General features: G+C 29.7%; 1 protein-coding gene across 1 annotated transcript; it reads left to right on the plus strand.

Moving 5' to 3' along the window:
- Positions 1 to 4,905: 4,905 nt before the first annotated feature.
- On the plus strand, positions 4,906 to 45,078 carry LOC129964184 (nose resistant to fluoxetine protein 6-like). Its single transcript, XM_056078904.1, has 15 exons — positions 4,906 to 5,520; positions 9,532 to 9,749; positions 17,628 to 17,742; positions 18,589 to 18,679; positions 20,240 to 20,343; positions 26,807 to 26,977; positions 28,652 to 28,745; positions 30,367 to 30,459; positions 34,353 to 34,521; positions 35,564 to 35,643; positions 37,164 to 37,286; positions 39,482 to 39,605; positions 41,524 to 41,713; positions 42,768 to 42,910; positions 44,392 to 45,078. The coding sequence occupies exons 1-15, from the start codon at positions 5,217 to 5,219 to the stop codon at positions 44,734 to 44,736; spliced, it is 2,364 nt and encodes a 787-aa protein (XP_055934879.1). The 5' UTR covers positions 4,906 to 5,216; the 3' UTR covers positions 44,737 to 45,078.
- The last annotated feature ends 27,011 nt before the right edge of the window (positions 45,079 to 72,089 follow it).

The raw sequence follows: 72,089 nt of genomic DNA on the forward strand, positions 1-72,089 counted from the left end.
TATATATATATATATATATATATATATATATATATATATATATATATATATATATATATTATTTTTGAAAAAAATTTAAGCGAAAAGTTTGAAATTCCACCCATATCGAAAAAAATATTATATCAGATCCATCTATTCGATGTAATATGGATATACCACATATATTTATATTATGTCGAAGGAAATGACTGGTAAAACTTTCAGATGAATATATAGATTTTAATGAAAAAATGGTGGTCGAAAATTGCCTCTTAGCACTTTTTTATTAGAGTTCGATGAACGAAAAAAAGCCCCATTATAAAACTGTTATTTCTTTATATAATTTTAAATAGTATAATGTCGATTTTCCAAAAAAAGTGATGAAATTAAATGTGAAAAAGAAGAAAAAGTATTATTCTATCACAATTCATTCATGAAAAGCCTTAAATATTCACAAACCTTGCTTCACATTTGAAATTAGCATTTTGTCCTAATTATTAAACGTAAATTTTCCATTCACCGTTTCGCTCGCGAATATTTATTACTATTTAATTCTTTTCATCAATCTAATATTTATAACTCTTTTTATGTTAAACTTTTCATTTTGCGGCTAATAACTTTTTTCTATAGCTTTCTATTTAAACACGAAAAACCGGTGTTAGAATTTCTATTCTTCCTTCAAAACTTATCCGGTAGCCTTTCTGGGTACAAGCCTAGAGGCTAGTCAACTTAACAACATAGGCCGAAAAAATGTTATGTATTTTTTTCTAGGAAAAAGGGTAATTCGATCGGACTAGAAATCAAAACTATGATTAGGACGGATTTCTCTACAAATTCCAAGAATCAAATTAGGTATCATTTCTCTGTGAGCCATTTATATTTATAATATTTATGATTAATAAAAATGGCGAAAGAGTTTTTTTAATGCCCATCGCTAATTGTTTTTATAGCTTTGGGCTTCTGCCTTCGAATTGGAATAATGAGCCTTTGAAGGAGTGGCTTGGAAGCAGGTTATAGTTGCCTCTAATGATATGAAAAGCGGAAATACCTTTGAAGATTTTCTGAAGACCTTGAATAAATGACAACTCAAGCCATTGCCTTACCAATTATCGACTTTTTAACAGTTTTCTTAATGTTATTTAATGATTTCCTGATAACTCCAAATTTAAAATCTTATTAAAAATCATATAAGAATCTTTAAAATCCCGAGTTCTTATTTTTTGACGATTACAATACAGTACACTCTCGAGTATCAGATTCGTGATCCGACTTCCGTACTATCCGGTCTGGCATTCTTTTATCATGATTAAATGAGGAAGGCAAGGTGTTGAATAGGCAACATTGACAAGGCATTGGAAACGTCAGTTTGCTACGATCCTCCTACATGTCGTGTGCTGTGGCATGAAAAGAGCAGCCTTCTGTTCGTTGCTCATTATTTCGTTAGTCTGTAACAGACTTCAATTGTTGCCATTGTTCTTAATTATAACTGCACAGTACTTACAGTATTTATAAATTGTTCTTTGGGTATGATTAATGTTTTTTAAGTGTACCACAGTGAAGATTTCAAAATGGATGATAACCGAATGAAGTTGTAGTGACTATGAAAGCGAAATTACTCGCTATACAGTTTCTAGAGCCTGGAGTAACTGTAAAAACCGGCAACTGCCTCTAAGATTCCCCGGGCCGCATTCATATTCTACTTGGAGTGAGAAAAATGGAGAGTACTCAAGTTTAGTTTAGTTATAGTAACGTCTCGTTGTAAAGCAACACCAGGGCTATTTTGGGACGGACCTCGTAAGTTTGAACCACGGTCAGATGACGAGGACGACACCTGAGCTGGTCCCTCCCCTTTCCACACCACACCACACCAGTGGGAGGACGTTTGGCATGACGGATTTAACGAGCAACAGACCTCCTTACATGACGGTTATTCGGGGGAATCGGGTCTCGAACCTGAAACCCTACGGCTCACAAGCCGAGACCTTACCACCAGGCCACCGCGGCCCGGCTTAGTATTCAATAATAAGTGAGAAAATACGTGTTATAACAGTGAGTATTGGTATAAAAACATTGGCTTCTGGTGTTGGTGGGTAAAGAAATGTGCTCATAAAATCCGGCCTATCGGCTTTTTTGTTATCCGGCCTACGCTTCCGCCACTTTAGGCCGGATACTCGGGAGTGTACTGCACTTTCTCTTAGTATACTTCGTATATCAGAAAGAAAAAAGCTAGCATAGAGAAGTCTTAGCGTTAAAGCGTTTTTTAGACTTTTCTGAAATCCTCTTTAAACAAAGAAAAGAAAAAAAAAAAAAAAAAAAAAAAAAAGCAGTAATGTAAAAAAAATAACAAATAAATGTAAGAAATTGATTTTTTTTAAAATTAGCATTAAATTTGCTGCATTTTACGCCTCTATGCCTCTGCATACACATTTAGTCAACAAGAAAAATTTCTGAAATGAAAATGAGATCGTAGTTTTTTTCCTCTCTAAAATAGTCTGGAGGGAATAAAAATTTAAGCAAATTTTATCCGCAGTCGCTCAAAATAGATGAAATGAAATCAAAATGTTTTCAAACTATGTTTGCATTAATTTATCTGTAATATTCCGTCATATCTGAATTACATAATTCTACATAAATTAAAATCATTAATTCATTCCGACCTTTTATTGCTGATAATGTAAAATCAACACGTACGGAATTTTGAAGTTCAAAATTAAAAACTAATAAGCTGTACTTGACAAAGAATAAAAGTCAAGAACGATTGAAAGATACCAAGAGCAAAACTAGTTTTCGGAAAGATAAATTTATTGATGAATTAGGTTTTTTTCTGCACGAACGCAAGCATCAATTTTATGAAGTAATTTTCATGACTATACAGATAATTCAAACAGATAATTTAAAATAAGATGAATAGGTGCTCATTTATCTGAAAATGCGCTTTTGAAAAATCTTGTATAGTAAACGCAAGTATCTCTATTGTTATCGACAACAGATGATTTTGCCCTTCTATAATTTTCAATGAAAATGAGGGATCACATAAGAATTATAAAAAAATTCAAGCAATGAAGTTTAAATGTCATAAATGTTTTAAATTTTGATGGATTGGCACGCCGTAAGGATGTTCACATTAATGATCTCTTTATACTCTGTTTTGGTCTACGTAGACGACTGTCAAGCCCTTTTCAGGTTCAATATATTATAAAGCATTCATGTTAAGAACCTTTAGCTGGGGGAATGTTGTATAACTTATTGTTTTTTATCTTCAGTTCTGTTAAAACAAGAACACTTATCTGGGGGGGGGCAATCGAATGTTCTTTCATAAAATATCCCCATGAAATATCTAGAGAATAAAGAAAATAGATAATATTATGTCACAAGTTCGAAAAAATAATATTTATACTAAATATGATTAACAGAAGAAATTTAGCAAATATTTGCAAGTAAGTATTTATATTTGCAAAATCTCAATGCTTCAAGAATGTTCAGAGATGAGAAATAGCAAGGACGAGCAGAGCATCATTCTTAGCACAACACAAAATCTCTGCTACTTTTTATTGGGACAGCTGAGTCAGTATAGCAATGGAGAACTAATAGACATAAGGAAAGTATGACACATTTATAAATATTTTTCAGATATTTTCTTAAAGTAAGTTGTGGCAGTGCTTATTGTCTTTAAAATCGACATGAAAAGCGAATTATATTAACACTGGCATTTATTAAAACGTAAATATAAACTGAAATAAACGCGTTTTAATGAACTGTATCCTCAGAAGGAACCTGAGTACAAACGTGTGCTCCATTTTGTAAAATTTGTAGACTTTAAAATATCTATTTAATGTTAATAATTATATCACCACTCGAGTAGTGTTATCTTTGATGTGGTAAAAGAAAAAGCAATCAAGCCATCGTGCTTGAAATTTGCGTATGGTGTACTGGTATGGAAAGTTGCATTGGTATGACGAAGCTATGTTCGCAATCTTAAAAAATACTTGTCTCTTTGTTAAAAGAATTTCGGGTAACATTTCCCTGTTCCACTTTTTTTTCTTCTGAGAAGCTGTTCTAAGTTTCTAATACTCTATTTTACCATAAATAATTAAGTATTTTTTAATGTTATCGGAAAAATCTATACCCCCCCCATAGACTTTACTTACAAATTTGAATACTCCCCCCCCCCATCACCACCGTCACCAGGAGATATAAACGGTCTGCACGAATGAAACTGAGAGGAATAAATCCTTCGGTAAAATAAAATTTTATCTCAAATGAGAGCATGAATTATAACAGCTATTTCAAAGTGATCCCGCGTTTTTCTTTACATTAGCAAACATGATTCTGTTCATATTTGCTGAAACCTGATTCACAGTCACTTGCCAAACCCCAATCTCGGAGAGAAAGAGATACTAATGTATGAGATCAATCTTTAAAAAAATACATGGATTAGTAACATCATCAAATAGAAATCATAGATGCCAAACCATTGATGCACCCGTACGTCAATAAGTGTTTTTTTTTTCAGCGTTTCTACTGAGACGAACAAATGTGGCTTCAGCCTTGAGCAAAAATCCAATGCAAACTCACATATGCGCCGTTCGTCCTAAAGAGGTTAATGATATAAACATGATTTATTTATCTTTTTGAGTAAAGTATAGCACATATTAAATAAGTACATACAATTAATGCAAAACATTTTGATTTTATTATTTAAACTTTTAAAACTACGCATTTTATTTTCTTATCACATGTCACATATGTATATTTAATCTTTTATTCCAATCTTATTATTCAATATACTTTAATGGATATATCCTTTAAATAAACTTTTTATCTACTTTTTAGTTTTATAAAAAGTTCTTTTATTATCTGTCCTTTAAACATTTTTTGATATGTTGTTTGTAAACAAAAACGGATTTGAATATGTGAAATCTCAGAAGAAACTGAACGAATTTCAATCGGAATCACGTTTCTTTTCAGTACTTTATGATGCCCGTCATTCCCAAACAGCTCGGCAACCTTGTTAATTTTCAGTTTTATTGGCTGCATTAAGGTCAAATGCTTGCACCGAGTTACTTTCCTCTATCAGACGGCATCCATCCAGCCAGGTAAGCAAGAAAAGAAAACGAAAGCAGGAACCTTTTCGAGCACCGCCGGGCAAACTAGCCCAATTGACCTTGGGAGTCAGAAACGAGGTGGATCCCAGTGTCTTGGATTCGGACTTCACTTTCGGAGAGTCCGGCACGACAATGAACTTCCCTCTGATCGGAGTTCTGCTGCTCATCACTCTTTGTTCGTGTTTAGTGCCATTTTCCCGCGCTTCTTCAGAATCGAACAGTACGGATTACGATGAGCAGGTGGAGGCGGTCATAGAGAAATGGCGGGGAAATTTTCGAAGATTCAGGAAGATGACGGGCACCGCCATCAAGATCGCGATGCCCTATTTTATGGATTCGGTGACAGCGGAAGAGTTTGTGATCTCACCGGCGTGCAAACATTCTTTGTTCAAATGGATAGCGGATTTGAGGGCCATGAAACCTCATGCTTTGAGAAGTAAGTATTGTTGTTTAGTGCATTCGTTCTGAAATTTCATTTGGAAAATTCTAATTAAAAAAAAAATACTTCCGGTTAGGGCATAAAAGTGTTTATTCTTAGAACTGCTAATAATAATTTTTATATTCATTTTGGATTTCTTCCATAATATTTAAAATGGTGATTCACAACAAATCACAAGCTGAAATTCACCCAAGCTACAATAAAAAGAGAAATTATTGGATACATTTCAACACTGAAAATGAGTTGCAGTTTATAAACGATCAGCAACAAAGATATTTGATGATTATGCAAAATAAAAAAGATAAGCAGAAATAAACTGAACTAAGACATAATGCATGAAATATAACTGAAGATAGGTAAAATAGTGATTATATCTTGTAATGATTATTTTTATGGAAACCTAAAACTTAACAATATATTAATAAAAAAAAATGTATCATGTTTGATTTTTTTTCATTTACAGCAGATGAAATGCTATAATATTCTTTAAACATCTTTCAAACTAATAAAAGTTAAAGAACATTAAATGCATACAATCACAACTTCGAAATTGAAGCTTTCATTAACCATTCAAAATTTCACTTACTATCAGGCCATCTTTGGAAAATAATATTGCCACAATTTTGAGTGTTACTCTATGAATTGAATTCATGAATGAATTCTAGTAAACAACCGTTTAAAAAATATATTATTGGAGAAAAAAGCAACTTTTATAAAATATAAAAAGGTTGATAAAAATATTTGAAGTCATTTGATGATTTAGATATTCAAATGACTTCGCAAAGTAAATTAGTAATTGGCAAGTAATAAGGAAAGTTGGAGATTTTAGCTGATCTAATCTGCTGCAATAAGCAAAAAAATCAGAAATAAAAATTTTACTCTTTCAAAAGACATAGGAAATAACAAAATTTTAAAAAATAAGTAACAGCAGAATACACCTTAAAAAAGTAAACAGAAATTAGACAGGAAATTGAAATTATCACATACAAGATTTTCTAGATAAATCGAAATTAAGTTGCAAAATAGCTATATATATATATTTACAAAACGTCTTTGTAGTGGGAAAAAAAAGCTTTAGTTCACCGATGGAATAATTTCAACATTTAGAAGTTTCATTCTACGACAGGAAATGGCAATTCAGCTCTAAATTTCAATTATATATTAAGCCTAATTAATATTGATCTAAATATATATGTATTTATTTACCGTCTTTAAAATTAAAACCTTTTTTAATTTTATTAGGGAAATTTTCAAAATTTAGATTAAATTAATAAATAAATAACAAGCAAAAAATATTACAAATCATTGAAAGAGTATTTTATCATCCAATGCGGATACGAAAGTATGTAAATTTTATATTTCAATGATGCAATAGTAGATATCAAAGACGATAGCTTTTCGAGTTTTTATCAAAAAAAAAAAAAAAAAAAAGAAGAAGAAGAAGACTGATATGCAGGTATTTTAGAGCTTGTGCACCAAAAATTGCCTGAAAAATTTTATATAATCTTATTTCTCTATATTGGTATATGGTTTCATGAAATATTTATCCCAACAGAAGAATTTTGAGGATAAGATTTACAGCAGTTTTTTTCTGTCAAATTCTATACTATTTGCATGCAGAGCATAGTAAAAATTTAAGGGAAGTGTTCGCCTTTCAACTTCATAATATGTTTACACAATATGACGACTTTTTGTGACAAATTTTATAGCATATTGAAAAAAATATTATTATGAAATACAGGCCTCTTCTCATAGACAAATTCAGTTCATAATATGATACAAATCTATAATTTTGGCATCAAGAATTTCGTTCATACAACTTGTTGCCTTTTTGTGTTACTGCCTTTACATATACATATATAAATAGACAGACTTACGTGCAATCATGTCAGAGGGATTTAACTAAAATTTGAAGTGCATTTATAAGTTTGTTGATAAAACTTTATGCTCTTTTTCATATGTAAAGTTCGTTACAGATTTGAATAAATGCTATTATACGCACACAAATGAGCTGACAGAGGATTTTTCTGTACTCCATTTCGTAAAAAAATATGATATAAATCTACAATTATGGCCACATTGCAAAATTCTTTGCATTTTTTTGAATTATTGTTCGCAAATTTAGAGACAAAATTCTTAAAATGACTGTTCTACACATAGGCAATTTAAAAAACAAAATAAAATGCTTTTTTTTGCCAATTTTTTTTAACAATTAATTTTTTTTGACGATTGTAGCACTTTTTCTTTATACATTTAAATACGAGAAAGTAAAAATCGTTTTAATTTAATATATTTCATTTTAATGAATAATGATTTTAAACTGAATATATTTTTATTTGTTATTATGCAATCCTTTAATTTTTATTCATTTAAAAAAGTTAAGTAAAATTTTTCCATCTAGCAATATAAGAAATCCGTTATCGAAGGTAACTTTCTGGGCCTAGAACATTTGATAACGAATTTATTACAGATTTTAGCCATAAGAATGTTTAATCCATCACATGGCATTTTAAACCTTCAGCACACGCACACATTTTTTGAATATTACACGTGCAGGGTCATTTTGACCCCAAATTGTCAGGCACTTACTCCTTATTTTATTGCTTATTTGTGCAAAAAAATTTGATCAAAGTATATGATTATCCGTTTACGTAAATATATTCTATTTAAAATACAAATACGATTTTTAATGAATAAAACAAAATTGGACTATTTCCCATCCCTTTTCTGTATTCATTTCTTTTTTTCGTATTCCATTCATATAAAGCTTGTTATTTTTAATGTAAGTAGTTTTTCTTGTATAAAAATATTAAAAGAATAAGAAAATACGTATTTTACATACAGTTTACATTCTTTCGAAAAAGAGGCTTGAAAACACAATTTTGAAAATTCATAACTTTTTTCTTTCATATTTATATTTATACTCAAAAAAACACTTTTATCGTTCATCATTCAGATTAAAGTGAATTTTTAACATAAATTTAAAAACAGTCTATTCATATCATAATAGAATGCATTTTATATAAGGATTTACTATTTTTTTTCTAATTCTAATTTCTAATCTAATTTATATAAGGATTTACTAAATTTTTTTCGATATTCGACGAATAATTTTCATAACAATAAGAATACTTGCAAAAAGATTTCTGAATCTTTGCTGCTCATGTACGCACGCTGTCATAGCTACAACGTTAAATGAATTTGAAATGTTAGCACACGGATAGATCAATTTGATCCCAACCGTCCGGTAAAAAAATGAGATAATTCTTCCATTGATTTCTGCTCTTGTATTCGTCTTCTAGTTTCTCCTTAAACATGAAAGAAATAATAAGTATAAACTTTTATAAATTCATGAAATTTCTAAACAAAAGTAAAAGGATGGGGTAAAAAAAACCCGTGCAAGGTTTGATAGGTTAATACTGCTTATAAATGCCAAATGAAGTAAATTATCCACATGTAAACTAAATTCATCTTTGTAACTGAAAAATGCACTCTTTTATTAAATGAGATAAAACATATATTCATTTAATGGATAAATGTACAAGAAAAAAAATCTAATTTTATATAAAGGAGATGAAGACTATAAGTTATTCTGTTATATTTTTAGTTATTTTTGTGCATATTGATTACATAAGAAGTATAGTATATTTTAGTAGGTTTTTTTTCTTTTAAAAGCAAATGTTATGTTTTATTTTAGCAGATATTTTTTAATGAATGGATTTTAATTTCATAAGCATCATTTTTATTAATTTTTTTTTACTTCGGCTGGTTTTATTTTAATTTATTTAACTTATATTTTACTACAAATTTAAAATTGTTCAAAATGGATTTTTTAATTATTTATTTAATATCAATAACAAATAAACAATCCGTAACTAATACACAACAAACAAATAATATGAACAAAGTGCAATATTTTATTTTAAATGAATAACCGATAAAAATAAATTAGGAAATAAAAATAATAATATTTATAAAAAATATTTAATTTTTTTAATTCTATTTCAGTGGCTGATGCATCTGCAAAAATGATCAATGGAATTTTGACTGGCACATTGTCAAACTTCGGCTCTTATGACCAGTGTGTGGAGACAGTTATTCCCAACAGCAAAGCTCGTGGCCAGTACTGTACAATAGAAGCTTGGCCCCCTTTGCCTCCCAAACCCAGATTTTATGCTTTAAATCAAAGATTAGAAGCATTTCGGCGTTTTGAAAATGACACTGGTGTAAGTGAACTTGTTTTTATTACTGTCCTAGGCAAATGTTTATTTTATTTCTTTATTAAAAGCTAATAGCCTTTGGAGATCATCAGATTCACCGGGAATATTGATTGAGTTTTATTGAAAGTAAATTTTAAATGCATATCATGATTCCCATGATTTTCTCAAAAAAGGAGGAATCTACCGTATAATGATGAATTCTGTGGAATCAGAATAATATTAAAAATTTAAATGCTTGAGTAATCTATTTCTAATTGCACGTTGTATTTTGCGATAATATAATTTCACTTTCTGATTTCTCATGTAATCTATTCAGAAAATTAGCAGAAGCTTTCTTTCTTTGCTTTTATCAACGGTTGAAAATAACCTGATAAAATATTTGATGAAATAATAAAAATGGTTAGAATTTCATTGCAACAAGAAGAATGCAGATAAGTGCTTAGAAAATCATGCAAAACAAAAAACTCTTATATAAAAATTTCGATAATTTAGAAGAAAATGAATAGTAATTAAATTTGTATCATAGAAAGGACAGTTTCCTGAATTTAGAAATGACATAAATATTTTTAGTACCTATAAAATGACTTATACTTAATGAATATCCTTCTAGTACTTATAAAATTTATCTGAGGCGAAAACTTTTTCGCACTGAAGTGCTGTTCTGTTACTTTTCACATTCTAAAGAATATCTGTGTCGAATTTAATAGCTAGCTTTTATTTTCTATCCTCCAGAGCATCGACACGCACGCACGCACGCGCGCGCACACACACACACACACACACACACACACACACACACACACCATGCGAGAACGCCATTTCCTTTTATAAGTATGCATTAGCAAAGAAATTTTAGGCGAAATAATCTTTGTTATGCCATATGGACGGATTAGGTCGTATTTACCGAGATTTTTTTAGGGGTAGAAGTGTTACACGAAAATCTATGTCCTAATCAGCTTAAATTTAGAGAATTGTCTAATTTTTCATTTTTAAACTATCGACTGAATGTGTTGTCACCAAAAAGTATTCAAATTAATGAATCAATTAACTTAATGCTAGCAATGAAAACAATATTATTTTATAAAGTCAATTCTAGGATACATTAAAAGAAAGCTTTCATATATTTGGTAGTAAAAGTTTTTAAGTAAAAATTACTTTTATTAGAATCAACAGGGAAATGAATTATCTCATTTCTTATTTTACTACATATAATATAATAAATATATTTAGAAAATTCTATTAAATTATTATATAATAAAATATATTTAGTAAATATATTAGAATATATTTAGAAAAATATTTAGAAATATGAATAATTTAGAATATATATTTAGAAAATGTACAATTGTTAAACATGAATATTAATTTGTATTTTTAAAATTAATTAATTTTAGGCCTTAAAGATCGTTTTAGAAATAGTGAAACTTAGTCAAATTTTTTGAACTTTAAATGCCGTATATTTTACTTGCAATAATCTTCTGTAAAGTTATAGTCTTATTACACAAAAAAATACATTATTTTATCTCATCTGATTATATAACGTTATGAATGAGCTTATAAAAGTAACAATAAATCAGAATATAATCCATTTGTTTTGTCATATGCATAGAATTTGAAGAAAAATATTAGAAACGCTAGAAAAGTTTATCATTCGCAAGAAATAACCCTTTTTTTCTATACTTTTTTTATTTCCTGGTGTTGATTTTCTGTTCTCTGTTTTGTCACATGCTTTCTTAGCTATTATATGTATGTGTGAGTTCGATACATTTCTTCATAGATATTTCGGATCAGAACTGAAAACGGAACAAATGCAAAATGTATACAAAATATTAACTTACGTGGCACACCAATCGCTCTTATTATTTATTGGCTAATAGCAACAGTCAAATATAAATAAGTCATCGTTCGAATTTCAGACTGATTCATTGAGCGTTTGGAGAGATGCATTTGATCTGATGCTTCGCTCAGTTAATAAAAAGAGTTGCAAAATATTATTAGAAACGCTTAATCGAAAACTCCCTGTATCCCCCAAAATTAATCCATTCTGAGGCAAGAAGATGCAAAAGAAAGAAGCAATTGGAAAGTGGTTTCAGACGAAAATTTTAATAGACTCGAAAATAGGCTGAATTATCGTCGGATATACTGTTGCTATGATTTGCCTATAGAAATTGATGTTCATATCTTCCCAAATTATTATCCCACAAAAAATGATTATATATTAATTTAAAATTCAAAAAAATATTTTTTAACCATCTCAATTTTATTTCTGTTTTTTATGTGTGTAATTTTAATTCGATACACAATCTGTCTCCGTGTTTTTAATGTTAAGCTTAAATTCAAACTCATCTGTCAAAATTTTCAATCATTGCTTTTGAAAATAATTAATTTCGAAGTAGAATTTTCATTTCCGCTTTTATTTTGTATATGTATGTTATGGTATTTCTTAATTTAATTTATATCCTAATTAATTTCCTTTTCTCCAAAATTAGTCCACGTTTTCATTCTAAAGTTTTTCTTATTTCCTGATCCAATTCCCACTTTTTAAAATTTAATTGTTGCTAACACGCGCTTAACAAAACTGCTGACTCCGTCGTCCCCATGCTGGTAAACGGAAGGATTAAAAATCCTTAACACCTGCAAATTACTAAGTTTCCCTTACCTGAGCCGACACATTGAAAAGAAATCCCTATCAGAATCCCATACTAAAATCCTTGAAGGGAATAATTTCTGTCACTTTGCTATTGTATCGAGGTGTAAATAGAGGCCAATTTGTCCTCCTTACTCTCTTGTACAAATTATGGCTCTCATAGTGAAATAAATCAAAGTTAAAAATTTCAAAAGTTTCTTCTTTAAGGCTACGCATTTGTAAAATTATATTTACACGTATACTTTTTAATTTGCATGCTTTGCATTCCGCAATAATATTTTAGCAGCATGTAATATCAATAATCCGAGAATAAACTGGTCTCCAATGGCGGATAGCAAAGTTAATAGATCATATTTTCCACAATTCTTATTACGCAAAAAGAAAAAGTCAGTAAATAAAGGTTTAAAAAAAACTCTGAAAATAAAGGGGGGGGGGGATCGGTTAGTTCCTCTCTCTCTCTCTCTCTAATCCAGATGTTTAATACTATATCACCAACAATTGTATTCCCGAAGGTGTACCGCAGTACAAGTAATTAATGTTGTCACGTCATCAGACCCAACCTTCAACCACACCTGTTTACTTCTACTTTAAAACTGCAGAAACCTACGAAAAGACCTTGATCAGCCTGTTTGACCTTCCACATCCGATTAGTCAGTTAGCTACGGAAATATTTTCTCCATTTGGAATAAAAAATAAATATATATATATATTGGGTCGTTTATAGGAGATCACGTCACTCTTCGAAGCATTTACTATTTTGTAGCGTGTACCGAATACAAATTCCATGATTAGAAATTTCTTACGAAATCTTCCATTCTAAGCTGAAAAACAAAAGTAAATATTTATCTAAAATTGAGATATTTGTAAGCATTTGATATTTCTTTTTATCAGCTATTAGAAATGTTATATATGTTGCAATTTGGAACTATTCATTTCTATAATTTCTGTAAATATCGATCTAAATATCAGTTTATAGGTATATGTAAATACTTTTAATAAACCATTTACTTATTTGATTGATCAGTTGGGTCGAAATTATAAAAAAGAGATGCAGTTCACAATAGTTCTATTCAACAACATTTTTAGATGTAGTTCTTAAGATAATGTTATTAAAATGCCAAAAACATAATAATTCTGTAAGGTGTTCAAGGTGTGTAAAAAAATTGGTCATATTTGAATGTAGGATCAATTATTTTACCTTATTTTTTATGAAATACAAATACAAATAATAATAATAATAATGAAGCAAATTACACAATATTCACACAATGTTAACATGTCACCTGTATTCTGTGTGTTCTACTACTAGTAGCAAGGATATCATCTTGAAGATAGCTCATTTCACTCCTAATTTCCAGATTTATCTAATTACCAGGACAGCAGCTCAATCCTTTAGTTTTAAGATATCTAGATCTCCAACCTAAGATCTCCAGATATTTTTACTTTCCTGGTTTTTTTCTTACTAGAATATGGGCAGCGATTCAAAATCCGTAATCCGTTCGAAAATAGTAATTTTTTTAATGTTCTTCACAACACTGGCTGATTTCTGACTGCGGCTAACCAATAGATATCTAGAAGGCTGGGAGGAAGCTGCATATAGTTCGATTAAAAAAAACTTATTTTTCTAGTTCTCAAGTAAATAAATTTGTAAAAAATATAAATTTTACCATTTATAAAATAACAGAAAACATTAATCATGATCAAAATTCCTTTATGTTTCATTACATTTACTTAGCTTTAAGTATAATTAAAAAGATGGAGAACCTACTTCAATAATATTGTATACAAGCGTGGATGGCGGCAGTCGGGGCTCAAAACATATAAATAAAAACAAATATATATTCATAAAATTAATAAAATAAAATAAAATAAGATTAACCTAAAATAAAACATTATCATGTTAAAAATGCTTTGGATTGCGAAACTCCTTTAGCCAATTTATAAAAAGTGAAGTCTCATAACGTGTACTGCTTAGGGTCACAACATATTTACATATTATAAACATACTACATACTATAAACTACATATAACTAAATTAAACTGCATTTTCGAGAATACGTTAAATTTTATAAGAAAAAGTTCCAGTTGCTATGTTTCTCTGTTTCTGTAGCCTAAGGACCAAGAGGAAACTGAAATAAAAGGTATCAATGATGATGAATTTTGTCGATATCAATATTTTGATAAAAGTATTGGATGAATCAGTTAAATGTAATTTTTGAATATGATATTATCGGTTATGCCGTTATCCATTCTGTTGGTAGTAGACACATAGAACTTAGACAGTAAAATGTAGAACTTTGGTAGTAGACACATAATGATATGGCTGAAGCTCTGATATTTTGTATGCGCTCAATTTGTTCCACCGTCCTTCACGAATTTCATTACAAATTATTAAGGTTTTATAAATGGAAGTATTCTTTTTGATCATATTAGGTATATCTTCTCAAATAGTAAACAAATAATTAATAACATAGTAATAGTAATACTAATACAATGCACTTTTCAAAAGAGTATATTCCTCTCACACACCAAATGTTCTGCGATGTAAGGCTGTATTGTAAAAGTCGAGGTCCTTATAATATCATCTTGTTAAATAGAAATTGTGTCATTATAGTTATACCTTCTAAATGTAATTAAAAATATATTAAAAGAATTGGGTATTTCGTTAAATGCATCTGAATAAGCATATAAATACGTAATAATTTGCAAAATAATAAGAAAGGTATGTTTAATGAATATGATTGTCAATCTTTTAAAGGGATTATTTATTTTTTAGGATTTTCTTACAAAATATATAGTTTCTGATGTAATATTTATTGCTTATTAATAATTACTATAATAAAAGATGTTTTTCTTTTTTTTTGAACTTATTTATTATCTATAAAATGAATATTTTCATCAAGAAAATTTTCTAATGAAAATATTAAGAAATTCTTATTATTCTAAATAAAAAAAATTGTTATTATTCTAAATAATAAAAAAAAACATAAAAACCATTCTTAAATAAACATTAAGACAGAGAAGATTAAAATATTCTAAAGATAATATTCACTGATTATGTATAACAGTAAAATTAACGAGAACGGTGTTATCTACAACGCTGTCGAAGTTGTTCGCAGCACGTTTTTCAACACGTGCTCCAATGTTGCCCTTCTGGTGGAATATAAATGATATTCACTGCGGAGTCAATGGTCGCTTGCAACTAGTTTTCAATGTTGTCAGCGTTGGCTTAGAAATTGAGGAATGAAACGCATTTAAAATGAAATGAATGGATGAATGTATCTGCAAAAATATCATTGGTTGCTCACAACCTGTTTTATAAATATCTCTATACTTCGTCAAAGTTTATTTTAATCGAATGATGTCTTCCAATTGAAATCTGATTGACATTCGCTTGAAGGACTAGGAGTCATTCTTCTTTGCGAAAATGAAACGCAGGTGTTAATTTTAAAAACTCCAGGAAATGTAAATGTCTGCGCATCACTGTACTTTCCGGATATGAAGAGGAAATTAATTTTTATTTTTGGCAAGAGGCGAGGATTATTTTTTTTAAATACTGCAAACGTACATTTTAAGAAAGAAACGTTTTAAACTTTTCTACATTTATTCACAATACTTTTCTAATTTGATGTAGTAATTTCTACTAACCCCTATATTAAGGTCTAACCTCTATATTTCAGTTTTGGAAAAGTATTATTATTTTATTGAGTAAATTGACTCAATCTAAATAATTTAAACCTAAATAACATTTAATAAAACTATTTAATTAACATAAAATAAATAACATACCATAAATATTGTTTGCCAACGGATTCTAAAACCCTCCGCGCATTTGTGCATGCCTTAGGATGTGTTTAATTCATCCAAATAGGGGTGAGAGGAAAGATTAAAGGAGTTGTTTACATTTAACAATAAAGCAAACTCGGATTACTCGCAGACTAAATTGAAATAGAATAGTAAAATGATACGGTGCTCACATACACGTGAAAGAAATTGAACGAAAAAGTATCTAATAGAGCAAGAAGCAAGGTCAAAGAATGACGAGGAATTCCGGAAATGTGTCTCACCCCTTTGCGATATGGAATCGTCGAAAAGTGTTCGTCTTAGGAAACAGAAACGAACAGTAATTGAATATCAATTATCTAACAAATAAAAAAAATAAATTTAAATAAAAATAAAGGAAATAAAAGGAAAATTAATTTATTTTTTGAAAGACTCGAATTAATTTATAAAATCATCACAACTGTAAATGTTAACGAAGAAACTCTAAACACTACTCTGCATTTATTCATGTTTTTTTTTTTTTTTTTTATCCTTTGATGGAGAAATTTTACTTATATTAAAATGACACAGTTAGTTATTTAAATAAACTTATATTATCTTAATAGCATAACATAAATTTAAATAACATAATGTCTTTGTTATTTAAGTACATACAATTGACTTTCGCCTTTTTATTTTTGAAATTAAAAAAAATATTAGAAATATAATAAAATATAGTATAATAAAAACAATTATATGATACATGGATTAGTAATGTAGACTTAAGTGATTAAATTCATCATTTTTCTTTTATTGAGGCAAAATTATTATTTTTACTTATTAAATATGAGATGTTAATTTTTTATTTTTATATATGTATAAAACTGCAATGAAATTCATTATTAACAATTTTATTATTTATATTATATTTGAATTTAGTATCGAATTAATTAAAATTTGTCACTTTTTAAAATCTTTATAAAATAACAGTGTGCAAATTAATATGATGTCTTAGTAAATAAATTATTTATAATAAGTTATTTTATTAAATTTTACAATAAAAAATATCATGTAAATTTTGAAATTTCTATGAGGTTCTAATCATAACAATTATTTAAAATAACGCGCGCATAGAACTGAAAAAAAAAACAAAACAAAAAAAAAACGTATTTTTAAAAATGTCTTTTTTGGTTTGAATGAATGAAATTGATTTGTTTAGAATCTAATTGTAAAGTTATTTTACTTTTTAATAACATGCAATATAAATAGAAAATCGCAGTGTTTTTTTTTAAATTCATAGTTTTAGTTGAGTAGCTTATTTTCTGTGTTGTTTTATTTTATTTTGCTTTTTTGCAGTTTTCAATGGGCATTGCTTTAATCGACAGTTAAATAATCGACATAATGTAATCTAAAGTCCTTAATTGTTATTTTTGTACTGTTCATTATCAAACAATAATTTATTTAATTTTTTTTAGATGATGGGAGAATTTACGAAATATTTGCACTTGTTTTACATGTTTCCCTTCAGGGTTGGTATTTGTGTGCCTTCAACATGCTCAAGAAATGACATCTATAACGTTTCCATGATGGGTAGGAATATTTATTCAGTATTTTCATTTTTATCTCATATAACCGCAAGTAACAAATGCAAGGATATTTTTTTGACTTATAGATGTAGTTTTCAAATCGAAATAAGAAAGTATTTTCAAGCAAAGTATAAATATCATTATTTACATTTGGTCAATTAAAAAGTCTTATTTTCATGGGTTAATTCATTATTGAGGAATAAGATTATACGTCACATCATCGGACAGTGCTCATAATTAGAATAATTTAAAAGCTTAACTAACATTATATTAAAAATAGATTGCTAAATAATTTTTTTTTAATTCCCCATCCCGCCATATTGAAATTGGTCAGACATCTACATGAACGGCTTTCTAAGTTCTCTGGAGCATTTGAAACAACAAAACATACCACCTTTTCTTTTGTTAGACAGATGAGACGTGATAGTTAGACCAAACAGAATTACCCAATTATGGGCACTATTAGTTCCCAAATTCTTGGATAACCAATTATGATTTATCGTAAAATTTTTTCGATGTTAATTAATGTTAATTCATATGCGATAACAGAATTAATTTTTTTAAAATTTCTCATAACATTTATGCATATACAGAATTCATAAAAATATCAGATTTAAACAAAAACCAGAAAAGTAGATGTAAGTAACGAAAAGAATATCGATATCCCATAGCCCAAATTATTTTGAAAATACAATATAAAAAAATTACATCTGGTTATTAATTATTTTATTTACTCTTTACCGTTATTTTTTATTCTTTGTGCAAATATAGAAATTAGCAGTTTTTTTAAAAAAATATAGTAAATATAAAATTTTCTTCTATCTAATATCACATTTGCTCTTCTTTCCAGTGACAAAAAAGTTTTTTCCCGCGAATGTTACTGTTCCACGTTGTGAAGTAAAAGAAGTGACTGTGATTGAAAATTACCAAATACCTTTTTTGTAAGTTTTTTTTAGTTTGTTTTGTTTACTTCGTAGTAAAAAATATGTAACAGTTTACTTCGCACTACTTAGAAATTAAAAGAAAAATGTACAGCAGAATTTAATTTCTTGTTTATATTTTATAGGTGCTCATAACCTTTCCTTTTTTCACAGTTTTTGAATATAGAATAATTTTTCACTCCGTATCTTATGAATTTCAAGAGCAAAAAATAAGTTACTGCAGAAATTTGCAGGCGGAAATGTAAGATGTGCGCTCTAGAATTGGCAGTAAAAGAAATCAGCCATGCGAACCACCATTATTCCCCTCAAAGTTGCAGCCAACATAGGATGCTGTACAGAATAACTGACAATACAGCATATTTAATGGTATATAGATAATGGATGGAAATGGGTGAGCAGCGCTATGTGTTAATCATTAAAGGACCAAATGGCAAATCTTATTCTTTCACGATTAGAAGGATCGAGTTATGGTTACGAGTAACTAAAATTGTAAGCAAATGTTATCCTATTGAAGTTGCCAGCAACCAAGTATTTCAGTCGTCATTCAATTTCTGATCTATTCACATTCTTTTATGATTAATAAGATAAAATTGTTCAGGAAATCTAGAAATAGAACAGCAAGCAGGTGCTTAATGCATTGGTCATGCTATGGAAATTAAAGAACAGCGACGTTTAAAGATCTGACGGAAAAATCGAATTATTTTTCGATGAGTAAAATAATGTTGTCCAGGAAAACTAGAAGTAAAAAAGCAGGCAGATTCTTGACGCACTAGACAACTAATGGAATTAAAAATGCAGTTGATAGTTTTAATTTTAAAAAATCAAATAGTGCATCTCCATGATCTACTTGCTGCTTTCACCAAAAATTGTGAAATTCTGGATATTTGACATTAAACATATACAGTGATTGTTTAATCGTATGTGTCTTGCATCCATCCTAATCAGCAGAAACCAAATGACTTTAAAAAAATGTATGAAATCTAAGAATTGAGAAAGAATCTAAAAGTTGAAAATAATGACATGAGTACAGCACTGATGACACTAGAAAATCTTAAAACATTGAAGGACATGAAGTTAAAAACTTCGAATTTTTTTACCAACATTTGAAAGTTTTAAAGTGTTTGAATTTCTTTTGTTGTGGAACGTAAATTTGGGGGAATAGTGAGAATTTTGAGATTTTCTTAAAGTGGTTGTCTGCTCCTCGTTTAACAGGATGATAGGTATACAGGAAGTCAAGGAGGAAGATCAAAGATTGGCCACTTTGTGGCTGGGAGCCAACTACCTAGAAGAAGATTCAGTTCGACGAATTTGACGGTGTTATGGGCAGGTTATGATAAAAATAGCAGTGATTTCAAGAAAAAACACGTTTGATAATTTGCTTGTAAATTTTGTACAAGACCTCATAAGAAAATCATTATCAAAAAATGTCGACTTATGTTTAATATTATAAGCATTATTTAGCTTTAACCATTTGTCCTTTCTCTAAAAATTTCTAGAGCAACCGCAGTTCTTCGAAGTGCAATCTTTTTATGCTTTTTGTGTATTATATTTTATTTCCAGCTGTGTAATTGCAATTTTGACAACTCTAGTGATTTGTGGAACTACGACGGATATTCTTCTTAACTATACGAATAAGGATCCCAAGCCTGAACCAGAGACCAGAGGTAAGTTGTTCTCAGATACCTCCTATATCTTTTACGGGATTTTACTAAACTTAGAAAATTCTTTTGAAAAAAAATCTATAAAACGGCTTTAGTTTCTATATTTTTTATGTCCATATTAATGAGTTAATTGATGTTGCAAAAAGTTTATATTAGCAACTTGGCAACAGCAAGTACAAGTTTAATACTAGCAACTTAGCAACAACAAGTACAAGTTTAATACTAGCAACTTGGCAGAGGCGCGATGTGAACTGGAGCCAGTATGATATATAATTATATCACCGTTTCCCTGCGGATTACCTGCTGTGTAAAAAATATTTTGAGACCCACTAACTAAACAAACAAATAAAAAATACAAACACATATAATAAATATCTATACATGTATAATATATATAATATTAAAATAATATTATACATAAATATAATATAAGTCATTAATTGTTAAAACTTATTATAAAAGGATTAAAAATATATTATTTATTAAGAAAAACACTTTATTGTTAATATTTAGTTGTCACAATGTAAATAAACCAAAAAGAACATTCCATCAAGCTTCAAAATGAACAAAAAATTGATGGGCATCTCCGCATTGCACGATTGCATTTACTCTAGAAATTTTCCATATATCGATAAAAGCTAGACGGTTTCAACCTCAAAAAACTTTTTGCATTCAGTTTTTGCTTCTGAGTTTTTGTTTCTAAAGCATAAGTTTATTTCATATTTCAAAAGACTAAGATTGAGAGAGCACATTCTTATACATATGTGGTTGAAATTCCATCAAATGTCTCAATACAAGTTCTGCAATATTTGGATATTGTTGCTGAATATTTATTTGGGAGAGGCAATGATGTTGTTTAAGAAAATCGTTTTAGAGTCTGATCACATGATAGTTCAATTAACGAATCCTCTTTATTTGATGGTATTTTCATTTTCTTTATATAATCATTAAAAAGATTTTTGATCTACTGGCTTTCGTCTTCAATTTTCAAAAAACAGCCCTTGAAACAAATATAAGAAAGCCGTTCCACGTCTCAAATGCCATATCTTAAGCCAACAAGTGAGCCATGATCTGTAGATTTGGAATCACTGCTTCCTAGAATTGATCCTATTAATTTCAGCCCTATTTTAATTCCCAATACATAGGCTCATTTATACAAATCCAGGTACATGTTCTGTGATCTCTAGAAAAATGTTGAGTGTTAATTGACGGTTTGAATCTATTGGGAAACAATCTATTATAACAGCTTGTTGCATGATATAAAGGAACGTCTAAGTACAAGTAAAATTATATAATGCTGATTGGTTCACTGCAAAAACAAAATGCATAAATGATATAATTCCAAACATTAAATAGCCAATTTGTGATGTTTGCTATCATATATTTTGAAAGACCATTAGAATAATAGACCACCAGAACCCGTACAAAATGACATTTGTTGCTCGAAGTATATTACGGCTTTCACATTGCTGAGTTATAATACATTATGAAAAATACTGCAGATTTTGAGGCATTTCTTGTAGTCTAACGACTTAAAACTTCAGTCACAAAAACAGTTAGTCCCCATACTACGCATAGTTCAATATTCTTTTTGAGTAATTTTGTAAACTCCATTAGCTATGGAGATTCAGTCATGATCATTGCAAACAATAATGATAATGATCATTGTACACAATAATGATAATGATCATTGTACACAATGTTGATGAACTATAAATGTTTGAAGTAAGCACAATTGTGCCAATAATTATTACATTATTGCTAAAACCATACGGTGAATCTGCGATAAATGTAGTCCAATAAGTTTGAAATGAAAGATAATACAAAAGAATATATAATAATAAAAGATTTGAATGGAAAACAACGCTTTATTACATGAATGTATCCGAAAACATAGCCTAGATGTACAGAAAGAACATCACTCTTAGAAATTTACAATACAGACAGCAGATCGATTATTAAATAACGACAACAGAACAATCAACAGCGATCAACGTCTAACAGCTTACAATTTACTAAAAACAAAACTCTACTGAGACTGGCTCATTCGAACACCTCTAGTATATATAGCTTTTCGAAGCAGGTCATATTCTCCAAAAGAGTTTCCAGATCCTCAATTCCTATGAGAGCTTGGGCATAATTTCTGCACCTTCCAGGATCTCCATTATTTTAGTCAAATTGGCACCAAATCGCCAAGTTTGTCCCGAAGGTTGGGTCATTGGCTTCGCAATAATTAAGAATCTCTGTTCATCTCTCTTTCCATAATAAGACTAATATGACAAGAAAAGAGCGTTACAGATTTGTAAAAATATGGTTGTCCTAGTCAAATTTCCTACCTTTCTAGTAATGTTTTCAAATAATGCTTCTTAAAGAAATCTATTTATGGAATGTATAGGTTTTGTGATCAAACATTAAATGGGAGATATACAAAAGATTAGGAAAAAATTATTGTAGTAAAGCTCTTGACATGTCCCACATGAACATGAATTGATTGCATTTTAATGTTTAATTAAAGATTTAAGATAAATAAACGAGTTCTTTTTATATTTTTCTCAAGTTCTTTCTATGTGAGGAATAATTTGAGTTTAATTTAAAGATATAATGAATGGAACCGAGATTTCATTTTTAAACAGCATCCTATGGCTCTGACAAATCTGGTTTAAACTTCGTTTCACAATTTTAGTTTCTATTTTGATGTATCATGTTCATTTTCGTACAAATAAGTTAAAGAATAGATTTCATTTACTGCGGAGCTGTGATGAGATGATGATTTTGGGATTGGAGAACTTCAGGTTCTAAACGCGATACCATCAAAGATCTTTCATGTCATTGAGCCTATTTTAATTTGAATACTTTGTGTTAAATGCATTCTCGTTGCTGTGACATAGTTGCTTAGATTGGGAGATGCTGTCTGAGACATCAACCTCGTCATCTGACCGTGGTTTAGAATTACTTAGCCCATTCTTAAATAATCCTATTATTACTTTTAAAAGAGACGTAAATATATTTTTTTAACTAAATTAAACAGCGCAAAATAGAGATTTATAACAGATTAATACAGATAAAAATACCTAAATTGAATTTCATATATTTTTAAATAAAAACAAGAGTGACCAACAACAGCTTAGAAATGCAAAAAACAGATAAAAATATCAATTTAGTTTGAAGTAGAATACTAAGCAGGTAGCATCCAAATAAAAAAAGAACACTTAACTGTAGAAAACTGTGAAATGGCACACATTTTTAAAATTATTAATTCTATTACGTGCTTGCATTACCGAGAAATCTTATAATTCATTATCTATCTTCAACAGATAGCTAGCTAAGTTGACGCTGCTATCTTACTCATTATTAATTCAGATTCTATAGTTTCTTTTTGCAGACTTAATTAATAAGAAAAAGCGACGCATAATAAAGAAATGAATATTTTGAAGTCACGACGCGATCTGCATATATATATATATATATATATATATATATATATATATATATATATATATATATATATATATATATTTTGTATTTTTAAGGTAAGAAATCAGAATTTAATCATCTTTACGAATTCAAGGCTTCTATATACGGAATGCAGTAAGTGTACAAGCGAAGTTATATTTCCATTTTGGAAGCTGTGCAACATGCAAAAAAAAAAAAAAAAAAAAAAAAAAAAAAGCAAATGATATGGAAACCAGTTTAAAATTAAATTTAAAAAATTCTGTTTTAATTGCACTTTACGCTAAATAGTGAAAGGCAATCTATGCAGGCCAACAGCGTGTGCGAAGTTCATTTAACTTAAAAAAATATTATATAACTTTATATAATAACGAAACCGATTATCCTTATTTGAATTGTTAATGACAGCGTGACCAGAATTTTAAGATACAGATTATATCAGAAAGAGGAAGGACAAGACCTAACCACAGAACAAGTTATGCCAAGGTCATTAAATCCAATTATTTAAATAGTGGGTGTTGACAGCTGTTAGTCCCTTGGTCAGATTTGTCAGAGTCTCTGTTAGCTTTGGGCGTATAATTAATGCAATCCCAAATATAGCGCATACTTTCAAACTATAAATTGTAGATATTCACAAAAATATTTTGACATTATGTACAATGGCGAATCATTTCGCTGCAGGTTGTGGAAATAAGCTCTTCACGGTAAGGCACGTTACAGAATTCAAGAACCAATTTTTAAAAAATAAAGATTAAAATATATAAATAGAACCTAGTACAGGAATGGTCTATCCCAAACTTATTCATGTGCTTCTTTATGAAGATGTTATGTCTACTTTCCCGCATAAAAATTAGGGACTTCTTGCAAGATTGTGAACATCACAAATGCTCAGATTTTTATTTCCAGTCCTGCATATAAGAGTTTTGTGCTTCATACTATAATAAAAATTTTCAATCTGTTTCAAACTTTGATTGATATATATATTTGATACATACTATGATATATATTGATTGATTGATATGATTGATATATATTGATATATACTATGATATGTATTTACACTTTGTATTTTAAAATTATGTATTAAATTCTACTGTTTACATTATTATATAATGTTTGCGTTAGCTTAAATTAACAAAATTAAATTTTTCCTGAATGGATTTTTATGATACAAAATTTGATGAATGTGTACAAATTTGTTGTACAAGATCACTTGCCCAAATTTCCTTCATCCACATCAAAGCATTTTTAAATCATCGTGTTCATAGATTGGCAAAGCGACAAGAAAAATGTGTTTTTAGGACTCAGGTATTCCAAATCGTGACGATTCGTCAAACTCTGGTGTTTGTTTTGATGATCACAATATTTTCTTTTTGCATGCTTCATATTAAAGACATAAAATAATAATAATCATAATACTCTTTCTGAATTATCTGTAACATAAAGATGGATTGGAATATAATTTTCAATTGCATTTAATTCTTTCAAGTCTTTTTTCAATCTACACAAACTTAGAAGCGTCAGTTTGTTTGTTAATAAAAAAAATTGTGGTGTATTGATATGCGCGATTATAGAACCTGTGACCTTGTGGTTCACAGCCCAGTAACATGACCACAATACAAAAGCAATTGTTCGTGTAGCGTAGTTGTTAACTGGCTTATAAGCTATTCACTACAGACTCGCCCTCCAGTGAGTCGGAGGTGAGACGAACGATATGGCTGTTGAGTGTTGATGCATTTAGCTATTGATTCTAATGCGCCTGTACCCATTTGAGTGGCTCCAAGCATTATGGCGAGCGTGTGAGTGCTTTCTGATGCTTTTGCTGCGTCAAGGGAATCTGACGACTTTGGTTGCGAGTAGATGACGCCACAACAGCTGTACGAAGGTTGAAGGTTCATCGTCCGAGGTCACCAATGTGGTGGATTGATATGCGCGAGGATAGAACTTGGGACCTTGTGGTTCGCAGCCCAGTAACATGACCACAATACAAAAGCAATAGCTCGTGTAGCGTAGTTGTTAACTTGCTAATAAGCTATTCACTACAAATTATATATGAGATAGTGAATGATAAAACGAGTTTTAGATCAAATTCTATACATTACATTCATTACAATACATTAGTAACAATAAATTGACGTCTGATTTCCATTTACATACTATACCTAAATGAACAAATATGATAGAAATTACTAACTTCTTAAATGATCGCGGCAGCTTAGTGGAAGAATTATTGCTTCTTTACTAAAGAGTCAAAAAACTGCGATGTTTGAAATTCGACCACTAAAGATTTTCTATACCTATAGTTTAACCGTGGTGGCTTGTTGGAAGATTCTCGACTTTTTAATCCAAGGGTCATATATTTGACATTCCACCTTAAAGATCTACTAAATACACAGTTTGGTCAAGGGCTACACAGAATATGCTATTTGGTCGCGGACTACACAGAATACATTATTTGGTTGGTGACTCCTTAGCATATTCTAGATTTCTTGAACGGAGGGTTGTGACTTTGAGACCCGACCACCATTATCCACTGTAGAACCATTTTTTAGATCTTTAAATTTTCTGGGACAAGCGCTTTCTTTTCGCTCTGGTGTGGAGGTTCGAATAAGTGATCTCATGACAGAACAAAATTAAAAATGTGCTCTGATACAGTATTTCCTTTTTAAAATGATTTGTCAATCTAAAAGCGCAAAACTAAGTTGTCAAAAATCCTCCATAGATTCCTAAATGAATAGAAAATAACTAAGGATTTACGGTTAATGAAGTTTATAGTGCATTGAATATTGTCAACATTTATAATACAAAATCGAAAATTCTAAGTTAAATATTCTTTTTCGTATTTTTTCTTATGAATTATAAATTCTTCTTCGATTAGTTGCAATATTTTATTGAAATAATATATTCACATTTCCTTGGCATCTGTATTCACGATTATTCTGTGAATATATATTTGTCAAACGCCGAATTAGAATCACGCTCACGATTGTAAGAATTTGCTTGTTTCCTTTATTAGCATACAGTATACAATGCTTTCTGTGCTTTTCCGTGATATCCAATTGGAAGGTGTTAATGGATTTGAAATCAGGATCGGATACACTGGGTGTGTTGCATGGCGTACGCTTTTTCTCTATGTGTTGGATAATATTTGGACACACGTACTATCATTTGAATTTCAATGTTCTCAGTAAGTATAATAGTTTGTCATTAATTTTATTGAAAAATTCATTAATATTATCAATTATTTAAGAAAATTAAAACTATTCTAAAACATTGTAAAAATTTATTATTTTTAGAATTTTTTTGTATCAGCAAAATTTTGGTCCCTATGGTGAAGCTAATTTATTTCTTTTCGACGTATTTTAGAAATTTAAATAAAAATAATAGTTTGATAAAAAAAAGTGATTGCTATATTAATGTGTGTAATGATTTAATTGTATTGTAAGTAATGCTAGTTGGACTGTATCCAAAAGCAGGAAGTACAGTGTCAGATATTATTATAATCGTGAGTTTATTGTTAAAAGAAAAACTACATCTTGCATTTCTTGAAAATATTACTTTATATTTGCGCGAGTTCGCACACATTTCACTTTATTGTTTCGAAACAGCCTAGGGATTTTTTTCAAATTTTCGATAATGTTTCCATAATAACAGTTCACAACAGTTGCGTGATAATAATAATAATTAAAAAAAGAATGATTGAATCTAGTTAACCTTGTATTTGTTATGGATGCCGTCATTTTCTCCAAATCGGTATGCTAATAACTCTGAATTTAATCATCAGTGTAGAGGAATTATAACTCTTCAGAGAGTTATAATTTGATAATCATGGTTTTTTTTCTTTTTAAGAACAAATTTTATTCATATTTCGTTGCATAATTTATTTTTTAATCGCTTATAATTTTTTTCCTACGGAACATCATATATATATGTATATATATAACATATCTGCATTTTAAGATTGAGTTGTACAAATATATATATATATATATATATATATATATATATATATATATATATATATATATATATATATATATATATATATATATATATATATATATATATATATATATATATATATAACATATTTTTGGTTTAAGTAAAATGCAGGTTCGAAGCAGTGAAAAGACTTGGTATTTTTAATTTCGTTTTAATATCCATTTCAAGAAAGCATAATTATTAACAAGAAGACGCAACGCGGCACAAACACAGAAGGCGAAAAAAGGGACGAACAAATGATCACTAGTCTTAATAACATAGGATTTCTGACCAGGCGCCAATGTGGTGACCTTTAACACCTTTTCAAGGGTACAGAAGATATCACTTTCATTTGATACGTAGTACTGATGGCGTATTATTTTTACAAAGGGATTAATTAAAAGAAAAGTGGAATTGGATCAAGAAATAAGAGAATATTTTAGAATGAAGTTACGATGGGCTAAATTAAGATAAAGTTTTGGAAATTAATTTGGATTAAATTAAGAGTTTAAAATATCATTACATATATATATATATATATATATATATATATATATATATATATATATATATACGAATTAAATATGATAACAGCTGTTTATTTAAATGTAGAAGCGTATTTAATTCATTTTTTAAAAAATAAATAAATATAAAGCTTTATTAAAACATTCTATAAGCGTAAGTAACAAATATTATTAAATTATTCCTTAGATAAATTCAGGTTCTATGCTTGTTATTAAAAAGGCCTTTCTTTCATATTATTTTATTGTACTGATGTTATATTGTATAATTATCGATGTATATATAGAGAGAGATATTTATGTCATATATTTACCAAATATTTTTTTCACTGAAATTCGCCATTTATCGTTTTTTGCAGAATACTTGCAAATTACTATAGAACTGACTAGTCAGTTTGCATTCAATACCATAACAAATGCCTCACTGCTTGTAGACAACTTTTTCTTTATTAGGTAAGTGAACCAAATTTAAAAATAAATTTACTCATTCATAAAACCACATAAATATTTTGGTTTTTAATCAAACTGTGAAAAATATATAATATCACTAAAAACCTGCAATTATTTTTATATTTATAACTTACGTAGACATGGAAAAGGCGTTTCATTTCGGTGTAATTCAAGGTGACCCACATTTTACTTCCACATCATAACTGGTTTAAAAATAAAACTTTATTAACATATTTGCTGAATGTATACTTGCGAGTAAAGCTAGTGGTCATCGAATAAAACCAGTGGTTAGAGTGGGAAGTAATGTAAAAATGGCAAGATAATAAGAATTGTTTATCCGCTTTCAATGCCAAAGGGTAATTGGTAAAACGTAATAAAAGGTCAGATATATATAAAAAATTTAATTTAAATTAAGGATGCAATTATTGTAAACCGAGAATTAAAAATTATATGTCTGCTTGATAGGATTTCATTGAAATTGTGCATCTGGAATCATCTGCCATTTTATGGATTTTATGTTAAATATCGAAGATTGTATTCAAGTTTACATAATTTAGTATAGGTTATTTCAATCCATTCCGAAACAGTTTACTTACAATGCTGTTAATTCTGGAAAAAAATCCATTAAAATTCTTTGCTACTCTTTTTTTATGAGAAAAGTTGCAGCGGAAATTTCCATTTTGGAATGGGTTGCAGATATATGACTATTTCCGATGATTCTTTCTCGAGTTCGTTTTATTCTTATACTGCGAATCAGTCAGTAAAGCAACTTTTATTGTTTTGTTTTTATCAGCTCAAATCAAAAATTAAAATAGAATTTTCTTTGGTTTGTAAATGTTTCTGTGATTCCTAGTTTTATTCCTAGTTATTTATTAGTTATTTATTCCTAGTAGCACATATAAATTGTATGAACAAACATTTGCAATATTGTATAATATTGTTGTATACTGAATAATACAATATTATACTATATTATATTATGCAACATTGGCAGGCACTTTGTAGACATTTCTCAAACAAAAATGCCGAACAAATACTTTTGAAGTAGATAATCAATTTTTTTGTGTAAAAAAGCCTTTTTTTAAGTTAAATAATTATATAGTAGTTATGACAATCAAAATATCTGTAAAAAGATTTTAAAGTTAAATAATATTCTACATACAACAAATTGATTTTGCTGAATTTTATTTTAGAACTTTTATTTATTATTCCTCAAATGTTGATTATTTTTATTATTACTAGATCTGTGTTATCTTTATAAATGAGAAAATTCTATGAATATTTTATGAAATTCTATTGCCTTTTTCAAGACCATTTTTTTCTTTTATTATTCAAATATATGCTTAAAAAAGAGATTTTGATTTGTTTCTGTTGAAATTTGTTTTTAAAACAATTGTTAGAAGAAAACTTCAAGAACCGTTTCTGAATTTTATTAAATTTTAATTTAAAATTTTATACTACTATCTCTTTTTAGAATTGGAAAAAAAATATGAAAAAAAGTTGCACAACAATATATTTAGGTTAATCTGAAACAGTTTTTTTGGAATAATTTATAATACAATCTCGAATTATAACACGGTTTTAATTATATTATGCTATTTATCATTTTGTAACTTTCTTTCAGTGGATTGTTATTCATCTATATTGGCTTTGATATAGTTGAAAAAACTGGAAAAATACCAAATCCTTTTTATTTTGCTATTCACAGAGTTTGGAGGTGAGATTTATTTTTCATATGACTGAGGATTTTACGCAATTATATTTGTATATCTTAGAATGAATTAGATTTTAGTAAAGCTATTTTACAATTTATTAAATACTAGAAAAATCTCAGGAACTATCGTCTGCAGGAATTCAAGTTTTACTAATGTGCGTTCTTTGGATTTAATTCCTAAATTTTCAACAGTTGTAAGTTCTGCTTAATATATAGAAAGAACTGATATTAATATTGTGACATCTGTGAGATTTTTAGTTTCTAGTGTTAAAATTAAATAACACCATTCATTCCATTTTGGATTACCATAAAGTTTGCTAAATTCTAGAGGAATAAATATCAAAATAAGAACACATAATGCTAGATTAAGCATAATATAAAGGGCTTCATAAAAATATAACTGGTTTTATGTTTTCTATTTAAATGCATAAAGCAGATTTTTTAAAATATAATTTTTTTCTATAGTTTTATATGACGTGTTTGAGAGCTAAACAGGTGACTTAAATTTGATTTTTGAAAATAATCACTAAACTATGAACAAATTTATTTAATTAAACACTAAATAATATTTAAAGGTTTTAGGTTAATAAATTGTTAGTCCTTATTTTATTTTAATAAATTTCATTTCTGTTTAAATAAGATAAAAGACTGCAAGCATTTTTCTTTGTTACGTAATAAACCTTTCTTATACAGGAGCAATTACATTTGCATGAATGAAAATTATTTTTAATTAAAATAAAAGATACATCAAACATTTCAGTCCACTAGTCGTGTTTTTTTAATGTACTTTTCTGCAGTCGTCTCTTCAAGTCAATTCAGCATAGATGCCAAAATATGATCGATTGCATCTTTGTTTACAGTGATTCAAAACAATTCATCATTGCAACTGACAAATCGATTTTAGGCCCAATTAATGTTCTAAAACCAAACGACTGAAATGGCTGTCCTGGGTGTTGATTGAAGAAGCTGACAAATAGATTAATACGTGGTTGGAATGTTTATGCTATTTGAATGGAAGGACAAATAGGTTTGAAGGTCTATACAGTAAATCTGCGTTAGCTCTTCGTTCTTTTTGATAATTACAAAAAAATGAAAGTTTTATAGCTTCTAAATGGCTTTATATTTTGAGGGGAAAAACTGTATCGAAATAAAACGTAATTTATGTTTGAGAAAATTTAAGATAAGTGAAATAACTTTTGATTTGTCAGACATATATTTTCGTTCTTATATGTGTATTTATTTCGTAAGCATCAAAGATGTTTTTGTAGACAACTCTTATTCGATTGTCTGCCGTAAAATTCTGAAAATTTTTATGTAGTAGTCATTAAAAGTCTTTTCACATTTAATTTCCTCCACCATTCTAGTTTTCAAGGAAATAAAATATTCCAATGAAATATTGCGTGTTCATTATTGAAATTTCATTTTGAAACCCTTAAAAAAAATAAGAACTATGTGATCAGTGAACTCAATTAACCACGTTTAGAAATATCTGTTAAATAAAACAGATGAATTTGAAACCTGTCGAATATAACTCATTAACAAAATTCTCTACCGATGGGACATGCAAGAATCGAAATCATGGTACATTGTGCACAAAGCAGCTATGGTCGTATATGTTTAATGCGTTTCCTGAATTTTTTTACAGTCTAGCAAAAGATCAATTTTTTACTTTTTGCAGTAATCCCGAACAGAGAATCAGTTTTGCTCTTTTTACAGTAATTCCGAACAGAAGATCAGTTTTGAACTTTCTACAGTAATTCCGAACAGAGTATAGTTTTGCACTTTCTACAGAAATTCTCTATATATCTGCGGGAATATTATAATAATGTGACGGAATAAACTTTCATTTCTGATAAATTTCTGATGCCGTTACCGATAAATTGTATTTTAGTTATAACCTTAAAGCCATAAGTACCATTGACTGTGGTCTGGTTGACAATTAATAAGATGGCAATGAAAATGAAAACTATTGAGTCATGAATACTCGCATGCAAATTGTTGTCTAAGTAATTGCTTTGTACTTGAAGCATTTGTAAAGATACAATGTTAGAAATCGAACACAACAAAATCATTAACATGAATTAATAACAGGTTGTATTTTGAAAAGGCATCTGTGCAGACTGGAACAGATTACATTTCCAAAAGGGTTCGTCCAGTTATGGATTTGGCAGCAAACTCGCACCATTGTATAATTTTGAGTGAATGCACTGATATTTAATGGAATATAATAATGAAAACTTTTAATACCTTACTCCAAATTCTGCAGTCATATGTCAAGTTTGCAGTTGATGGTTCTAGTGAGTTAAGCAATCGGTATTCATAAAGCGAAGTCCTTTGATCTGAATACAGTATCACGCTTTTGACGTCCTTTTCAGATAGATATAATTTTTTTTTAGTTGAGTGATATAAAATTTCATAATTTCTTTGTTATATCGCTATAATTATTTTTTTCGGTCCAGGACTTTTCATTATATTAGTGACTTAAAGCAAATTATCATCTGTCTGAATTTGTCAGCATTGGAAACAGTGCTAATATCCATTTTCAACAGAAATTGTTCAGTTTGATCATATTTAAGTGAAATGTTATCTAGAAATTGTAGATTTAAGTTACAACGTGTGCATCAACTATGGATGGACTTTGAAATTGTTTAAATATGATGGAACCAGGGACTTTTATCTTAAGCTTGTTTTAAAGAACTAATTAAACAAGAAATAAATAACTATAAAAGTAAAACAGTAATGTCGTCATGATGAGAAAATGCATGCTGACTTTTGCACACTTTTAAGAAATTGGCTGTACAGCATGGCAGTCAAGAGCAATTAGAACACGTAAATCGTATACTTTGGCAGCTGCATTCAAATACCGCTGTTCATTGATGGAATATTCTGAGAAGAATATTTATATCTGAAGTTGAATTCGATTCGATGAAAAAATATGTGTTCCTTACAGAAATATGTTTCCCTTTTTCTATAATATATGATAATATCTTTATGTTTTGTATCTATACGGAAATGGAATCAGTTCAGGTTTCCAAAATTGCTAGCATAAATTGTCGAATTATCTTGTTTCTTACAAAAATAATTCATCAGTTTTTATTAATGATAAAAAATTAGCTGTGTTTGCTCTCTTTAAAAGTTCAAAGGGAATCATTCATTCTCTTGACAACTGTTGCCTTTGTAATATATCGACTTTTGTACCAGGTCTAGCACAGAAAAACTGCTGTAATCTATGGATTTTATTTGCAGTCATGTAATTTAAAAAAGAATAATGTTAAATCATATAGGAAATGCATTCAGAAAAAATTTTGATTATGTCAATTCTTTTTTTCCTGACTAAACGGGGTCTTTTCAATCATTTTATAAGAAATATGTTTGTGCTTTATATTAAAATCTTCAAAATAAATATTTTAGTTAATTGTAAAGTTAAAGATAAAAAATAACGAATATGTTTAATAAATGGTATTCATTTCAGCTTATCATGTGGGGTTTATCTAACGTAAGATTACGCCTATTAAGCCTAATATTGAGAACAAATTATTATATAATCTTTAGCTATTAATAGCATAAAGTACTTTATAATTTTTTTTCTCCTTTGAATCAATTAACACTTTTCTAATTTCCAGATGGATTTTTAAATAAATTTTCGAAATCTGTCTTTCGATCAATAAATTATGTTTCTTATTTATTTTTTGTCAGTTATTGCCGATTGATTATAATTTATTTGTTCCCGGGATTATCATAGATTCTGTTTCAACACATTTTGGTTTAAACAAATGCATTTGTATGTGTAAAGCTGTAAATTCATAATTTTTAATAATACAATACTCATTAACGATTGATGAAATTTAATAATGTCTTCAATGATTCAATAATATAAAACTGGATCGGTTTTGCAGATTCTTGCCGATTCAGATGTTTTTCGTGGGATGCAGCACATTGTTACCGTTGCTAGGAGACGGTCCGATGTGGCACGAAAACATCGATCCCATTGTGGAAGGATGCAGAAAGGACTGGTGGGTCAACTTTCTTTTCATCAACAATCTCTACAGGACAACATCGAAAGGAGTAAGTCGATTTCATTTTGACCTTTGCGTTAACGTAAATAACATTTCAAATATTCTGCTTCATTTAAATATGAAAAATTGATATTCACAAAAAGATGTCTTATAACTTTAAAGCAATTTCATCACCAGCAACGTAACCTCGTCACCTATCTATAATTTGATGTTACGAGCGCAGAGAAAGAACTGGAGATCGTGATCACATTTCATTGCTTGTGATGAGATTCTGTTCTGGTCACATGGCCTCCCGTCTCGGATTACGATTGTTCCAGTAAGCAGATGTTATTTCCTGTTTACACTCGGACAGTTATAAGACTGCCAGTAGGCAGCGCATGCGCAGAAAGAGACTGATTTATGCTTGCCACAATTTCATAAGATAGATTTTGGAACTCCATGTTTGGCTATAAATTGCCTTTTTGGCTTCCCTGAATTTTTCTTTTTTTTACTATGTATCTTATTAAAGTGATGGATATTTACTCAAAGAAACATGGTAAAATAAAGAAAAAAGATTAATATACCTAAATTTGGAAAACTATAGAAAATAGGTGGTAAATAAAATAACACACACACACACACACACACACACACACACACACACACACACACACACACACACACACACACACACACACACACACACACACACACACACACACACACACAATCTCGTATCAGAAAGAAAGAACAAAGAGCAAAATTTGTCGGAATTAATCTATGATAAGTAATCAATATTTCACGCCAAAAAAAAAACACCTGCCAAATTTTACATATTTTTTTTTTCCAAAACAATATACTTGACAGGGTAATAATTGACAGTGATTTTTCGATGCCGAAAGTGCCCTTTAATCAAAAGCCCAAGAAAATATTCATTATTGGAATATTTTGAATTGATGAAAATATGGCTGATGTTTTACTTACGATTCTTCTGAGATGGCAAGAATAAGATTATTTACTCTTTATATTCAGTACATCAAAAATATTAATTATAATATTGATATTTATTTCAATCAAATATTAGTTATAATACTGATATTTATTTATTTCAGTGCTTGTCTTATTCATGGTATTTGGCAGCCGATTTTCAAGTGTACGTTCTTTGCATCCCTTTGGTGATCCTGATCATGAAGTAAGCTCCATTTCATCTTGAATCGTGAAGAAAGCAAATTTTTCACTAAGCATAAATATTCTAATCATAAAGGCTTCAAACAGTAAAACAATGGCATATATTGATTCTAACTTTTAACCAAAACTTTCAAGGTCTTTAAATCTGAATTAATTAATTTTTTGTATCAAAGACAGAAAAACTTCCCTTCAATACATATAGCCAATTCATGCTCAGATGATGTCAATCTGTGCTCAAAATATAAAAATTCTATTTTAATTAGAAGATGTTTTGTGCAGTTGTTACTCGTAATATTAAGAACAATTTTTTTAATAATTAATATAATTGGTTATTTTTATCCTTTTCAGTCATATAATTACAATTTTCATATTAAAACCTTAATTTTTTTTTTTTTTTTTTACTAAAAACTGTGCCTTATTTGTAGAATATATCTGGGCTTTTAGTATATTAGAATTAACCAAATTTAAATTGCATTGATGTTCTTTTTAAATTTATGATACAGTTAATTAATTTTTCAAAAATTCTCATTAGATATTAAATTATTTTTAAAAGCCTTTTTATTAGAAATAAGAATACAAAACAGACTGTTCTAAAAGACTTTATGCATGTTGTAGCACCTCTTTTTCCCCTTGAGCAAAGAGTGCCCCTTTGTGGCGTTTTACAGAAGCCTCTTGGGGCGTTTACAGACAAGCAGTTGAACGGGAGACCTGCATCCTGAGGTCGACTTTTTCCTATGCGCAACCCTTGCGTTAACACCGAATGCTTTCGGTTGGAAACGGTGGAATTCTTCCACCATACTGTTTACTTTAACCTAATTGTCTATGTGTGTTTCTAAATTTTGTAGTATAGCTGTGTTTATGTAGATTTTAAAAAATTATATTTAAAACCAGGCAGTTCATTAGAAAATCGCAACACACTCACTATAATGTAAGATTATTTTTTATGTAGACTTTAAACGGCCCAATAGAATTTTAATTTCCTGCTTTTAAAATTCAATTTTTGCACTACAATTTCTCTTTTCTTCTTCTTTTGCATGATAACAGCCAAAACCCAAACAAAAAAGCATAGCCGGCGTAGGCAAAAAAAAAAAAAAAAAAAGTAAACACAATGTTAGAATTTAGTTAAGATATTATATGGCGTGAATATTCGTATTCTGTCTTACAGTGTAATGTGTACTTGTGTTTATAGATTGCACATTCCATTGACACAGGTATAGAGAGGTTTATTAGGTGATTTTAGTATCACATGCTATGATTAAATAGATTCATATTTATTGAACGAAATTCCTTTTTCTTACAAATATAACAGTCATCTAATAAACAACTTTGACAATCATTTTTATTTTAAAAAATGAATTTAACTTAAAAATAGGCAGCTAGCAAAATTATAATAGTTACTGAAAGCAACTATTCTTTTATTTTTTTAAGGAATTTTTGAAAAGTTATGTAGTTTCTAATTCGAAACAGGTTTCTTTTGGCTTATTTATTGGCTTGAATCTTTAACATACGATCAATTACTTTCAGAAAGCCAGTTATTGGGATGTGGATTAATTTTGTCGTCATGGTGGCATCAGTCATTGGTGTAGGAATCCAGAATTACATCAGAGATTTACCACCAACAAATCTCTTCATACATGGGGATGTTGAGTAAGTTTTATCTGTTCATAAGATCTAATTATTTATCATTTAAATATAAAATAAATATGAAATTTAGTTTTAAAAATGAAGCAATAGGAGAACAACAAATACATGTATGGAATGAAGTTAATAGTAATAAAAATTAAGAGTATTATGAATAAAAATAAATCAAATACTTGTTAAAACTTCAGTGTTTTTTAATATCTATCAGGGAAAGATACTTTGAAAATTAAATTTACATGTATGTGTGTATTGCTTGTTACATGAGAATAACCAAGAAAATTACATTGTTTATCAATACCGAAAGGACTGAAAAGCCTGTTCGACGAAATTACAATGAGCATCTGAGAAATCGGCATATTACTGTGGAATTTTTTCTTCCTTTCCTTAAGTGTGATTTATGGAATACCCATTATGCGTGCTTTGTTCGTTAGAGATGCTCACCGAGAAGAGTTTAGAGGAAAAGCAGTTAACTCGCAAAAGATGTATATATTTTCCTTAAAAATGTATTTTCTTAGTAGCCATCCATTGAAAGGGTGCTTCTTTTGTATACTACTCCTTAAAAACACGGGTTGTTATTGCGATTTTCGAGTGGGTGGCAAGGAATTTTACCTTCCTATAAAAGATATATTAAATAAAAAAAAATAAAAAAAATCAGTGCAAACGTTATTATTTATTCTAACATGGAACAAACAACAAGTAGAAGCATAATAATCGCAATTTGTTCTTTACTCTTAATACTAACCCCCGCAGGAGGGGACACCTCGAAATGAGGATGTGATGCTTCCGGCATGGTGGTTGGAATTCGCCACCCTGGAGGGTACACAAATAGGTGGGTGATGTGGCTCCTCCCATCGATGATGGGACGTACATCCTTCGGGAAGGGTTGTACCGTGGCCGGTGATGACCCTTAGGACTCAACCACAGTTCCCGCTAGTGTTGCTCTTGCGGCGGCCCGGTCATTCAATATTATTTATCCATGTGCCTTCGGGCGGGTCGGAGAGTCAGCGATATGATTTTATTCTTAATACTTACTTAGTACGCCACTCTTAGTACTTAATTAGTATATATTACTACTCTTAGTAATAATATGTACTACTAAGAGCTGTGGGATTGCTTGAACGTCACAATTCTTGTTAAATTTATTATATTAAGTTTTCTAAAGTACTTAACGTACACTTCTATAATTGCATATGTAAAGGAAATTAAACTTCAAGTGAGTTTATGAAAGGTTTTTGAAATTTTTTTTATATTCTCTTTTTATCAAAGATTAATCGTATTTGCAGTAGCAATATTTTAAATTGCCTAATATTTAAAAGTATTAAAGTACTCAGTCAAAATACCCTCTTCAATCGTAACTAATCCTTCCGCAGATAATGTAGAAATCTCATCTCAATATTTTAAATAATTTCTCAGATACGCTATTACAGACTGATTAAGGCGATTTATTTTCATCATTATAGAATTGCATATATTAATAATTCGTTTCGCAGTAAATGTATTTGCATTTATAGGTAAGTGCTGCACATAAATACTGAATGAAGGTTGATTGGTAGATGGAATTCCAATAGAGTTATTATTACATGGCAAAAAGAAAAAGAAATTCTAAAAAATGAATGTATTCGGTTTTCCATGTTTGTAAAAGGAATTAAATCCCGGCGTATCGCGTCTTCCCCGTGACCTGGACGTCCCGGCTTCGAGTCCTGGCTCGGGCATGGTTGTTCTTTACCTTGCTTTCTATCTGTGAGGAGTGTGAAAGAGGGATGTAAAAATGGGTTGTGCAAGCGAGTGTGTGAGTGTCGTCTTCATATGAGCTAATCAGACTTCTCATCTCAGGGATACATTCTTTCAGAAGATACTGCACCCTTCTTTTCCCGATCTCTTAATTGTCTTGAATTGGAGCTCAAACCAAGGGGGATAAGCAATAACAATAGAGATTAAATGAAGGGTTAAGCTAAAATGTTAAACAGGCTTTCTATTTACAGAAACGCTTGTTACAAATTATTTATGTTATATTTTTAACACCTTAACTTGATGCATTTTATCAACAATATTGTTAACGCTTGGCAGATTTTTGCAATATACTTTGTTCGTTGACTAATGGAACGAAATTATGTTGTACTATAAATTCCTATAAAGTTATTTCTTCTATAAAATGTATTAAGTAAATAATGCTGGATATTTCTCTATATTTTTTTCTGCAGGCAAAGACATCAACTAATGATGGAAACATATTATCCTCCTCTTCATCATTTGGGACCACACTGTCTTGGTATATTTGTTGGATATTATCTGCGGAAGAAAAGGACGCCAAGAAATTTGCACCTCGTGAGTTAGAATTTTGTCCTTCTATGCCAATAATGTTCCGCTATTGCTGCAAATGAACGCCACACTTATTAATATGCTATTTAAATTTTATTTTATTTTAATAATAACAATCTTTATTAAGTGATCAAGTCTGTGGTTTAAATTTTTAAGGATAATAGTAATAAAAATGTTAACGAAAATTCAAATTTTTTTTCAAAATTTCTTTAAAGAAATGGTGTAAGAATAATGAAGGAATATAGAATGCCCTTGAATATCGATAGCCTTATTACTCTAGAGACTGTTTCTAGATATCATAGAACTGCAGAGGAAATCCAATGAAAACCATATACTGAAAATTATATTGATTAAAACAAAGTTCTGCGAAAACATATCAATTTTAGAAATGAAAGGTTAGTATAATTTGAAATAATTAATGCAGTTTGTTCAGATAAATAAAGTTTATGTTCTGAACTATTTAGCTTTGCTTTATTGAATATCATTTATATCTTCTTATAGAGTGATTCATAAAGAAGTATACAGTTTCAATGCACTGTAAAGCAAGAATAACGTACGATATTAAATGTCACTTGTGAAAGAATTGTATGGGGTTATTTTAAGTTTTGTTAGAGACAGTCATAGATGTTCTATGTGTGACCTCTTAGAATAGGCTGTACACTTTCTTTTGGACACTGCACAGAACAAATTAACCTTAGGGGAATCTCGCATGTGTTGCACTGTGAATTTGTGATTTCCGCTTCCCTCAAAAGAGAACATTGTGCTTGCGTATACTTTCCCACTGATATAAAATGTTGCTTCATCAATAAAAATTAAGAGATAGGCAAAATCTTCATTTTCAAAACGAAGCTGCATATAGGTACACAATTCAAAACTCTTTTGTTTGTCAAGATTATTCAGATTTTGCAACACCTGCACTTCATATGGAATCATTTTCAACTTCTTTCTCAAAACTTTCCAGACGATAGGCTGAGAAATCTGCCCTTCATGTCGCATCCTCTACGTTAAATTTTCCGAATTTCGCTGAATGATGCCTTCTTGCGACACAGTCAGTTGTCCAGGACTTATAACTATGCACAAACTGGCTGTAGTTTTAAATTTTTCATGCCATTGATAGATTTTTTTTAATTGGAACTTCTCTTCCGAATTGTGAGCGAAAATGCCATTGCAGAACAGTTGCGGATTCCGTTTCGCTAAATTAAAGAACACAAAAAGGCTTCTCCATTGCAAACGCCGCCATTTCGATCGACTAGTTAGACGACAAACATGCTACTGCCTATGTGCCATCTGTCAAGGGCGAGACACAAGCTTTAAGAGTACATTTTCCTTACACATTCGCTAAGATGGTTCATATTTTTCATTGTTACTGTTTTACAGATCTGGAAATTGTATGCTTCTTTATGAATCGCCCTTTTTAATGTCATCTGGGATTGCTGCGGATTGCAAAATTTGCTAAGTTCAATTGTAATTTCAATGCACAGAGTCTTTTCTTAATACGCATTAACATCGGCAGAGACGTCTCAAAAATATTGATGGTTTATGAAATACCTAATAGATAATGAGTTTCAGACATATTTGTTACATTTGACCTGAAACATGTTTGTAAAGATGAAATTTTTTAATGAAATTTTTAATTTATTTTCTAGTAGGAATTTTGAAACTTTGCATATTCGTGTATTAACAAATTAATTAAAATTTAAAAAATAATAAGCATGGTATCACTTACCTACGAATTTCAGAAACACTGTCTACAAGATACCATAATTTTTATAATAATGAATTATATATTATGGACTAATGAATGGAATAATTTAAATAAAACAATTCTACTTTTTAGTATAATTATAAAAGAATAATTTTAAAAACTATTTTTACTAACTTTTTCAATAATAATAGAAAAGATTATGATTGGATTTTATTTTAGGGGTGGCACATCACTGCTTGGATGTTGACCATCGCATTCTTAATGTCTTCTCTATATGGTGTTCATCCTTGGAACAACCACCTGCCGGGTACTGGGAAAGTAGCAACTGTTCTTTACGCCAGTTTGAGTAGGATGTCTTGGACAATGGGTCTAGCATGGATAACCATAGCTTGTAGTACTGGATGTGGTGGTGAGTAAAATCTTTTTGTGAACTACAGAACTTTCAGTTATATTCAGATACATTCTGAATGTTTCTTTTGCTTTATGTGTTCAATAAATTTTTTAAAATTAACGTTTGTTTTAAATATTTTTTTAATTAAAAAAATAACGTTTGTTTTAAATATATCTTTAATTTAAAAAAAATTAATGTTTGTTTTAAATATATCTTTAAATTTAAAAAAATTATCATCTGTTTGTAAAATTTCTTTATTTTTAAAAAAATTACGTTTGTTTTAAATATTTCTTTAAATTTTTAACAAAATTAACGTTTGTTTCAAATATTTCTTATATTTAAAAAAATATTAACATTTGTTTTAAATATTTCTTATTTTTTAAAAATAATAAACGTTTTTTTTTAATATTTCTTTAAATTTTCAAAAGAATAAAGCTTGTTTTAAATATTTCTTTACATTTTATTAATTAACGTTTGTTTTAATTATTTCCTATATTTAAAAAAAATTAGCGTTTGTTTAAAATATTTTTTTTATTTTTAAAAAAAATTAAAGTCTGTTTTAATTTTTTTTAAAAATAAGAATTTAACATTTGTTTTAAATATTACTTTAATATTTTTTAAATTAACATTTATTTTAAATTTTTCTTAAAGACTCTCATTCCTAGATGTTTTACAATCCATTTTACAATAAAATAAAAACTGTTTAATTAATATTATTGTAATATGGTTAATTTAATACCGTAATTATTTTGTTATTCTTCCTTTAACGTATTGATTTACCGAAATATCTAGTTTCATTATCATAAAGTAAGAATTCGCAAAATATACAGTTGGATAGTATACAGTATAATTAATAGTATACAAATATACAGTATAATTAATACTAAAAAAGTACAACGTATGCTACTTTAATATTACGAGTTTACGACCAAATAATGCAGTGAATATTTTTAAAAATTAGCATTAGTATTGTTAAATATCCTTTTTTTAAACTCCTGTGCTTTTTTCTATATTTCGAATATTTATACTGATTAATTGATAAATTGCAATAATTTTCTTTATTATATTTCAGGATTTCTTAATTCTATCTTATCTTGGAAACCGCTTATCCCTCTCAGCCGTCTAACTTTTATGGTGTATATGATTCATCCCTTGATTCAGCATGTGTTCTACTCAACTCTCAGGGAAGGAATTCAAGCCAGAAATGCTTTAGCTGTAAGCTCTTATGTTGACTATTTAAATGAAATTTTATGACGTTTTTTCTAGACGTTTTAGCAAGATTGTGTTGGATTGACAGTAAAAATTTGATACTGCATCAAATATTCGGGGGTTGGGTACTCAATTTATCAAGATTCCCTATTTAGTATATGTATATTTTCAACTAAAAGTCTGTATACTGGTGTAGCATAAAAAATGAACGAAATTATGCGATAAAGTCTCGGAATTTGGCCACCCTGGTCGAGGTTTGGGTATCTCATTTTCCGAAAGATTCTTCGTGTATGCGAACTTATTGTTCAGTACATAAATGTACAGTTTCAGTTTTAACTCCAGATGCTGGGATCGTATAAAAGATGATTGAATGATTGGCAAAGAATTTAAACGATGGTTACAGATAACTATGAATTTTTATATCTTAATATTTTTAAAGCCTTTTAATAGCATCAGCGACTAGTCTTGACTTTAAAACTGAATAATTGTGGATTGGAAATTCTTATTTACTGAAGATAAGATCTTTACGAAAATATATCTGCAATTTAATACATGGGAGGCATAAACTTATTGATTGTCTGTACTTAAACAATAAATCTTCATTTTAGTTCTCCTTTTGGTTTATCTCTTCATCCCCTGAATGTATAACAGGGTTGGGGAAGTGTAGGGAGGGATGTTGCAAACCCACAAAGATCATAGTACCCATCCTCTGATTTCCGCATGTAATGACACTGTACAGCTCGTTTTTTTCGCCTTAACTTGAAGGGAAGGAAGAAAAACTGGGTTTGCATTTCGGACGTCTTCAGTTCCGTAGATGAGATTAAAAAAATTTGAAGTAAATTTACAGTGCCAATTTTATTTACCTAAGTCTTTGCAATTTTGAGCTATCGAGTTCACATATGCGCGAATATACAGACCGACAAATGCACCGCCCCCACTTCGGATAGATTTTATCCAAAATGTAATAGATATCTAAACTTCTATTAACAAATCTGTACACTGAATTTTATTCATATAGATCTTTGCATTTTTGGGTTATTAGGTTTATACGTATACGATAAGACCATCAAACAAACTTCCCTCTGAGGAATCCTTCCAAATTTGAAGTAAAATTATAAATTAGGGTTCAGAAATAGACAAAATTTCATCCCTCTAGCTCAATACTTTTTGAACTATCGTGCTCGTAGATAAATAGGCGTGATAGATAAAATTCCAATTTTTTTTTCGGATTCGGGAAATTTGAAATGGGAAAATACGTCAGCAACTCGAGTTCGAATTTCTTAATGCTTACAATACTTTGCATATTTCATATATGATAAAGAAAAAAGAACAAAGGTATACACTGTGTTGACGTTTTTCCTACGTTTGTCCATAAGAGTCGATCATATATCCTTAGATTTATTTTGAGATATTTTCATATTTATTTTTCATGATTCTCCTCTCATTATTTTTCATTTATATTAATTATTATATATTTATTGTTCCAGATTTTCATATACTTAGGGTTCGTCGTTAGCAGTTATGTCATCGGTACTGTCATATGCATGCTCCTAGAAGCACCTTTTGTTAGAATAGGAAAAGTCGTATTTGACATCGAAGAAGCTATTCGCAAGAAACAGCTGACGATTCGAGAACTATTATTCGGTAAAACAGAATCTAGAAACGATCGCCAACTAAATGGCGCCAAGCCAGGACATCTGAAAGAGGTACCTAATGGTATACCAAATAGCGACTTAAATTCTTTGAATAGTAATTTCAGTTTTTCAAACGGCAGGATAAAAGCAATAGAGGATATGATGAATAAAAGAAATGATTTCATTTGTCGCCTGTGAATCAATCGTATGTAAGTCAGCATTTGTTTTCAGTGCCAAATTTGCGTCTCTGGCGCAATTTTTGAATTGGCGTTGATTATTGAATGATATGCTGATGTGATGCCCTGTTCATGTTAATTTTTTTAAATCATAAGCCAAAGAACAAACGGAGAAATTATTGATCATGCTTTCAGGTCCGACATGTTGAAAAACATGAGATATGAGAAATTCAATATCATTTCATGTACAGCATTTGTGTTATTTCATTTGTTTATTTGTGCTTTTTCTTAAAAAATGTTTATGTCTCGTACTATATTATATGTTTATTTTAAATATATTTTTGAATAAAACTTTTTAACTTTCGGTGTTTGAAAAGATTATTTATGGCTATATAAAATTTGGCAATTAGAAAAAAAAAACATTTTTCAAATGATTTGAAAGGCAAAATAGTACTTTTTTACAACATTTATACTATGTCACACAATTTTAAGGTAAAAAGAAATTAAATAAAAGAACTTAATGAAAAAGAAAGATTATTTTCGTAACAAAAAAATTTTTTAACCTATCAACAATTTTTAATCAATTAAGCAAGAGAAAATAATGATAAACCACTAGTGAATATTTGTTAATAAATATATTAGTGTCATCAGTGTATAAGTTCATCGTATAATGTGCTCTTAAGTATTTGCTTTTTTTATAAATACAATGGATTTTCGTTCGATGCGGAGAATACGTTTCTCGTTGTAGGGAACTGCATTACACGGTTTATGCATTATTTATGTTATTTTTTTTTAATTACGAAACAAACGGTGATATATTTAGGAAATTTTCATGCAATTTAAATAAAAAAGTACATTTGATTTCAAAATTTTCTTGTTTTAATTCAAGATTCATCTTTTTAGAGAAACATTGATAATTTTTTGAAAATATATGCATATAATAGTAAATAAACAAAATAATTTCACAGAATATCAGGTTTCACTTTTGAGTTGCTAAGAATTATTTCTCAGCCAAGAATGAGTGTTAGTGTGTAATGAAATCAAAAATTAAAGTGGCAAGATATAATACCAAATTATATATCATAATGTCAAAAAACATGCTTTGGGGTTTAAAATATAATAATTTTATATCTTTCTTACAATTTTACCATCTTTTATAAGAAAAAAACCCAAATTTTTTCTTATTTCTTGATGAATATTCTGCAAAAAAAAAAAAAAAAAAAAAAAAAAAAAGGTGAATTAAAGAAGTTTTGTGCCATTGATATTTGCATTATTTATCGACAGATGGCAGCAGGAGCAATAATGTTCTTGCTAGCAATCCATTGCTCAAAACAAATAAAAAAAAAATCTAGGCTTAAATGCTGCCGCAATTTATCTTTTGTGCATTTTAGCAATTATGAGGACAAATTAAATTTAGAATTATTTATATTACAAGAGGAATTGCAGTATAGTAATATTTAATCTTTCCACTAATTAATTTGAAATTCAATAACACTTTATCTCTTCTTTTGATTCTTCAATATTTTTATGTAAACAGTCAGCTGCTTTGGCTTAACAAATTTAACTAAGATCAATATTAAATACCTTTCTAAAATTAAATATTCTTCAATAACTCAATGCATTTATTTTTTTACTTCATCTAATTGTTACGTTGGGTGAAGGTGTTATAAAAATATTTTTATTTGGAGCCATGAAAATTTAAGTCACGAAAATTTTTCATTTAATAAGGATGAGGGAGCTTTTAAAACTCCGTGAAAGAAATAAAATATCATTATAATTTGGTAATTTTCTGTGAAAGATACCAAGTTTCAATTATATAACCTTAACTGAAAATAATTTAGTTTATGTATATAATTATGGAGCAATACATAAAGAAATTACAAATCTGCGTGAATAAAAACTGGATGAAACTTTTTTGAAAAGCCAAGTAACTTTTTATTTGCGAAATGAATTTCCATGCATTAAATCTTTTCTTAAATTTGTAAATTTTATATGGACATGCAATTCAAATTTGAAGGGAAGGGGGGAGGAAATAACGAATGGATTTTTTTTTTGTGGTTAAAGCTTTTGTAAAATTCTGTTGACACCTGTCAGATAAGTTTATAATAAAAATATATTTTAATCATCTAAAAAAACAATAAAATGAACAGCTATGAAGGAGAAATCAACAGAGATTTTTTTTACTTTGTTCCTCTTTTATAGTAACTGAATAGTTTAATGTTGTACTCTAATTGAATGCCTTCAAGTACCGAAAACATTCAAACATTTAATTTATCTCATTTTAGATTTAATTTATCTCATGTGGTTAGAAAGCATATACATTATTTAACTTTTAAGATTAGCTACCAAGTTATAATTATTGATCATGAAATATCTTTATGTCTCATAATTAAAAATACAATTTACAAAACTGCTAATAATTCATTCGAATCTTGTTTCAGAAAAAACATAATACAATAAATTCTGTATTATTTTAAAATTAAACTAGGAACTCTTTTTAGATTATTAAAAATTTATATATTGGTAGGGAAATTCTCTACCGATTCTCATAATTGGTAAAAATTTCAAAAATGAAAATTTCTTTAGGAATATGAATATCTATTTCTTATATAAGTTTTTGTGTATCTATATTCCCTCTACTCGTTAATTACAACAGTGCACACGAGCTAATAAAACTTATGTCACCCTGAACACAGTTCTCAGATTTCGTAATACCCCATAAGCAATACGTTTTTGGATTTCTAAAAACCTGTTTAAACTTTCAACGTTATTCTAATTTAAAGAACGAAACAAAATTCTTGGAAAATTGTGATGTTTGTGCAAATGGTGAAAAATCCTTCAACTTCCTCCTGCAAAGGCGATGATGAGTCTGAAAGAGTTGAGAGTTTTTAGAGATAATTTAGCAGATTTAAATAAACGTTTTTTTTTTTTTTTTAATATTTGCTTATTTTTGAGCTATTTACTTTAAGTTCTCTAAAAGCATACATTAAAATATGGGTAATAAAAAAAACACACCCGAAATTCGAAATGATATGGAAGCGACTTTAGCACCAGTAAACATTAATTGAATATTTGATACCAAGTATTAAACCACAATAATTCAAAATTCATTATGAATGAATTGTCATATTTTTAATATAAATTTTTAAATATTTTGGGTCGCAAAAAATGAAATCCTATATAATACAAAAGCAACTTTAGCATTGATAAACATAAATTGAATATTTGATACCAGACATTAATGCACAAAAATTCAACAGCCATTATGATGTGTTGTTTCATGTTTTTAAACCAAATAAATATTTTTCATCCATGCTCAGCAAATGAAAATACTGAAAATATGCATTCACAAGATATTTTTTAAAACTGAAATTATTATAAAGGTCCAATCTATGGTTAAGATAGTTCTTCACGTTATTCTTTTTTTATGAATCTAAAATTTAAATATAGAAAAATATGTTTATGTAGTTTGAAAATGAGGCATAATTTTCAATCAGGAGAAATTAAAAATATTTTATTTGAATTTAAAATAAGTACGCAAATTCTTCTCATATACTTTATTTTCGCTATTATTTATCACTCACTGTAACACTCGCAATTTTTATTTCATTAAGTTTAATTATTGGCGAATTAAAAATGTTGTAAGCTTCAGTGTCATCTGTCACAGCATTATGAAAGATAGCAGAAAAACGATGCTTTGGGTCAACTTAATTTAGAAATCCATTACAAGCACTAAAAAAGATGGGAAAGGTTCCTGATGTATGGACACAACATATAACAAAGGTTTATTTATATGCAGTATGTCCACTAAAGTCCTTCTATTCTACATTACAACTACAAAGAACGGCGACAATCATTGCCACAAATTTGGTGTCTGGATGTAGTAAAGTGACCATGTGTTACGCGGTGTAATTGGTTGCAGCGCCACCAGATGTGAACAACGGAATCAGTGCTCTTATCCAGAAAACGATACGAGATATGAGGAAAAACAATTACAGAATTGTAGGGCGTCTTTTGACTTAATACAAAAAAGACACTTTGTACCCAATAATGCTATGAGCAAAACACGCATTTGTTTGGTTGCGATTTTCCAAACCTGTGACGTAATAACTTGTGACTACAGAAGCAATAGTTTTCTTTTAAGTAATAAATGTCGATCCGATGACATAGAACAATTCAAATATTGAAAATAAGAGTACCTTTTGATAACTACTTGTTCTGTTTATTTCTCTTTTCTGACTAAGAGTGTTGGAAATCATGACCAACGAAATTCGCGTCTTGTTCTTGCCTTATTGCTGTCAAGTTGTCTTTTCTTACAAATCGAAAACGCTCTACAGTGTTGTAAATGGTTATTTTCTCATATAGTGTGCCATTTTTCGCGATAGGGTCACTAAATCTATTGTCAGGTGGTGCTGTCACCGATCATCTTGCCATAGTCATTTCACTATACCTAGGCACTAATTTTGTTGGCAATAACTTTTGTCGTTTTCAGTTTGATATGGGGTAAAAAGATTTAAGCGGACGTCCTGTATGCTTTTGAAAACATGGACTCTTACTTGTGATTGTATTGTATTGGGGTACAATTGGGTTCAATTCATATAAATGAATGTTTCAATCCGAAATAAAACATGATTTTGTCTGAAAATTCATATTAAATTAAAACTAAATAATGTTATTTGCTTCAAAATTAAATATTTTAAAGCTGGTTATAACTTAAAATCAACCTGGGATTATTTTTTGTGATGTTCGCCGAGACATAAAAACATATCATTCGAAAATTAAAGTACAGCATCTTTTGGGAAAACAATATTAAATAAAATTTTGAAATGCTTCTAACGATATTTTATGCAGTGTTGTTTGATTCTTTTCCATTCTAATACTAAATATCTGCAACAACTGAAATACAATGTTATCTTTACTTAGTTTACATTTTCGAAACCGCTTGTCTCAAACAATAAACGTCGTTTACAGCGATCATTTTACCTTTGATCTATCTATCTTAATGAAAACTGCAATTAAATGCTAGTACAATCGAATTCCTTTAAAATATTTTAGATTTTTAGGAATACAAAGAAATCTAAAAGAACAAACCACGTGGACATCATTCATTTTGATTAGAAAAATTAATGCAATGTTCAGAATTTTTAAAAAATGCATATTTAAGCTTTTGTTTTAAATGTTGCCTAGACCAAGATATTTTTTGAGTTATCAAGCATTCATTGGATAAACTGCTCCTATGATTTTTCTTTCTTCTGACGATGTAATAATCTACTCACAAGTCCATCCCTTTTTCTCTCTCATATTGATGAATCACTTTTTTGACGAATATTCCCAGTTCACATTCTTCCAACATCACTCCCTTTCACTTTTATCATTCTTACGGAATACATATATAGAATAATTCCTACATTTCGGCAAATAATTACAAGAGCAGTTGCAAAATTTTCATCTTACCGGTTAAGCAATCTCCTACTGACTTAATTTGATAAATTGATCATACTCTTTCAAAAAATCGTATTTTTTTTTTCATTCAGAGCATGACTTTTTTTATCATCAAACTGACCATGTTCTTTGGTCACCAGCTGTTAGCTCACCAAATGGAAAGAAGTAGAGCATTGCAAAGAGTTGGTTCAGTAGAGGGAGTAAAAATCTAAAGAAAATCTTATTCCTTTTTCTTTTTGTCTTAGACTTTCCTGGCCAGACCATCGAAACTAGTTACTACAAACGAATTATTTAGATAAAAGAAATCCACTTCACACTGTTTTGATAAGTACAGCCGACTAATCGTTACATCTGCGAATCAACAAATGATTTCTCTACAACCAATTACAAAAACCTTCCAAACGAAGTAAGCATTCATATTATGGTACTTCAGATGATCAAAAATAAATTTTATAAAATGATGAAACTTAAATTTGTTTTACGTCCCACATTTCCTATAGTTATACTTAATAAAAGTGTTACATGTACCCTGTTAAATATAACACAAAACGTTTAACTCTGAGATATTTCATCATAAAATTTAAATTAACTTACTTTATGAGAACCCTTTCGATTTTAAATTGAATTATGCATTCAATGATCAAAATAATTAGAATCATTAACTTAAAAACGAAAAAATCTCAGAAAAATTTCCATAAAAGGCAACGATATACAAACGACCAGATGGGCTATAAGGGGCATGCACATGGGGATTATAAAAATTAGAATAGTACTACATTCGCGCACAAACTGAGTCCATACAAATTTTAAAATAATATATTTTTGTTTTATAGAAGTCACACTTTTTGTGTTGTAATCATTATGGTAGGTTAAACTTTTATTGCAATTTAAATGCAATTAAAAGGCACGGGAGATAGTCTAAAAAGTTACATTTCTCCATTCTTATAGAATTCCTCTTTTACTTTTAAAAATACCATTGCATGATTGTTTACCTCATTTGAAAGGTTATATTCATGGAAGTACACGTGTATGACCGATAATTATAAAAGTCAAGGTTGAATAAAGAAAAGACGTTGTATTCTATATTATTCTAATTCATTCTAAGCTTACCGTGGCAAAAAAAAAAACAAAAAACCCAGCTTTCTATATTTGCAATTAAAATGAGAAAAAATGAAACTGCTTCTTGCTGGTTTCCACATAGACACCAACTAAGTAGTTCGAATTCCATTTCGGTCAACACAGTAAATTTTGAAAAGTTCGAGGTCAAATAATCACAATGAGTTCATTCATTCAAGATGTCAAACATCTACAAACATCTAATTTATTAATGACACATTTCAAAATAAAACAGTTGAATATTTAAAAAAAACTTTCAGAAACAGGCATTACTTGAAAAAATGCAAGGCTATAACATTCCATTTGAAATCAATTACATTTTAGAAATCTTATAATCAGAAAGTTTAACATCTGAAAGATTTTTTTAAAAATCCAGATTTTTTTTATAGCTACTCACAATTGGCGAATTCGAATGTTGTTAAGAGAAATTGAACTATACTTAAAACCTTTGGAGAATGATTCATTTCTCTGAAAACATTTTTTCTTTTTCACGAGAAATTTGGAAATTCACATTTTAATTGCTTAATTACTGCATAACAAACTACATTTTTTAAAAACTTATTTATGAATATTCTTTTGTTTTCTTCTTAAAACGTATCATTATTATATACTACGTAGTTCCTTTTTTTATTTTCGATTTTGCAATTAAATTGTTATTAGTAAACTACCTACCATTTTTAATTAATTAATTTTTTATATAAAATCCCAATTGTGATTTGTGTATAACCATTGGGATGTTATAATATAGCAAGGAATAGTACTGCGATGCTATATTGATACCTTTTTTTCCTTTTTTGAATAATTTTATTCTTGAAATTGAGCACAGTTATTAAATAAAGCACTCATTCTAAAATGAAAATTCTTGAAGTAAAGTTGTTGTCACTAATCGTTATAGGAAAAAATTAAAACAGCGTAATTTTACTTCAAAACTAATTACTGTTTTCTAGGTTATATTCTATGCAATGCATTACACATAGTTCAATGCCGCGTTCAGTGCCTACGCTTTCTGCGTTTTCAGTGTCTGCACAGAAAATATAGACACTGGATTAAAATTTTCAATATGAGACATAGAAATATGTATATTTGTGGTTTCATCTGAAATAGCACAATTTTGTCAAATTACTTTTCTTGTCAATGCAATCGCCCTTATTCATGAAATATTAATCAATATAATTCCAGTTTATGATATAATAAAAATGATTTGATTTGCAATAACAAATCGAAATAATGCCATAACTGATTTATTTCCAAATATGTAAAAAAAAAATCTTGAGCCTGTTTCTGCCATGTACGCTTTTGCGTCACTACTGAACGTTCTCTCTTAGTAAACACTGTATTTAAAATTTCTTTTATATTTTTACAGTAAAAATAATTTGCAGAATTAAATGCGACTCAACGATTATTGCAATTACAATTTCTTTTACTCACATTGTAAAGAAATTTCTTTTGTTTCAACTACTTTTTCTACAACAAAGGTAGTATGTATGGGGATATTTCATCAATTAAGAAATGATTTGCTATGAAATAATTAGAACTGTCAAAACTAACCCACTCTACCACCCTTAATAAATGATTTGAATTTCCAATTTGTGTTTCATATGAAAGTTAATGACTCTTAAATATGCTTTGAATGGTTGCTTGTCATCCATCACACGCTTTTTCGATTGAAATCTCTGAAACACTATTTTTCTGGACATTTTCTGTGAGGAGGGAATAGGATGTATCCCCCTGCCTATATACACTGCATTGATTTTGTCAATTTCTATTTCATTTGAAGACTCATGGTATCTAGATACATCATCAATGTTCAATTACTCCCTAACGTTGTATGCCTAGCTAAATAATCAGAATGCTTTATGTGTGTTCTGCAGGTATAGTTTTCAATAGTGCTTTCTTTTGTTATGTAATAACGCAATCTATTAAAGTAGTTTGAAATTACCTAATTAATCTCCTAAGATGGTTGACAAACTCCTGATTGCCGGAAACGACTAGTTGGTTTTTTAAACGGTAACTATTTTGGGTTTTTTTTAGAAGTTGGATCTAATGAACTTTTTTCCCCTTGACGTTATAAAGAAAAGCAATGTTTGTAACCATGCATGTATGATTACGAATATATATTTGAGAAAGAGCCACCTCAAACATTGCGAAATACAACTAAACCTCATTATTTATTATCATTATTTTTTTAAAAAAAATAAAAAATAAAAATATGGATCTATTAAAAAAGGAATTCTAAAATTTGCTGGAAGAAAGATATAATTCCTTTTTTTTTTCATTTCTACAATTACTTTCACGACATTTCCAAACGGCCACTTAAGCCACGCTGTTCTTTATTTATTTGGATTGTTATTACATCATAAGATGCAACTTTCAAATTAAGGCAGATGTTCGTTGTTAAGATATCATTACCAAAGCGTGTTTAACTGGTTGCATATATATATACGACGCATTCATAAAACAATTGCAAAAAATATAGGGAAAAATGCATGAAGAAAGGTTTTTTACTGGAAATAATTCGTATCTTTTTTTTTCAAGGTTCGTGAGAAATATTTTGTGAAGGACAGCGTTTTCACTGGGAGGTGACACACTCTCTCCATCAAAAAGGAAGAAAAAAAAAGTAACCTTCATCCAAAAAAAAGTTCAACTGAAACATCTTTGATTTTTAAATAGTAGGTGTAAAGAATCATTTGGACAAACTTCTTTCGGTTTTTCCTTGTTCACTTACCATTTTAAAGGATTATGCTTTAATAAAACAAAGAAGCGACTGATGCAATTAAACAAAAAGTCAAAAACTTTTGTTAACAATATTTTAGTTGAAGCTATCGTGTAATGTTCCTGATGCTTTCAGTTAGTTGAAAATAATGATGCATGTTAACATGAATGACCTCTGCTACTGTGATCATAAGAATTTATATTCTAAGCGGATCAATGGTTAATGATTTAAATCAATCGTTCTGAAAGAGGAAAACGCAATTCAATCTCAGGGAAACAAGTTTAGACAACTTTGACCATACATCGCTTTCCTGCATTATTAAAAATTGCTAATTAGCACTTATAATTTGGCAACGTTTTTTAAAAAGAAGCCTCGTGATTCAGCCATATGATAAAGATTCACATTGCATTTTAGCAACTTTATTTTCCAGTCTTAAATAAACCAGCAGGAGTGGTCTCTACAAAACTTTCTCGCACACTCTCTAATAAAAATGTTATCCCAGTGAACGCCTTGCATGGCATTGGCATATGGTAGTTAAGAAATATTTACCTATGGCATGAATTTAGCATTTTTACTGAATCTATTGTGTGATCCTTGGCGAGTTATTTGGCGATTAAAACCTGGCATCCAAAAATCAAATTTGGGTTTAGTCTCGTATTTCAGAACCGATTAAAACTTAAATTTGGCATAAGACTAGAATTAAAGTCGCAAAACCATGAACCAAATTTGTTATATTTAAATCTCCGAATTTTTTATTCATCGCTTTTAAATTTTTCTGAAAGTACAGACCGACAGACAGTGAACCCCTGGTTGGATTTCTCTCAAACTTCGGTTGGCGTCTATACTAGAGATGTTAAACCTGGGTACCGAATTTTATCTATCTAGCTCTCATCGTTTTGTAGTTATCGTGCTAGCTTATATTCCGAACTGTCGGACAAACAGATTTCCACTTAAAGGATTTTACCCAAAATTTGTTAGAAATCTACAAATTTGGTTTTATGACAGAATACCAAATTTCATCCGCCTAACTCAAAATGCTTTTGAGTTATCTTTGTCACAGACAGACCGACGGACATAACTTCCGAAAACGTGTTTTTCGAACTCAGGGAGATATGAAACGCGGAGATTCGACAAAATCTCGAGTTCGAAAATTTTGACGATTGCTATACTTTCTCTTTATTTCGTATACGAGAAAATAAAAATGCATTCATTTTCTTTTCATTAAAAAAATTGTATTCGTCTGTTTGTTTGCAAAGGGTAGTTAAAAACATGATATGCTGTACGAGTGTATTTTGAATGTGTTGCTTTTGTAAAAATATAAGGGTCTGTGTCAAAAAGTCGGTGTTAAAGTGCCAAAATACGGATCAAATTTAAAACGAAAGTTAAAAACACATGCCTCGGGGATGTAATGTGACGTGTGGTTATTATACAAAAATACAAGTCTGCGTCAAAACAATATGCATTAAAACAAAGCGTGGAAACAATGTTTACAAAGAATATATATATATATTTATATATATTCTTTGTATAAGAATTTAGTGACTTTGGCGACAAAATAGATAATGCTGGAAACTGAGAATTTCAACGATCCATGCAATAGGAACTGAGATACGCCTCATTGGCCCAGAAGGTTCTCGGCCCGACTCCCACGAACTATAAAAGGCCGGCAGTCTCAAGCTGCAATGAATTGAATTGAATCGTAGTCGGAGTCGTAGACAAGTAACGGGTTTTCGAGAGGATAGCGAAGCAACGGCGGAATAGTCCAACATTATGTGGAGCCCAAGCTATTGCTGGACTGAGCTGTGTGCCGAGTCCTGTTGTCTATTGTGGAAGCAGCTTCAAGTTGTATGTGGAGTAGTCAGTTGTGGGGTAGTTGGATACAGCTAAAGCGAGGAGACAGTGGAGAAGTTCAGCCGTTGGAGAGACCGTAGAGTGTAGCTCCGAGGATCCCTTCTCCTGCTGGATTCTTTCTGGCCGTTTTGTGTGCTGTGGACGATTATTACTTGTGGGCTACTGTCTGTTGTTGTGTGCTGCTGTGTGTTTGTCTCGGCTGTACATATTTGTCGTCTTTGTATTAATGACTTCTTATTAAATAAACGTCGATTTGTTTTCTACTGAGGCCTGCTGATTTCACACCATGACCCACTACAGGCGAATCCGGTGATCCGTAATAAAGGTTGAAACAAAGTCCCGGTTACAATGCTGTTGATTTATATCCGATTATGAACCAAATACGTCTGCTGAGAGATTTTAAGACATTCATTCTATTCTAGTGGATGATATAAAATAAATGCCATTTTTTCATAGAATTGCAAAATACACTTTACTTAAGAATTTAATATTTAGAAATATGAGAAGACGCCTTCATTGAATTAATAAATAGTACGCAGTCGTTATTTATTAAGTAATGTTAAATTTTATATGTAAAGCAAAAATTATTTATTTTTCTGATTGGAAATATGGTAAAAAAAATTTACAGTCTTAGCTTTATATATTTTTTGTAGCTAGTTATATTTTCAACAAAATTACAAACATTATTCTTACAAAAATATTTCATAGAATGCAAAGTACAGAAATTACTGAAATTTTCAAGATATTCAACCTTGAGAATTTTTAAAATCTCGTTTAATATCTTTTGAGTTGGAAAAAATTACATGAACAAAAATCATGTCTGGTCTTACGCGTTTGACAGCCTGTCTATGAATATGATAATAAGAAACTGGAACGAAATAGACAAAAGAGAATTAATGTATGTTCTAGACTGTATAATTGCTGACTTCTGTCATTTTTGGACAAATTCTCAGACGTGAAGGTTAATTATATCTTTTTTTCAGTGCATACGAACTCGAAAGCACAAAAATACTTTGATCTAGGTGAAAGCAATTTGGCACATGACTTTTATCATTAAAATTTTATATAAAAAGGGTGGTTACAAATTCTTTCTGTGATAATAAAACAATTGTTATAAAATATTACAATTTGGCAGATAGATATTTCGACATGATGTAAAGACGTTTATAAAGGTTTTAATAAAATCACTTAACTTAAAAAATTTTAATGTGATCCCTCCTGGTGTCCTAAACAATATCAAGGTGGTGTTCCAATTCTCATCACACATTGTCCAACATTTTAATTGTTACATTCAGCATAGCGTATGTGATTCTAATTTTGAATGTATCAATATCCTCACCTGGCATTACAAACACACTGTCCTTCACTTAACCAAAAAGGGGAAGAGGGGATGATGTACAATGGCCTTTAAGTACAAAATAAAAATAAAAATGAAATCTATTTGTGCGAATTTTAGGTTATCTCGTGAGAACATAATTTTTTTTTAAAGTCACGTGGTATCAAACCGACAGAAAAATGTGTTCTCACAAGACTCATATTTCGCAATCACCAACATTTAAAAAAGTGATGGTTTTTGATTATCTGAAAATCAATCGAGTTCTAATTTTTTTTTTTTACATTTCCTATTTCCTTTTTTTCTCATTCCCATTTTCTTCTCCGTACTTTTTCAGGTGATAACTTCTTACGATCCTGCCCGTTATTGATTAGACGTAAGAATCGGATATACGGCGGACATTCGCGCCAAGTAGTAACTTTTTGTTGGTAATAAATCGCCAAATGTCATAACTTCTTTAACAATTTCTAATAACCCTAAAAGCGAAAAACTGAGGCCTCATAAGCATTAAACCGCCAATTTTCTGCCCGTGCATTTTGTGGCATCAAAAACCACAAACCAAAACAACATCATGTTCTCACATAATAAAAATATCCAGTGCAATAATATTGGGTGAATGTAGACATCATGCATGCCATTTCTGCCATGGTATTGTTGACGAGATTTCGAAAACAATCGAATGTAAAATAACCACTTCTGCACTTTCGAACCAAAAGAAATAAAAGAAAACGACAATAAAAATTTTACTGTATTCTATTCAATGGTTTTATTTTGTAATAATATTGTTATGATTAGATAAAAACCACTTTTTGTATCAAAATTTGAACAAAATTTAATTTATATTTAAATTATCTACATGTTCTCTTGTTTATATTATTAAACTAGATAGATGGGAATATCGAAAAGCTAGATAAATTAAAATTTATACATAGACTTCACATCAAAAGTGAAAATCGATCAGTTTTTACTTTCGCGTATATGTAGTACAGAGAAAGTATGGTAACATCAAAATCTTCGAATTCAACATTTTGACAAATCTCCATGTTTTAACCATCCCGAGTTCAGAAAACACAATATTGGAAAATATCATACTCTCTGACTGCGAGGAAAATAACTCAAAATCTCTTTGAAGTAGACGATTAAAGTTTTGTATACGGTCTTTACACCAAATTCGTAGATTTCCGTTAGAGTTTGAGCAAAATCCTTTCAAAGGAAGTCTGTCTGTCCAGATGTTCGAGTATAAGTGAACACAAGAACTACAAAACGAAGATAGCTTGACGAAAAAAATTCGATACGAAGAATTAGCATCAATAGTATAGATACTTGTCGAATTTTGAGTTCAATTCTGCTACGGGTTGAATGTCTGTGGGGTTTGTACAATGTAAACGTAATAATTGAAAAACGCAAGGTAATTCGGTAGGGGATTTTGTCATTACAAGTTTTGCTTCAAATTTTTGTTTCAATCGTTGGGAAAAATGCATTTAAAACACGAATTCGGTTTTCTGTTACTATCAGCTGCATGATAGAAATTAATCGTCAAATAACTCGCAAAGAACGAACGAAAAAATGATGAATTCAATAAAAATTCTAAATTTATATCAAAGTTTCATATTATGTAACTATTATATACCATTGTTATGCAAAGCGTTCTAGGAATACATCTTTATTAAGAGATTTTTTCGGGGAATCCATTTCCGCTGGTTTTTTGTATGCAGGCAGTTGGTGGGAATTCGTACTATTATATCTACTACGAAAATTAATACCAAACGGGACATATTTTGGACCAAGAAAAAAATTTCCCCCTGGTTTTATTCATTCTGATTAAATGAACATTTCATTTTTAAAAATGTAAACATGTTACTATTAAAGAAACAAAATTGTTTCCTTGAGTTTCTTCTAAAGTACATTGGATTGATTGATTAAAGCTACTTTTACGTCCATCATAATTAATAAAAATTTATATTCGGTACGATTTTGCGTTTTCTATTTCATTTTCTTCTCATAGCTTGTATTTATACTTACTTATACTGATCATGTATTCAACAAACAGACACATAGGCATAATAACCAGAAATGTCTTTTTCGAAAACAGAGAGATCAAGAACATGGAAACTTGTTAAAATTATGAGATCAAATTTTTTTAATGATTAAAATAACTTCTCTTTATATATTTCATACACCAGAAAGTAAAAATCGAAGCAACGATTTATTATTGCTATTCGAATTTAAATTATATAAAAAAATTTTTGATTCTAGTTTTGATTTTTGCCAACTCATGCAAAGAAGTAAAATGTCACTTCGTCATCTTATCAGGAAATAAATTAAAAATTATTTGAAAAAAGACATTTTTTGCTCATTCTTGTATTAAACTAAAGAGAAGTATTAGAACAGTTCAGAAAAATTTTTGAAAAAATATTCCAGAGTTTAATTATTAGATGCAGGAATTTTAATTTTAAGAATTAAAACATTAAAAAAAAAGCTGATTTTTTAAACAAATTTTTTTTCAAAATTCAGTAAATTAAATTCAAAGAGGAAACAAACAGCGCTGTTGAGCGAAAATTATTTGATATCGTCTTAATATTTTAATTGATAATCTGAAACAGTATTAAAGGAAAATGGGTTAGAACCTATTTGCCCTGAAGAAACATTGAAATTAAGGAATGTATTGCCTTTAAAGAACTCTTCGGAAACAACACATAATTTTTGATAAAATTTCTAAAATTTTTTAAAAAATTATTTGTCCAGACTCCATCCACGGACACACTCACATACACGTGCACATTCAAAAATACCCCTTTTATAAGAGTAGACAATTATTGTGTCGAGTTAACGCATCTAAATACTATGGTGTTCAAATTAGTTTTCCCTGTGCTGAAATCATATGAAATTAACCAATCCCGTTGATTGACGTACAAAAGAAAACGACCATCAAGATTAGTACGTTATTTTCAAAAAATAGTAAAATAAAAAAAATGACTATAGATTTTTTTTATCGTTCTAGAAAATTTGATAATTTTTTTTTTATAAAAGAGGGGGTCTCGTCTATCACAATGACTTTAGTTTTTAGTAGTTCAGTGAACTTATCTGCAAGCGGTAAGGTCAAGGTAATCAGCTGGAAGATCGTTTCAAAGGCAGGAAATTCGACAGTCATAACCATTCACTTTCTTTTCATAAAACCTGTTATTTAGGTCGCGGATACTATTTTTTTGGTTCAGTAAAGCTTTTAAGTCCTTTCTGATTGGGTCGTCAGAGCAGCTATCTTTGTTTGTAGAGGCAGACTAAACAATTATTGGAAATATATAAAATCTTTAGCAATATATGTATTTTTTCTGTTTGAAAATATCGCTTACAATAAAATGTAAGTAAAAATACGAATAAAATTTCGGCATTGAATTTTTTGAAAAAAAAGATCCCTTTTATTATTATTTTCTCTTATACAAAGTATAAGAAAATGATTATTGTAATCATGAAAAAATTCGAAAATTTGAAGAATCTTCTTGTTTCAAACTTCTCTTAATCCGAAAAACATATTTTTGAAATAATGGCTGTCTATCTTCTTGTTTCAAACTTCTCTTAGTCCGAAAAACATAGTTTTGAAATAATGTCTGTCTATCTTCTTGTTTCAAACTTCTCTTAGTCCGAAAAACACATTTTTGAAATAATGTCTGTCTATCTTCTTGTTTCAAACTTCTCTTAGTCCGAAAAACACATTTTTGAAATAATGTCTGTCTATCTTTTTGTTTCAAACTTCTCTTAGTCCGAAAAACGCATTTTTGAAATAATGTCTGTCTATATTCTTATTTCGAACTTCTCTTAGTCCGAAAAACACATTTTTGAAATAATGTCTGTCTATCTTCAGAGTATGCGAGAAATTTTCGGAATAATATTACTGCTGGGTTTTTATAAAAAGAGAAGAAATATTACTAGGGAAAAAATTATATTTGTTTAAATGTCAGATGTTTCATAAGACGCCATTATTGATGATTTAATATCGTCTGAAAGCATCAAAATTTTATTTAGTTAATGATTTTATCGTTATAGCAATGAAATGCCATATTAACTTTTATTTGGGAAATGAATGTAAGTGAATTATCCAAAAATAATATTTAATCTTAAAATGTTTTAGATTAATATTTTACATAAAATTCAAGAATTCTCTCATTTAAAACAACAACATAACATATAAAATTTGGTAGAAATAAAATATGTTTTAAGATTATTTAAAATAATACAATTACATATTTTTAATTTATGGAACATTCTGAGGTTTTATAAATAGTTTTAACAAATAAATCAAAGGTTGAATTTTGACTATTTTTTGAAGTATAGAGACGATGTAATGAAATTAGATGACAAAAAGTTTAACCTAAGCTATTGGAAATTTAAAATAACTGCTCGGATAATGTGTTGTATTTTTAAGAAACATTCCAGATCAAAAACTATAAACATGTAATTTTCTTTTTACAGCTTAAAAATAAATGAATGGGTCGTCGAATCATAATTAGATGTAGTTATGGAATGATTCTGTTCAAAACCACTTTATGAAATTTTGATATTTTTGTTAGAATATGTTTTGATTTTGATTCAAAGCAAATTTTTGCAATCTCTAAGTTAAATCATAAGAAAACGCGGCTATGCAGTAAGGGCTTTGTTTCGAAACTACTTTCTGAGGATTTGATTGTTTTTGCCTTGCAAAACATTATGGTAAAAAAAAAAAAAAATGCAAAGTATTGTGCAATAGTTTGTAATCAGATAGATTTTTAAGAGTAAATTACATGCATTTAAATAAAAAAAAATTAAGAAGGAATAAAACAAGTGTAATTGAATTTAGATAAATAATTGTAATTGCTTATTATACTTAATCAACATTTAACAAAAATTGGCATAGAAAGTAATTGGCAAAACTGGCATTAGTAGACAAGTGGCGAAAATTGGCACTTGTTAATAGGCACTCCAATTTAATTTAAAATATTTTTAAACATATACGAATTTTTAGCACATTTTCAGAGACAACTAATATATTTAAAAATAAAGAAAACAATTCTTTTAAAATTTCTTTTTGTTAAAATAGTTCTTAAAATCATACAGACATAATTGAATTAATGAAATTTTGGATTCAAACTGAAATAAGACTTGTTTATCATTGACACAGCGAAATAACTATGAAAAAAAAAAGAATTACTTTCTATTTCATCTGAAAAAGAAAGTGGAATTTCCACTAACGCATGCGATTGGACAGATTGCTTGCACCGGCCTGCATGCTTTTGGGGCAAAACAGAAACCAGTTTAGGGCATCGACAACAAATTATTAATTCCAACTATAACTGAAAACTGGCAGTTTCTTCAAAAAGCGCCTCAAGGGCAAGCTACCGAAAGCTCCATCGCTATCTCTAGGTCAAAGCTCAAATCTATGTAAATCCAAGAGGCTGTTTTTAATCTATGCAGTTGTGTAGTAACCTGACTGTGCACTACACAATTGCATGGAACTTACACAACTGCATGCAAGGCACTTTACACCTGCAAATTTAAAGGATGTATTTACATGGTTATAATAAAGGGTGAATATTGTGGGAACGAAATATTAATTCGTTTATTAACTTTTTAAAGCCAAATATAAAGAGAACTGATAGATCAACACTATATCCAGAGAATAATATACATTATTTGCAAATTTCGACGATATAATTCGTATTCATTCTACAGAATAAAGCTACATCTCGTTTACCATCGTTTATGTCATTATTCCATCGCTTATGTCATTCTATTATGGTTTTCATGAAATCTACAGAAATCAGATTCTCTACTTGACAGATTGTCATAATTTACAGCAACATAAAGGTAAAAAGTCTTGCTAATCAATTGAATTTGAATGAGGTGGGCAGCATTGAAAAGGAATTTAACGCTTTGTTGAAAAGAAACATGAAGTTATGATTAAGTTAAGGTTATAATCCTTTGATGGAGATACTAAAAGTAATTTTGATATTATTAATATATTTAGAATAAAGTTTAATACTATTACTGAGCAATCAGTTTTTTTAATCCTATAACTTTAAACAAGTAATTCTTGCATATATATTAATTTATTTCATGTATTTCGAAACGCATTTAACGATTTGGATCAAATTTTATATTTAGATAAGGTTTTGCTTTTTAAGTTTACCTATGTAAGCGTATTTTCTGAAAAAACGCGATTTTACACACACACACACACACACACACACACACACACACACACACACACACACACACACACACACACACACACACACACACACACACACACACACACACACACACAAAACAACAACATTTTTTATTACTAACTATTTCAACTTTTTTCTTGCTGAGAATGTCATATAGCGTCATTTCGTAAATCTTTGTGGTAGTTGCATTGTTGTCATTGGATGATAACCTTCTGGTACCTCAAAATTTTGTGAGATGGCACTGATGGATGTGCGATGAAGTAAAATTGAAAAAGATTCATATGTAATCAGTATGTGATTCGTATCTAAAAATTTTTTCTAAAGAAACACAATTTTACAATAAATAAATAAACTGCCGAGCGAAGCATATTTTTTACGAGCGAGCATAGCTGCTTTTACATATTTATTTCAATCACTAGAGTTTAGGTAAACAATTTGATCTAATCGAGCTGTCATTTTAGCAATTAACAAATATCTTTAGTTAAAATTAGGGTGCTTAATTAAAAAAAATAAGTACGGTAAATTCAGAATATGATTATGTAGCAGCATCATCATGCTTTCGGGCTTGAAAGTTAGCAGATTCAGATCTTTTTCCAAAGACGCTCGGTGCACAGTAGTACCTTGTGCGTTAAATTTGTTGAAGGTCTACAGACATCTGTTAACACCTTGCAGAAGTGTGAAGACGCTATTAACAAAATATATCGCACAGCAACTTCAAGAAGGATTTCGTTCTTCTGAATGCCATAGAAAATAGTGAAAATATTAATACAATACTTTTGCTATTTTGTGGGAATGCGACAGAATCTGTAGGCTTTGGTGTGACGCTTGCCATCTGACAGCAATTCTAAATCACGGAGTTCATTTAAAGAAAATGTTTAAATGGTTTTAAAAAACAAGAGAAAGTTTCACCGTACTAAACTGAATACACTCATTCGCATCACAGTATCTAGTGTATGGTCTGTTACAATTTTTAATCTCTCTCTAAATATTTCCTTTCAGAAATAGAATATTGTGTCTATTAGAATTCACATAATTTCATAATAATGATAATAATAATATATTGAAGGAAAAATCATGAATCGAATGCTACAGAATCATCATAGAACAATGGATTAGAAGTTATCAAAGTTCAGTGATTTATTTCCCATTTCCTTCATTCAGACTGAATGTATTCGTCATGAATCTTAAACATTTTAATTAACGCACTGCTATATAAATGGGTTCCTGTATACTGAAGATATAAGCTCTATATGAAATCATTTTATTCGGGATCCCAAATCATTAAATCATTTTAAATAAAAAAAGAATACTCCGTAATAAAAATATGTGCTCTCTTTAGTGAAATATTTAGTGTATTGCTATTATTTTTGGTATCATGGGAAATGTTCGATTGCGATTAACTGCTCAAAATAATTTTCTTAAAGTTTTTCATATATTTTTTTTTCAGACATTACTTGACCCTCGTGGGGGGGGGGGCACCTGTAAATGAGGATGAGATGCTTCCGGCATGGTGGTTGGATATCGCCACCCTGGAGGGTACACAAATAGCTGGGGATCTGACTCCTCCTGTCGATGACGGAGCGTACTTCTTTCGGGGAGGGTTGTACCGCGGCCGGTGATGGCCCTTAGGATTCAACCACAGTTTCCGCCAGTGTTGCTGTTGAGGCTGTCCGGTCATTCAGTCTTATGGTTTAAATCCGTGTGCCTTCGTGGCGGGTCGGAGAGTCAGTTGATTGACTTTCCCACATTACTTACTCCCGGGGGCATCTCGAAATGAAGATGAGATGCTTCCGGTATAGTGGCTGGATCTCGCCATTCTGGTGGGAACACAAAAAGGTGGGGGATCTGGCTCCTCCTATCGATGACGGGACGTACAGCCTTCGGGAAGGGTTGTACCGTGACCGGTGATGGCCCTTAGGACTCAACCACAGTTACCGCCAGTATTGCTGTTGCGGCGGTCCGGTCATTCATTCATAACTTGTCGTTATCCGTGTGCCTTCGGGCGTGTCGGAGAGTCAGTGATATGACTTTCTCACATTACTCACTATACACACACAGAGACAGACAGACAGACAGACAGACAGACAGACACAGACAGACAGACACACACACACACACAGACAGACAGACAGACAGACACAGACAGACAGACAGACAGACACACACACACACACACACACACACACACACATATATATATATATATATATATATATACACACACACACAAAGTTTGAGCAAAAAATGAAATTTCTCAACTTTTTGTCTGAGGAAAAGGAGATATTTCGATTTTCTTTATTGCAACGTTCTTATTACGATGAAAGAAACGCATATTTAACAAAACAAAAATCAGAATTTTAATTACTCTATTCTCTCAGAGAGCAAGCCATAATTTTATATCATAACAAAGTTAATGAATAATTACTAAAAAAATTTAGATTTGCAATGGAATTAAAATCATATTTTGAATTACTTTATGGTCAATAATTATTCCTAAATTTTCAGCAACTTATATTAAAAGTAATTAATCAATATTAAAGTCATAAAATCTTCAGGAATTAGTTCAGAAAAAAAAAAAAAGAAAACTATTTCACAAACTTACCCTGCAAATCTACTCTTCGCTAAAAAATGCCAAATCTCTGAGTAATAGTCAACTATGTAAATTGGATACCAAAACGTTTATGACACCAATATTATGTAATTATGATGATACCAATTACGTTTATGGCAGCATGTATTATGTAATTTGTTCTTTCCGAAATCTGTGATGTCGTACACCTCTATCCTCACCTTTACAACATTTTTTTACCATTTCGGGAATTTTCACAAGTGATTCTTATCTGCCATTTATAACCAAAGCAAATGCTGCATGGAAGTTGATAATGACAAATATTCGCAGACGAATTTAATAGCTTGGTGGAAGTTGATTTTTCTGCTTTAGAAAATGATATGTGGTGGATGAGATTTTAGATAAAACGAAACTACTTTAAAAACGAACAATTTTGTATCGATATGAAGATATTGGTTTTTGAAGATTATTGACGATACTGGATTTTATATATACACATATACATATTCCGATTACAGCTAAGATATGGGATGAAAAATCTAGTTGTAATATCAGTATATAACAGATGGATAATCACCAAAATTCGAATCCATAAATTCCCATAGTCAAATCATCTTGAAGTTTAGTTTAGTTTAGTTATATTAACGTCCCGTTTGAAGCAACACTAGGGCTATTTTGGGACGGACCTCGTAATTTTGAACCGCGGTCAGATGACGAGGACGACACCTGAGCTGGCACACCCCTCTCCACACCGCACCACACCAGCGGGAGGACGTTTGGTCATGACGGATTTAAAACGTGCAACTGAATCATCTTGAAGAAAATAGTAAACCAGGGAGAAGTGGTCTTCCCACAACCATAATTCCATATAAAAAATTTGTCCAAACATATTTGTAATGCCATATATCAAATTTCATCTATTTAATTCAAAGAATTTTTCGATTATTATGTTCACAGAGAGACAGACATAATGCCAAAAAATGTGTGTTTTTTGGCGCTCAAAGACCTTTGAATTTTGAAATTTCGTCTAAACCTCCAATTCCAATTATTTGAATTACAATATTTTCTCTATACATCGCATACGAAGAAGTAAAATGTGAGATCGTATAAATAGTGTAAAAGAAATCATTTCTTTCTATGGGTTTTAAGAATTCATAAGATAAATAATTATTATTGATCAGATTCCATTAGGTATTGTTGGATCTGGCTGAATCCCGAATCCGGCACTTGCTGTTTCACTTTAGGTACAAAAGCAAGATCTCTGGATAGTTTCTCAGCAGTGAAGGTCATCCAAAATTGTTTGAATTATTATAATTTTATGCATAGACAATTTCTTTCCATCAGACTATAAAAAGAATCTTTGACTTCTTTTTCACATTGACGGGGATAAAGAGGTTCTCAAAACACATCATTCGATTTTTAAGTCCGAGTAAAAATCTAAAAATTCGATCTGAATATTAAGTTGTTAAATAATATTTGCCAGACGAATAATAATATTTGTCAAACGAATAATAAGATTTGCCAGACGATTTAAACGAAGAAAATGCTTTACCAGTATTTCCTTAAACTTCTTAAAGATACTTGCATAATATTTTCTAATAGGGAGGTATAATAAAAATGTGAGGTAAGATATAATCATAACGAGAGATAAGGTATAATTAAATTTTAGCAGTTAATTTTTTAAAAATCTAAAAACGTTTACGAGAACTAAATGCAAATTCCAATGTTTTAACTCAAGCAGCATTCATATCTGAATGACAGGTTTTTCTAGTCTGAATAGAAGTGAAGAAAACGAATATGATCCATGTAAATTACATCAAACAATGTTTGCTTTTCAATTCCTATTTGTACATTACATTATGTCTTGAATAATATTTATATTTTATTTGTATTTTTAACAAATATCGCTCCATTTTTTGGTTTTTAAATAATTTTTTTTCATCCTTAAATTTGTGGGAAACATTTTTATTGCGTATTTTCACTTTCTGGTTAAAAACCCTTTAAAATTACGAATTAAAAATCGAATCTCTTTTTTTTTTATTTCTGTTAAAAAAATTTCTAAAGTTTGTCAAGCTGCATATAAATAATTTTAGCAAAATGGAATTTTATTATATAAATTTTTCAAACATTTCAATTGCTTTTATATATCTGGTATTGTTTAGAAAAGGCAATTAAAGACACTGGCAATTAAATTACACTGGGAGAAACAAAAATAAAGCATGAAACTATTGATTGCGGTAGGTGCATTAAAAAATTTAAAGTGATAAAGTGAAAAATATAAAAACGTTTACTAGAACTAAATACAAATTCCGATGTTTTAACTCAAGCAGCATTCATATCTGAATGACAGGTTTTTCTAGTCTGAATATAAGTAAAAATATAAAATAAAAATAAAGGAAATTTAAATAACAATCACAATTTTTCAAATAAATTAAGAGTGTTTGACAGTTTTTGCAATGTATAAGTAATTCTTTCATTTCTTTGCAACTCCTTTACTATTGAAGTTAGAATCATTATTCAAATTAGAGGAATAATAATTTTTTTTATAATAAATTTTTTTTGACATCTATCATTGCTCAGAAGTTAAGAGTCACAACTTCAGTACTGGATCGTAATGTCGGTTTAACCTATTTTTGAATGATTTATTTTCAGTTTATAAATTTGAGAAGGGACATATCAATTCCATGATATACGGTCAGAGCCGTTAAGGTGTTGCGTTTTGTTTTCTTATTTCGAGCAAATAAGCAGAAATCTAAGGGTGAAAAATCTTGAAGAAAAAACAGATACATATATACAAATGAAAATTCAGAATCAAGATTTAATAAAACACATGTGGATTTGGAAGAAAACAAAATAAAAAACGAAATTAATAATAGTACTGAATAAAATAATTTTGTATTAAGTGTATACATTTTAGAATATAGTGTGAAAGTAGTATTATTAACATTTATAAGGGAGAGAACATTTTATTTAGGACAAGAAAGAGAGCTCTGTGTTATTAATCATGACATATATATACAGGGTGTTGCCAAATTCGTCCGACAAATTCAGAGAGGTGATACTAGGCATCAAGAGGATTAAATATCACCATACAACATAGGGTCCCAAACGACGTTTAGTAGGTGAAAATCGTAAAATTATAGGGAGTCCGAAAATGGTTGGAAACTGTAAAAAAAATAATAAAAATAATAACAAATGATGTTTGAACTATGAATTTTCTTTTAAGTGAAAGCACATTTTTAAAGATTATTTTTCATGTAAGTAACATGCCGATTTGATGATCCAGGGGGTCGTAAATGACTGAAAACGAAAAAGTAATTTATAATCCTTATCTGCATAAATAATAATACTTGAAGAAAAATAAGATCTTGAAAGCATAAGGAATTTTATGCTCTTTAATTTGATATAAGCATGAAGTATGAAAACTGGGGAGGTTCTAAGATATTCAAGAAAAATTAAAATGTCCATGAAGAAACATCGCTGCAATATTGGTACCGATGCTTTCAAAGGGTGTTGGCGAATTCGAAAGATAAATTCAGACAAGTGATTGTAGCCTTTAAGGAGATGAAAAATTACCATAAAACATAGGGTCGCAAATGACGTTTTTTCGGTGAAAATCGCAAAAACAGACGTCGAAAAGACAATGTGCCAAGTAGTCGAGAAGAAGAAGCCTTTCTGCATGGAAATTTTCCATGCGTTAGGGAAAATAAAGACAGCGAGAAAGTATTCGTTAATGGGCATTGCAGAATTGCTGGTCGTTAAACGTCATTCGCAAACAACATGTCATATTTTACGAATGTAACTAAAATGTGCTGGGGCACCATCACGCATGAACCAAATATTCAGGTATACAATTCTCGGTATTTCAGTAAATTCGGAGGGACGTGCTGCAAGAAAACAAGGTATTTTCGCCTTTGAGGCGTTCGGGCAAAAGATACGGTCCCAATAAATGACCCTGCTCACGTTAATATTAAATTTGTGCTTTACGAGATAGTGATGTGGCGATTTTCGAATGACCAAATATGCTCATTGTGCATGTAGAAGACGCCTTCTCTCGTAAAGCAGGCTTCATTTGAAAATAAACCTCTTCCAGAAAAGTGTTAATCTTTCTGTGTGGTATCAAGCATCCAGTGTGCGAACTCCATCTGATTTGCGATTTTCACTGAAAAACGTTGCCTGCGGCCCTATGTTTTCTGGTAATTTTTCATCTACTAAATGCCTTTTATCCTTGCTCTGAATTTTCTTTCGAATTTGGCAATTCTCTCTGCGTACATCGATATTAATGTTGCAGCGATGTTTTCTGGTTCCTATTTTAGTTTTCTTTGAATATCTTTAAAACTCCTCAGTTCTCACAGTACACGCTTATATCAAATTATAGAATGTAAAATTTCTTATATTCTCGAGGTTTTATTTTTCTTCAAGTTTTACTCCACTCGCAGTGGGTAATCATCATCGCATAGGAGTTGGACTTTCTTCATGCGGAAGGGGTACACGTTTTCAGCACGCATAACCTTACGTTTCGTATCGAATACCCAGTTCAGCTGCAACTGATCGTATACTTGTCGATGGTGTATCGGCAAAGCGCTGTAAAACTATGTTTTCTGTGTCAGGTGTGCGCACACTGCGTTCTTGTCCTGCATTTGGCTTTGTTATTTTGAAGGATCCTGTCTACCATAGCCCTCGATCGATGTTTGCAAACATGGTATGGTGCGGACAGCGCCACCTCGGATATTTCACTTGGTACATTCTTTGTGCTAGGTGTCCATTGTCATCCGCTCGAACGTAAGTTAAATGCATATCCACATATTCGTCAATCCTTAAAATCTGACATGTTTTTTGTGAATGAAGTTTAACGATCGTCAATTCTACAATTCTCTTCATTAATACTTGCTCGATGCTTTTATTTTCCTCAAACGCATGGAAAATTATCGACGTCATTTTTGCAATTTTCACCGAATAAACGTCACTTGTGACCCTATGTTTTATGGTAATTTTTCATCTCCTTAAAGACTACTATCACTTCTCTAAATTTATCTTTCGAATTCGACAAAACCCTTTGAAAACATCGGTACCGATATTGCAGCGATGTTTTCTCGTGCACATTTTAGTTTTTCTTGAATATCTTATAATCTCCATAGTTTTCATACTTCATGCCGATTTCATGTTTATATCAAATTAAAGAGCATAAAATTCCTTACATTTTCAAACTTTTATTTTTCTTCAAATTTTAATATTTTTGCAGATAAGGGTTATAAATTATTTTTTCATTTTCAGTAATTTACGACCCCCTGGCCCATGAAATCGGCGTGTTACCTACATGAAAAATAATCTTTAAAAATGTGCTTTCACTTAAAAGAAAATTCATAGTTCAAACATCATTTGTTATTATTTTTATTATTTTTTTACAGTTTCCAACATTTCGGATATTTTTGCGATTTACACCTACTAAACATCGTTTGGAACTCCATGCTATATGGTGATTCTTAATCATCTTGATGCCTACTTTCACCTCTCGGAATTTATCGAATTCGGTAATATCCTGTATATGTATATATTCGGAATCAAACTAAAAAACTAAAATCTAAACAAACTAAACGTAGAAAAAAACCATTGCATTTAGAGAGCGCAAATGAAGCTACTATTTAAACACAGATGAATCTAGACGAATTAGTAATAAAAACCAAGTTAAAAGAAAAAATAGAATCAAAATTAAACCAAATAAAATAAGAATCCGGCCTGAAGACTTTCTCAAGGGTCACCCTCAGGTAAGAATTCAAAATAAAGGATTTTTTTCTGTAAGGAATCTCACCTTACTCCAACAGTATTGATTAATATTAAATTTGCAATAAATGCAGTTATTGTTTAAATCTCCGTAACCTTCCCCATTTAATTTAATATTAAGTTCATAAGGAAATAAAGTTTTTAAATTGCAAATATAAATATTTTCTAGGTCTAATTGTTTGTTTAAGTCATTAATATTGTTTTCTAGAATGTAGGTATTAATATTATTAAAGTTATGGATTTGAAAGTGTTCTAGTTCAAAGTCAGAAGACTTAAGAAAAAATAATTATTTTTTATGAAGTTTTTAATATCAGATCTACGGTTATTAATTCTTAAATTAAGTTCGGTGCTAGTCTGACCTATATAA

The sequence above is a fragment of the Argiope bruennichi genome, chromosome 3 (assembly GCF_947563725.1).
Source record: "Argiope bruennichi chromosome 3, qqArgBrue1.1, whole genome shotgun sequence".
In the NCBI taxonomy this organism is placed as follows: Eukaryota; Metazoa; Arthropoda; class Arachnida; order Araneae; family Araneidae; genus Argiope; species Argiope bruennichi.

Coding starts and splice junctions, on each gene's coding strand:
- LOC129964184 (XM_056078904.1), top strand. CDS start 5,217: ATGAACTTCCCTCTGATCGGAGTTCTGCTGCTCATCACTCTTTGTTCG. Junction 30,460..34,352: donor GCTATTCACAGAGTTTGGAG/GTGAGATTTATT, acceptor TCGGTTTTGCAG/ATTCTTGCCGATTCAGATGT. Junction 42,911..44,391: donor AAGCCAGAAATGCTTTAGCT/GTAAGCTCTTAT, acceptor TTATTGTTCCAG/ATTTTCATATACTTAGGGTT.